Raw genomic sequence first — 72089 nt, forward strand, 5'->3', positions numbered from 1 at the left:
ACCCCACAAATATCTCCTTATTTGGAAGGAGCCTCATTCCATGTTACTTTTAACCTGGGGCCGGTATTTTGTACGCGTGGCTTCAAGGTCTAACCGTCCCTAGACCTTTGACCTCGTGACCTCCTTACACAACTGAAATAGGAGCCTAAAAAAACAAAGCATAATACACCACAATATGCTTAACCCTTTTTTTCCCTATAAAATTGCTCTACTAAACACTTGGCAAAACCTAATTTCATTTTATATGGATGTTATTTTTTATTTGTTTATTTTTTTGTATTAACTACCAAGAACAAATCTTGCTTTCATTGATGAAAATAAATTCCTCAACTTTGACACTGAAAGAAAAAAAATCCCAGAGTGTGTCATACCTGATTTGGTCCGGTCTGAAAGTTACTGAGGTGAAAAACAACTAACATTTAATCATTTAGTCAATTTATTTCCATGCTTTCCAATTACAAGCAAATTAGAAGTTGTTTGCAAAAGTCACACAGACTCATTTATTGGACTGAGTTTTGGTAACCTTTAATTATGCAAGACGGGAGTTACATAACAGAATAAACTGAGGGTGCAAGTGTACATCTGGACCGATGACTAAACCAGTTAAGAACACATGAAGAAACAGCCGAATATGAAAGCCACACAAGGGAAACTACAGCAAAGGGCGGAGGGCAAGTCTCCATATTTCAGAAATAATAACTGAAGAAGAACCGTTGCAGAGTTATAGGGTCAGTTTACCCAAATTACTATCCATAACCAAGAACTAAGCGGCAGACACATTTTTAATGAAGTACAGCGGTAAGTGCTAAGCTCACAGCAAAACATGTTGTGTTTCCTGTGACTACTTTATATTAAAAGTCAGCTCATGTTAAATGCATTTGATGTAAAGCTGCAGAAGTAGGAAATGCATTGCATTAGCAGTTAAATAATATAGCATTTTTCCAATGAATGTCACCCTCAGCACCCTGTTCATAATATTGCAGAGACATAGCCTAAATGTCGCAATGCTTTAATCAGTTGGCCACATGCTCAGTCACAGTTGTCTTACTTCATTCTGCAATAGATAGTAACTAGGGCTGGGCGGTATGGCTTTAAAATAATGTTACGATATTTTTAGGTTATATCACGATACACGATATATATCTCAATATTTTGAAATCTTATCTAAACTATTGTAAATTGCTTAAATACAAAATTATTATTCTATTTTATTATTTATTATTTATATATACAAAAATATTAATTAATAACTATATAACAGACTAAACAGTTTGGAGCTCTGCAAAAGCCTTGCTTTTTGTGTTTGTATCTGTGAGAGGTAGAGAGCCGTAGGGAAGAGAGAGTGAAAAACGAAACACTGAAGCAGGTCTAATGCCAGTGACTAAGAAAACCCAGTAATTTTATACTTTATGTTCATAATAAAGTCATTTTATACACTGCATGCGATACATCGAGTATATTCAACTCATTGCCCACCCCAAATAATGACTTGACAAACATTAATTTAAAAGAAAGTCTGAAACATTATTACTTTATTGCATTTTTGTTCGTTCATGGTGGTTGTGACCACAAACAACTGTATTAGGAATATGCACCATGCGAACACAATACAACCTAAAATATTAACACTCTTATAATTAGATTTTGAAATTCACATGGTCCCTTTGCAGAATAGGGCCACAAAATTAGTTAATAATGCAGAACTCGTGAGTTGATATTGCATTTAAGTGATGCAAAATATCTAATAAATCTGCAAAAACCCATGTACATGCATTGTACATACGTGTATTTAGAATTTTAGAGGATGCTTGCCCTGGGTCACATGCCAAAATTGCCTGGCTAGTAATCCAACATGGTTGACACAGAAATCTCGGCGGTGGAGATCTCTAACCCAGAGTGATAAGTAAAGATGTCATTTTAGTGTGTGATTAAAATGAGCTGACTCTTGAAATTAGGTTCTCTGCTCAGTTTAAATTACCCCAGTCTCCCAGTTAACAATGAGCTCTATGTCATTACATATGGGATGGAATTCAGTCAAGCGTTGCTGCTACATGACTTCTTCATGATGAGAGCCGAGGGGCCGATGGGGAGTCAGTGCCTGTGGGGTTAGGTGCTCCAACAAAGGGTTAAGATAAAAGACACACGTGGGGGTGGGTGACAATCTGGGTGTTTGAAAACTACTGACTTCTCTTTATTTCCCTTATTTCACCATCCACACACGCCCCAAAATACTCATGCACAAATTACACAGAAGCTAATCAATACCTCTCGAGCTGACCGGCAATGACGTCAGCTGCACAGTTGGATCCCCCTCCTTTTCTCTCTCCGTGTGCCTGTAGGCTATGTGTGTGTGTGCGCGCGCGTGTGTGTTTAAGCCTGTCTCCCTGCCCCTTCGCACGGGCGCGCACTTTTGAGGCGCGTTGCTACGTGCCCAGATTGGAAAGCAGCTGCGCGCCGCCGCATGGGGAGGCAATAACTTGCACAAATGATGGAGGGAGATAGACCGGTGAGTGGCTCCACACTTTTTGCCGGAACCCCACACAGTGCGTGAGACTAAACATTATGTAATTACAACCTCTGGAGACAGAAGTGGGCTGCAGCGCACCCTCCCATAATTCTTAATACGTAGCCAAAAATAGGCGCTGCTTTCATGTAGGAGTGCCACTGTTGCGGTGGTGGAAGAAGTATTCAGATCCCATACTGAAGTAAAAGTACTGATACCACCCTGTGAAAATACTCTGTCACAACAAAGTCCTACATTGAAAATGGTACTTAAGTAAAAGTAAATGAGTTTAATCAGGAAAATGTACTTAAAGTAGGAAATGTAAAAGTATCCAATGCAGAAAATACTTTGCACAAACAAAAAGAACACTCAAAAAACTCAAAATTATTAAAAAAAAACCAAAACAACACACACCCAGAAATCTTAAATTATAAAAAAAAAAAGATAAAAAGTAGAAAACACTCAAAACCTAAAAATAAAAAATATTTTAAAAAATAGAAAATTCCCCTAAAATGAGAAACAATAAAACATGCACGCCCCCCCTTCAAAATCATGAACAAAATTCAAAACAACACCCCAAAACTCAAAATTGTTTTAAAAATGAAAAGACCAAAATGTTTATCAAAAATATTTAATTTTATAACCCCTTGCAATGTTTTTTCTTTTGCAAAAATCCTGATTTGTACAGTGACTAAAGTGCAATATTTCCCACTGAAATGTTGTGGAGTCAAAATATAAAGTATAAAAATAAAATACTCAAGTGAAGTACAAATACCTCAAAATCATACTTAAGCACAGTATTTGAGTAAAAGTACTTATAGTTATGTACTTATAATTGGACTTATTCCACTACTGCACTGTGGTTAGATTAAACCAGAAACAAAGCTCTAATTTTGTAATATAACAGATTTTTTCTCACAATAAAAGTAAAAATTGAAGCATATAATACATGCAGGACAGGAATAGCCGTATGAATTTGTGGATAAAAATAGCACAATTAACACAAGGTCGCCAGAAACTCTTCAGAGAATATCACAGATGCGTGAAGTCCCGGTGGGAATATGTGATATTTATATGAGGCTCGCTTTGGCATTTTAATGATGCACACCTGACATTTTTAAAAGCAGGCTGCTGATCGCTGACATCAAGTTGAAAAAACAAATGCAAAAGCCTTTTTTTTTCATTTTCGCTTTCAGTGTATCCTGCAGGTTTGTGTCACTCAAATGAAAACGGCTGTTGCCCCGATTCAACATCACCCCTCTGTCGGACTGAGCCACCTCCTCTCCCTCTCCTCTCTCTCTTTTTTCTATCAGCCCGCCTCTGTCTCTCATCCCTCCTCTTGCGTACTCACTCTCCCTCTCCTCCTCCTCCTCCTCCTCCTCTCTCTCTCTGCTGGAACGCACGGACCTGATCCGCCGCTGTCCAGGGATAATACTCTCGCTTTCCCCGTCTGTGCCGCTGCAGAACGGACCGTAAAGCTGCATGCTGCCTTCCTCTTCCTCCCTGCCAGACCCGAGACTCCGATCAAGGTAAGAAAAGTCGCCGTGCCGCGTAAAAAAAAAAAAAAAAAAAAAAAAAAAAAGATGGTCTCAGCGGTTCTTTTTTTGGGGTGGCTTGTGCACTTATGGGGATTCATTGGTGTGCGCACTGGAGACACATGTATGCCGAGAGACTCCGTGGATCGCAAATGTGCTTATTGGTTAGTATACACCTGCTCCTCTTCTTGTAGCTGCTTGGACGGTTTGTCCCGGATCGCTTTTGGGGAGGGTCCAATCCTCAGACACTTTGGAGATAGAAGCAGCGGAGAAGAGAAGACGAGGAGGAGAAAACGTTAAGAAAAGAGAGAGGACGATGGAGACATTCGGGGCAAATTGTTGCGACTTATTAGCTGGTAGTGTCATCCATCCTCAGGAAAAAGCCAAGAAAAGGGCAGTTTTGTCATTATATTTCTTGCCAGTGTGTGTGTTTTGTAATATTATGGAAATATTAGGGGAAAATTGTTGTGACTTATTGACCAATGGTGTCATCCATCCTCAGAAAATAGCTCAAAAAGGGCAGTTTTGTAATTATATTTCTTGCCAGTGTGTGTTTTGTAATATTATGGTGTGCAGGGCAGCTGCTGGTTCCCCCGGGCTGATGCGTTCAGAGCGGGGAGATGTGTTGCTGGAGTTGCACGGTGCCAAAACACGGAGGAGGCAGCTGCTGCTCGTGTGTATGTGTGTGTGTGTGTGTGTGTCTGTGTGCGCAGCGGCGATCTCTGCATGCGTGCGTGCGTGCCTGTGTGTGTAGCATGATCACTATCCGCGTGTGTAGTTTGCAGAAAGAGAGACAGGCAGAAGTGAGGGGGATAGTGTGTGTGTGTGTGTGTGAGGGGGGAGACGCGCGCGCGAACATGAGTGCTTGTGTTAGAGTTATCAATTTCCATAATTTCCATATGAATGTTAGAATTTGCACAAGTGAGGATGGAGGAGAGAGGATTTTTGGTGTCTTTCAATCCCCAAATGCATAGTAGCAGCGGCGGTGTGCGCGCTTGGAGACGGTGAGAGGATAGAAAAGACGGAGACAGAGATGGAGGGATGATGAGAAAGAAGGGGTTGAGAGGGGCGTGAGAAGAGCTAGATGAGAGAGAGGGAGAGATGGCGTCCTACACCAGCGCTTTCTGGCACTCGTTTGATTTATCGCCTCTCCAATGCGCACTGACGCACAAAGCTCCGGGTCCCCCTTTCGCTCTTCCTCGCTGTCATCTCACCGACTGATCAGGATTATCTCGGACTGTCGACCCATCTGGCCACCGGGAACACACCCTCACCGAGTGAGGCGACCCCGTTACAGACCTCCCCTGTCGTTACCGGGCGGACCAAACACACACGTTAAGTCAGGAGGGATGATTGCCGCCGTGAAAGCAATCATGACTGATGCGATGTGACAGGCGAGCCAATGGACATCCAGCGGTGATTTGTTTTGATTCCGAGGAGATCTCCTCTCTGCCTCCTAGTCGCTGCGCAACGTGGATAAATTCGTTTGTGCATCTCATTTTGGTGATGGTGGCGCGTGCGTGCGTGCGTGACTCATTTGGCCGTGCAGTGCAGTGCCATGCCGGGATAGTGGAGGCCAAAGGAGCGCTGCGGGCTGCTGGCTGGAGCGCCAAGTTTTCACAGAGCTCCATATGAAATATTAGGACAGGACAGAGTGAAAACACTGAGATTCATCATCATCTTTGTCAAAGAGACAGATTTTATCATCATCATCATCATCATAACCATCTTTTTCATTTCTAATTTTATCATCATCATTGTTATTTGCTTCTGTTTTTATTACATTTCTCACACCGTCCTTTACACTGTTACCCTCTAATTATTGCCTCCACCATCATCACAATCTTCATCTTTATTCCCGTCTTAACCACCGTTATCATCCTCGCCACCGTGTTATCAATGTCAAAATCACCCCTTTATTTATCCTCTCCTCCCCTACTTTCTTCATCATCATGATTACCCCTGTTCTTCAGCCTTCTTCTCCTTCTTATTATCATCTTTATGAACCACGTTGTCGTTGCCCTTTCCATTCTTCGGAATATTTGTTGGCATTGTTTGTTTCTTCAAGCCACGGATACACATTTGTATATTATTATGCAGCAGCTACATGGGAACTTCCATTTCTTTGTGTTATAACAACTCTGTGGTTAACGTGTGGTTAGGCTTAGGCACAAGTACATTTGGTAATGGTTAAGAAAATATCCTGTTTGGGCTTAAAATTCCTGGTTTGGTGGCAGAAACCCAACAGAAAATGCATCAGTGTCTTGGTAATGCCACTGTCCCAGCAGGAAGGACAGTGATGTCTTTGTTAAAAACAACTGGCTTGTATTACACTATCTCTAGTGGGGAAAAAAGTGATGTGTTGCTAAATAACACCCACATTTCAGGGCTAAAAAAAAAGGAAACAACGAGGAATTCCTTCCAAAAAACACATCTGTGGGCTGAAAAGTTGCAGGGAACACAGTGATAGGTCCCTAAAGAAAACACCCACATTTGGATGCTGAAAAGTTGCAGGAAATGTAGTGACAAGTTCCTAAAAATCACCCACATTCAGAGACTGAAAAGCAGTTGGAAACACAGCAATGACTAAAAATATCCATTTTGTTGTATGTTGGTCTCAGATGGTGGTCTGCAGCTTGGCAGGTGTTTCGCGATCACCTATCCCCTCCATCTCCCAAAGACAAAATCAGCTCATATAATATTTTTCTTTGGAAATGTTGATATGATATACATGAAACATACAAATGTAACTGCTAGTTGCATAAATGTACAATGTAAACATTTACTTTCATGATCATTTATTTTGATAAAGTGATAAATTGTTTGGTCAATACAAGAAAACATGAAAAACTACACCATTTATGGATAATCAAAACATAGTTGTTTATCAGTCTTCTCATTGCAGCTCAACCCTCAACATCACCATCCTTCACTCCATCATTATTACCAACAGCAAGATCAAAATCTACACCCCTTTACCTTCAATCACTTCACCCAATCATCATTTACATTATTGAGTCAGTGTGCGTGCACATTAAGTAGTCAAGTTAAGACGTGCATGACGGCTTTGACTGCCTTCATCATCATCATCATTTTTTAGGCTAAATTACATCACGAAAAGACTCTAAAAAGATCCAAACTTGTGCATATTTAATGTTTTTTTTTCCAAAGTGCACCTCCTTTCCTCCTCTCTCTGGCTTTGAAATATCACACAGTATCAGCAAACAGCGGTCTATTAATGCCCGCAGGCCTGAGATCTCACTCATAAATCTGCTGTGGGGGCAACAGGTAAACTGGCATTGGGCTGGAGTCGGACACAGATGGAGATGCTTGCTCTCTCTCTCTCTCTCTCTCACACACACACACACACACACACACACACACACATAAAATGCAACTGTATGCAACACAGGATTAATGTTTTGTTACCATGGTTTTAGGTCGGTCTGCACTCATACGGTATGTGAGTGTGTCCCGACAGATGAATCCTTTGTCTGTGTATGAATAAAGAACTGGATGTTTGAATGAAATTGCACAACACGGTCTGTTCCCAAGACATGTATTTCCAATACATCATTTATTTTAAGAAATTTTAAGAAACAAGCCTCAAAAGAGTATCAATTAATATGAACACAAAGTCTGTATGTATAAAGAGTCAGTATAAACCAGGTGAGCGTCTACAGTGTGTGCTGCTCCTGTAATGTCTCTCATCTGAACTGTGAAGCAAAGCAGTGCTGAGGATAGTGTGAGCTGTGGATTGGATTTAGGGTCCCTGAGGGCCACGCCCAGTCCAATGAAAATGTGAGAAGGGCCGATCAGAGAGAGCAAACATTAAAAAGAAAGCAGAAGATGAGAGGGCGGACAGAGAGGAAGAGGAAGGATGAGAAGAGAAAGTAAAGAATGAACGGAGAAAATAGGGAAGGCAACACTGAACGCTATCTGCAGGTCTCACAAAGGCAAAATTCAGCGCTTATTTAAATGGCGGTTAAAGAAGAAGGACATAGGGGAAATTAATTTTTACAGACATAAAGACCAATATTGTGTAGTTAAAGGAATAAAGCGGGTGAGACTTTTTTTTTTTTTAAATCGTAGGGCTGTGTTTGCCTAAAATAAATCGTAAAACTGTGCAGTCGATGAGGACACCCATGAATAGTTTAATCAATGGTGTGTTGTTAAGGTTTCCAATATCAGTCAGTATTATTAAATTAAAAAGATGAATTGAGGTGTGCAGGGGCAGATCCAGACTTTTAACTGAGGTAGCCAAGTGGGGCACTGACACTGACTTTAAATCGCCATTTCTGTCTCCACTTCGCATATCTTATCTAATTAATAACATTACAGTATCCATTTTTTATATTTTTGTGTTTATATTTGTAATTTAAAGGTCCAGTGTGTAAGATTTAGGGGAATTTAGTGGTATCTAGCAGTGGAGATTGCAGATTGTAACCAGCTAAAACTTCTCTTGGTTTGAATTCCTTCAGTGTTCATTGTTGAGGAGGTTTTTACCGGGAGCTGAATTGACCACGGGGGTCTCTTCTTCTCCAAAACAAATGAACCAGGTGACCAAAACATAAAAACACAGAATAAAATAAAGTTTCAGACCCACTGATTTTCCAGTGCTGTTGTCGCAGAGGGGCTTCCCACTGCAGTGAACATGTGAAAATGCGAAAATGTGAAAATGTCCTGTTTACAGCCAATGCTTGGTTTGTTTATTCTAGGCTGCTGTAGAAACATGGCACACTCTGTTGTTGAGATCCCTTTGTAGACAACTGCTCATTCCAAGGTAACAAAACCAAAATGATTCATATTTTCAGGTAAAAAGACCCATCAATCACCAGACAACAGTGGCACCATAAAATGTAAGGTAAAGATTTCTTCCACACGTTAAGTCCTCAAAAGAAACCGTAGCTCCAGCAGTAGGCTAAATGAATGTTGTGGGTCCTGGTTGCACCGATGCTGTGATCCTGCTTGACGCGACCTTCTACTGCCATTATTATGCGTCATGCCTCCACTATCAATATACGCTATATATATGGGACTCTTATCAACATCACATGCTATCATAGAGTGCATTTAGTAATTTTACACCTGTCATGATTGTTATATGACATGCTATTGTTACCGTTTTTGCTGTGCATCTACCCCTACTCTCCCTCTCTCCTCCCCTCTCTCTTTCTCTTTCTTTTTTGTCATTATTGTTATTTACGACATCTATTGCACGTCTGCCCATCCCTCCTCAGCTGCTCTTCCGGTTTCTTCCATTGTTTTCCCTGTTACAGGGTTTTTTTGGGGAGGTTTTCCTCAAGCGATGTGAGGGTCTAAGGACAGAGGGATGTCGTAGTATGCTGTAAAGCCCTCTGAGGCAAACTGTGTTTTGTGATAATGGGCTTTAAAAATAAAATTGACTTGACTTGACATTGAAAAACACAATGGCAGTGTAAAGTATCAACATAATTCAAATGTTCATTCATTCCTGATTTTAAAGGTTGCATTAAAGTAGAGTGACATACTTTTCTCATTGCCTTTACCCACTTTGTCATTATATCTACGTTACTAACGATTATTGATCAAAAATGTCATTTTTTCAATATTTCTTTCAAAGTACCAATAGTCATTCCACAATATTTCCACATCAATGAAATAATTTGGTAAAAATGAATAAATCAATAATTTTATTAATAAAAAGAAAGAAAGAAACTGCAATTGACATGTTTGATTCTGTCTCCCAGTTTTAGCATTAATAAAGTGCTTTTGAGGAGATTTAAAAATACTGAGAGGTTTACAGTGAATCGAGATATAGCCGGAAAATATTGCAATATAATTTTCAGCCCATATCCCCCAGCCCTATGGCACACTGTGAATTTAAACATTTTAACTGCTTCAGCAGGAGTCATAGTGCAAACTTTTGATATTAAACCATGATGACTTCTGTATTTAACAGCAAAGAGTTATGCAACATGAGCAGTCATACTGACACTGCACAGACAGAATGCAGCATCACAAAAAACTTGGTTATGATTTGTAATATTTGCTCCTGCATAAGTTTTGTTCCTTTTCTACATCTCTGTCCTTGCAGATAACAGCCTCATTTTCCCGATATCAGGGGTGTAATGAAAGTGGCTGCTGTGTTTAGCTACTGTTAATCCAAGCTGAACACTTTTCGGCTGTTGCTCTCCACCAGCAAACGGCTGGAAGACTTTTATTGTACATTACCATAAAATGCATTTTTCACATTTTAAACCCCACGAAGGTAATTTATTGGTCATTTATTTTATGAATTTTAAGAGTGTTTTGGGGGACAGGAGGATTCCCTGAAGAAAGAATAAAATAAGGCGGAGGAGGACAGATGGAGACAGATGCAGAAATGTCCAGAGGGAAGAATAATGAACACCTTCTCTCGGGTAATGTTCGCACTGCTGACCTGCATCACATCCATAGTCCTGATTGACAGTATGGGAGCTTTAGACCTCTAAATGTAGTGTTCACAGTAACGGCTTGTAAACCACAGAAGTAGTGACGTTCAAGATAGGGATTTGAAAAATGTTGTCTCACAGAAAAACAATTAAAAGTTTTTTTTTAAAGGTCAGTGGCTTAGTGGCTTGGTAATGTGATTTGCAGATGTTTTGAACAACAACCTCAGAACTCGTAAGCCACCATATCAGAAAAGCAACAAACATCTCAGTGACCCACATGAGCACAAGCACAGATGAGTCGCCCTCAGCAGGCTGCCATTACTAACCAGGAGAAAAGCCGAAGGACAAATCAATATTGATTTCTCTCAACACCTCCAACAAGCTGCAATCTCTGACCAGGACCAAAATAGATTTGGATTCAGGCAATGACATTTCTCTCTAAAAACATCAAGAGGGTACATCCCGGTGGGGAAAAGGTGCAACCTTGCAATGAGTTTCAGGTGCGCATCTGGTTGAGTATCCATTCAGATTGCTTCAAGAGAAGGAACGTTTTTCTTCCAATAGTAGCAAAATCAGTCTGAAATGACAACCATGTCCGCTCTATCTGTTGGTCCACAAGTCAAACATCATCCAGTATTTTCACTGTTAAATTCAATAGCTGTGACACGTTTTCCTGTTTCGCAAAGGTCAGATCTGCAGGCAGCTTTGGGACTTTGGTGGTAAAGGATCGTCTGATCCGTGTTGACATGTCATAAGATCTGCAGTTACAGTACAAAGAGGCGCAAAGCAGTCACGTATCGAGTGTGACATCATGAATGCTGAATCATCTGCATGGTTTGACTTCTTCACTTGGTGCTGCGCGCTTTGCCTTTAGTATTTATTGATTATTTGCAAGGTGCAAGGACACACTCTCTCAACAGATTCAATAGATGTGCTGGACATTTCATCGCTGCGTGATTTCCAAAATCACAGCATGATGGATGTGATGTTTGCACTTTTTACTTTTCGTCAATATAAGCGCATGAACCAAACATAATGGTGGCACCAGAGATCTCAAAACTGTGCAAAGAAAATCAAAACTATCTGAATGACGAGACATCCTACATATAATAGCAGTAAAATGACTCTTCAAGCGGTTATTTTACACAAAGAAAACAACTTCACCAGCTTTATTATTATACATTTACTATAAATGAAAAAGTCCTTGTAATGGACGAGTAGCCTGTCTAAGCTGTTTACCTGCCTTTCATCAAGTGCATGCTGGGATCGGCTCCAGCAACGCCGTGACCTTGGAGAGGAATATGTGGAAATAGAAAATTGATTGAGAGGTGGAAAAGATGATGGCTGGAAAAGATTGATAATAAAGTTAAGTTATATATATGTGTTTATTATTTTTCTTTGCCATTTTTCGCTTTCCTGGCCCTCTTCGTGTGTGTGTGTGTGTGTGTTTGTGTGTGTGTGTGTGTGTATAAAGCCAATCTTTAAGTGACAGGTTTGCTCCATGTGCCTCTATCTGTGTGTGTGGTAGTCTATGTGTTCTGCCTTCCTCGTTTTCATTCCTCTGCTCTGTTTCTCTCAACACAAATATGAGAGGGATGGGGAGAAAGATGGAGGGCGGTGGAGGAGACAGATGCTTTCCAATGTTAACTCTGCTGTTTGTCTGCAACAATAATGCCAGCAACAGGGAGGACAAATCTTATCGCCGTCCCAAATGTTTTTTTTCCTCCCATTGTGAAATGCCAGACTGTGGCTGGTGGCGATAAGTTAGTGAAGAAAAACACCATTTGGCTGCTTTTTTAGATGAATGCAAAGAGGAGAAGAGGGGAGATAGTGAAGTGAAGAAGAGGGATGGCCTTAGGGAAGGAGAGAAAGAGTTTCAGCCTTGCAGAATTGTTAGAGTGTGGTGCTGGTATTCAGAAACTGCCTCTTGCCTTTCTGCAGATATACAACAATAATAGAGAATATTAACAATAAGCAATGGTTGTCTCAGTAATATCTTTTAATACTGGAACTAGCAAAGGTTGAACATCATTTGTCTGTACGGGACACATCTGTACAGCTCACTTACAGTCAGGGTGTTGGTCAGTAGAAATGTTAGAGGTTACAAAAGTGGCAATAAGAATCGAACTTATCAGTTTGGATCCCCAAAGTGCGAAATCCTGAAAGGGCTTGTTGAGAAAATCACTCTTTTTCCTCAATATTTATCACTAGTTCCACTAAGCCACCATTAAATGCCATATATAAATATATATTGTGAAATAATTATGCCTGAAGGTGTTGCTGAAAAGGTTCATAAGGATGAGCAAATATTTACCGCATAAAAAACAAAGCATAACTAAACTGGAAAGTCTTCATAACTTTTTTTAAAAAATTTGTTTAATTTTGTGCTCAAGGCAGTTTCTGAGAGAAATGAAAAAGAAATATAAATATTTGAATTTTGAAACTTTATATGAAACCAATTAATTGCATGAAATCATGTACTCTGATGTGATTAAACTTAATGCTCTGCCATAATTTTGCAGTACTTTGGTCACAAGCCGCCTTCAATTTTTCTAAAGCCTTAAGTTGACGTAATGAAGTGTTTACTGATGTTTTTATAGAAATGCAGCTGCACTCACATGACCAGCCTGCTCATTTATGTTCAAAATTAAGTAGTATAAAAAATTTAAGTCTGCATAAGGATGTACGTTGGGGTGATGGATGGAACATAGACCTCTCCCCTAGAAGACCAGTGTTTCGGACTGCGTGAACTTTGAGTTATTTTAAGGTACGATTTCACTATGTTTCTTTCCCTAAACATAACCTGCATAACTTAACTTCCCTAAACCAAATTTACATTACAGCTGCGTTTGTTTGGTGCTAATTCGTTAGGTACGTAACCTGTTTGAGGATACATTAAAGCACTGCGGCACATTCTTCAAGGCGGTTTCTGATTTAAATGGGCTTGTGAGCTCATGGTTAAGACATGGGAAGTCATGTAGACATGAAGCACTTGGTATTTAAGTGGTTAAAAAACTGGAAAAAGTTAGCAAATGGACCCTGAGTTAAGATTATATTTGGAAAATGTAAATGCTACTGGGCTCTCTTTGAACCTCAAACCCTTTGGATCAATATCAAGATAAAATGTGGAGAAAAAAATATTTTAAAGTCATGAAACAACCAATTGATTCTTTGATTCTTCAAAGTTAAAAAGAAATACATATTTTTTAAATTTAGTCTGTACATGCATTCATGATAAGGTGGTGAGAGCAAATTGAGGGTGTCTGTCCCCAAAGGCTGCAGTAAAGAGAAATCGAGCTTTAAACCAAAGCATTTTGTGGACTATTATTTCATAATAAGAATAAGTGCATATAGATTAAGAGATGATCCAAACCTTTTAATCTGAATACTGAAAATGCACAAATGAAAGCAGGACACTGTTGCAGCTCTGGGTGTAGATGGACAAGAATTCTTTAATGTTCTTGATTCGATGTGTGTCGTAGGGTATCGCCTCGAGAAAGATTTGAAGTTTCCGCTGTGAGTTTCTCACAGGGTAAAACTTTTTATAGCGATGGCAGCTGAATCCATCGAGAGTTGATGATGTGTTGAATGAAGTTGTTGTTTGGCTTCAGGACTTTTTCTTAGGCATACACATGAACACACATTCTCTCTGTTCACTCTTTTTCCAGCAATAGTGTTTTATATAATATATTTTGATGCCTGAAACACTGTAATTTTTTTGTCATGTTGCCTGGAGTGTTGGCCGAAAAAAAAGAAGAAAAACGTTTAAGTGAAAAAATAGATGAAAATGCAGATATAGTAGTTATAAAATGAAAGGACCTGTATTTAGATCTTAAAGAAAGGACTCTGGCCTAAAGAAAGTGCTGCTGATGCAGTCTTTGCATCCAAAAGACTTCTTTGACATGCCTTGTCCTCACTTTGTTCTGGATTTTAAAACATACAAAGAAATCAGCCTTTTTAGGAACCCTGAAAGCCCTGCATCTGTCCTGCATTTATACGTTCTTCAGTATTAAACAATTTTGCAACACTAAGCATCTGTGTCTCAGACATTTCCTGGTGACTTCTGAGGGCTATAAAGACTGCAAAACTGAATTCCTATTGATAATTCCTCTTGGGGACAAAGTCAAAGGAGCACATCAAGAGCGCAGTGAAAAATAGGATAATGCTTTGAAGTGCAACATTTCTGTTTTGCTTAGTAAAATGCTTTAATTCTCTTTGCATAAAGTTCGTAACCCCAAATCTTCCAAGCTCATCTGGAGGGCTATGAATCATAACACAGCCCATTTTCCTTTCTTTCTGTGGATTCTCTCTGATTTTCTGTTTTTTCTAAAACACAGCAGAGCAGTAGAGCAGCAGAATAAGTTTGTTTGCTCATGATTTTATACATACTAGTGCTTTAACGAAACTGAATTCATACACAAGAACCTACTCTATGTCCTGCTCATCCTACATGTCTGAGAGAGTATCTTCACAGAAATGTTGTGTCTCTCAAGCAGCTAGTTAGGAGATAAGCTCTTGTAATTCCTTTAACCTGATAAGAGAGCAAAACCGGATTTTCCCCAAACAATCTTTTCTGAAGCTGCAGCCAAAGCGCATCAGTAGTACAACAAAGCAAGCGACAGAAAGTGAGACTTCAACAAAAGTTACAAAGCACAAAGCAGAACATTTCTTAAGAGGAATGTTTTGCCCAACGTGTCCCTAAACTCTCACTCAGAACTGCGCATGTCAGAAAAACTCCAAAAGCTCAGCTGGAAAGCTGCATAAATCACTGTCGACCAAACACAGAAGATCACATTACTTTTTCATTTTATCCCCGTATTCCTCCACCTTTATTCCTGTGTTCGCTTAAACTCAGCGGGGCAGCAGCTTGGATGTTTAAATATGTAGAGGACAACTTTCAGTGCATCTGCAGTGCCACAGCTTGCTTTAAAGTGTGCTTTTTCACACCTGAGATCTTAAAAAATTCAAGTTAAAGTAGTGCATTAGTGTGCACCACAGACTGAGGCCGGTGTTTATCGGATGTCTCAGACACAGGACTGATGATGTTCTGCAGAGTGGCTCTAGCTGTCACAATGCAGCAAATGTGATGCTTTAACAGAGCCTCACCAGCAATTTAAAATCTGCTCTAGTATCCTCGTGAGAGCTGCTTCACCTTTGATACTTTGTCGTGTTTCTCACATCTCTCTAGTCTCTTTTCACTGAAGTTACTGCACAAAAAAGCATGCCCTTTTACTCCTACAGTCCTGTGGATAAATGGGTGGAGATAAATAATACAGTCACTAGCAATACTTCTAGTTGACCAATGATTTGTAATGCTTCAAAACAGTGACGTGCAGAGATTATCTAATGGTTGGCATAAAAAAAAAAAAAAAAAAGTGGTGCCAATTCTGCTTGGAGTAACTCCTCTAAAACAGAAATAATGGTCATGTTAATAAACCTTCTTTGTATTGAAAAAAGAAAAAGAAACACAGCACCTCCAAATTGCTGTTTTTGTGCAGCACAGTTTCTCAGGTTAAGCAAAGTCTGTATTTTAATCAAATTTACCGACTTAATATCCACTGCATACGATGCACACAGTCATTTTAACACAACATAAAAACTCTGCTTTGAAATGTTATTCCTCTGAGCTTTTTCTTTATGCAAATGGTTCTCTATGCCATGCAGTGTGATAAGCCACCTGCACCCAAAATAATTTCAAAACTCTAATTTATTATTACCAACAAACCTCCATAATTCTGGACAGGGAAAAAGGCTGAAAAAGATGCAGAGAAAACAAAAAACTAAATGTGAGCTCAATTCACTCAGATGAAGAAAACAATGCCACAATCAGGCATCATTCATTTCTAAGTAACATTTTAAAAGGGAAGACTTGTTACCTACCTACTGCTATTTGTAACTTTCACTAGGATTGCTGCATCTTGCAGGAAAAGGCAGAGTTAGATGACCTTTCACCCTTAACTTTTCTGCTATTTTTTCCTTAAGGCTCATTTACACTGAGTTTCTAGCTCCTACTATGATCAAATCAGGTCTGTTTCAGCTCGTCTTATTACCACTCCTAATGTGTATTTTGCTGTTGTGCCATTAACTTCTCCCGTTATGTTGTTTTTACTGACTTTATTCACTTATGTCTTTCTTGGTCATATAGATTTTATTTTTCTCTTTTGGAGTGAGGTGTTTTTAGAAACCCCTCAGGGTTTGTTATCTCAGACGCACATGTTGTATTTTCTGTTTACTGTTTCCACTTACTTAAAAAAAAAACAATATTTTGAAAGTTCAAGAAATCCAGTCTGTATACACACAAGAGTACAATTTGCTCAATCAATAATTCAAGTTGTCCCTTTCAAATGATGCATAATGATTAGCTTTCCTCTTGTTCATTCAATTGTTTGCCCGATGGGTGTTATTTTCCTCAATTTATATATGCTTTTGGAATGCAAGTCTTAATATAAACTGAACAAAACTTTAAATGCAAAACTTCTATTTTTGCTCCCATTTTTCACAGCTTTGAGTTGAAGGTCTTAGACTTTTTTTATGCACACAAAAGACTTATTTCTCCCAACTGTTAAATCTTTTAAAATCTCTTTTAGTGAGCGCTTCTCGAAGATAATCCACCCACCTGACAGGTGTGGCATATCAAGATGCTGGTTAAACAGCATCATTACTACACAGTTGTGCCTTGGGATGGGCGCAATAAAAGGATACTCTAAAATGTGCAGTTTGATGAAACAACACAATGTCACAGATTACGCAAGTTTACAAGTTTTTAGGGAGCATGTCATTAACATGCTGACTGCAAGAATGTCCACTCGAGTTTTTGTTTATGAAATGAATGTTTATATCACTGCCGAAAGTCTTTTTCAAATGTTGTTATTGTTAATTTGGCACGACATCTAAGTGGCCTCACAACCGCAAACCACTTGTAGCCACACCAGCTCAGGACCTCTACGAACAGCTGATGAACCAACTGGTGGAACAACCAAAGAATCTCTGCACAAACTGTCAGAAACCACCTCAGGGAAGCTCAATCCCATGCTTATCCTCCAGGGTCTTGACATGACAGTAGTTCGTCATGGTAACCAACTTAAGAGGGAAACTACTCAACTTCAATTATGTCTGGCACTTGCGAAAAGTGTTCTCTTCACAGATAAATCCCACTTAGGATTTTAACAGGAAACGGCAGAGATTTGCTAATGGCAACGTTGTGAACAGAATGCCCCATAGTGGTGGTGGGGTTATTTCATAAGCTACGGACATTGTTCACAAGTGCATTTAATTGACAGCAGTTTGAAGACTCTGATATTATCCTTATACTTATTGTCAGAATACACGGCCGCAAGATGCTGTGATCCGTATGCAACTCCTGGGAGCTAAAAACATCCCAGTACTGCAAACACAACAAACATGTCACCCAGTGAGCATGTTTGGGATGCTCTGGATTGGCACGTACAACAGCATGTTCCAATTTCTGCTTCGCAAAGTCATTGAAGATGACTGGGCCAACACTCCACAGGCCACAATCGACAACCCAATCAATGCTATTTGAAGAAGTGTTGTCAAACTAGAGGAGGCACATGGTGGTCACAGTAGATACTCACTGGTTCCTTGGGGTATATGTAACCAAAAAAAATTATTTCTGTAGCTCTAGACTTTATGAATGGAATTTTTAGGCATGTGCAATACACGGTATTGTTTTGGTGGTGAAAAAACAAAGAAAGTTGAACTAACCACCTCATGGGGACATTAAACTCTTCACACACTGACATAGTAGGGACTCGTCATCCATCTGAGTACAACAGTGTAGTTTCAACAGATAAATTATTCATTTTCATTTTAAAAGGACGGATTCACCCTAAATCAAAAAAAAAAAAAAAAGAAAGAAAATTGTGCCTGTAGTGCTATTTATTAATCTAGATTATTTTAGCATGAGTTGACAAGTGTTGGAGATATCAATTACCAGATACTGAACAAAAAATGCATTCCTGTAGCCCTAGACTTGTGAAATTCTAATAAATGTCACAATTTAAAGACAATTTAAAGCTGTTTAAGAGGCATCTTGAAATTCCACACCCGAAAAGGAGAAGTGCTCACTGACATGGATTTTAACAAATTTGTGACAATTTTTTTTTAAAGATAACTCTAGTAAAACAGAGCCTTTGATCTTTAAGTCATTGCTATGAAAATGGGAGCAAATACAAAAGTGGGGCATTTAAATTTTTGATGAGCGTATAAATAGAGTATATATGCTAAAAAAGAAATTCTAAAATCCCTATGTCTACAAACTTAAAGCTTTACTGAAAGCTTGTTCTGTGTTTTGTGAACAACTACATTTCATTTGCTATTTATTCCTCTCATTCAGACAGATACTCGCCTGCAGGCAGACCTGAGCAGATACAGTACTGGGTAATTACATTTTGAATAGCTGAAGAACACGAGGCGTACTTTATTTATCTGATCTTCGTCTGGCTTAGTGAATGTTTTAAAGAGAGGAACGATTCCCATTTTCCACACAAGAGCTGGTGAGGAGTGAAACATGATTGGCCTTTATTTGAACTGTCTGATCTTAGTTTACAGTGATTGGATGATTCACAGGAAAACACCAATTTCCACCTTCACTCTACATCTGGTGGATGATGAAGTCTGATTAGTTTCCACACCATTTCTTTTTATATCACCCTCTATTTTGTCTTTATGTTTTGACCAATCATTTCATTTGTGCTAATTAGGTTAAAAGGTGTTCCAGTCGGACAGCCACAAAAGACAATAACCACAGTACATGCAAGTACTTATAAGTGAAAAGACTACGTTTTGTCTTGACTTTTTTTTTTTAAACTTCGTTCCCATTTCAATCAGTTTTTCTTCTTTGCTGTCACAGTGCTAAAACGAAGTGAGCAGAAAGGTCCGGCTATGGAAGGCTAACCTTATCTTGCAAATGAAGTGTCTACTACTGTTCAGCTCTGTGTGAAGATAACTGGGGAACCATTTCCTTTGCTGCTCCTCACTCTAATACAGACAGATACTATTAAGCCTGCAGGGAGACCTGGAAAAGATTGTAACTAATTACCTGTCGAACACTTCAAAAATCAAAAGGAGCGTGTTATCGTTCCCATATCTACCGTACTGAGCGACGTGTCCACATTTGAAGCTATTTATGTGTCTGGTAATAAATGGATCATGACTACCGCAGGCATTTGACTTGAGATGGGAAGCAGGTGAGAAGTCTTTTGTGTAATGAGAAACAAGACAGAGGCCTATAGGGGTTGTGCATCTTAATTTCATTGTATTGTAGAGCATTTGTCATTGTGTTACCTACCATGATCTCAATTTAATGTGTCCCTGTCTGCATTGGATTTTTTTCTGCAGCAGTGGCCCAATTTCCCAGCAGGGATCATTAATTTTTCATTTCATCAAATCTAAGAACCATGTAAGCTGGAATTGGACATTTTCTAGCAAGTCACTGAACTTGTTGTGGTATATTCTATCCAAATTATTTAGGGTGTTGATGTCTTGCATCATCTGAACACACTGGGTGTGATTATGGATATGCACATGCTGCACCACTGGTGGCTGTGGCCTTAAAGAACCTGTGTTCCCCAACTTAGAGTGGATCCTGTGTTGTTTTACAGATGAAAGTCCTACCAGTCCTCAGTCTCATGATCACTGTCAATATTTTGAAAGTATCTACTCTGAGATGTGTCTGCATTGTCTTGATGTTGATTTAGTATGCGCTGTGGTGAAATTGGCACTGTGTAATTTGAGTATTGTTAAAGTAATTCAAAGACATAAAAAGATAACCCATATTTGTAAATTGTTCTAACCTCCTTAACTGGGACATTAAGCTAGTCACAAAGACTCATCACCAATCTGGGGACAATAGTTTAGTCTCTATGACATTAATGATGATTAAGAAAAAAGGGACCATTCACCCTGAAAATAAAATAAAATAAAAAAAAAAACGACAATGAAACAAACATGTTTTTCCTCTTTCCTGTAGTGCTGTTTATCAGTTTAGATTGTTCTGATGTAAGTTGTTATGTCTACTTTCTCTACAATATAATGGAACTAGATGGCACTCAGTTTATGGTGCTCAAAACTCTGAAAAACTACATCTGAAAACCTCCAAAGCAAAGACTCTCCAGGAATCATGGCCTGGCTACTCAAGATAATCCACAAACCTTGCTGTGAGCCATTTCATGTAGGAACTATTTTCTTTCTGCCAAACTACACCCAAAAGCTTCACCCTGCAGAAGGAAGTGTGCATCTACTCATAAAAAACAGGCTTGGAGTATTTCAGGGCAATATGTAAACTTTAATATCATCATCCTTGGCTAAGCTGTAATGTCAGCTAGCTTAATGGTGCCAAGTGAGTTTAAATGAACTTTTTGGCGCCTTCAGCTCCATAAGCTGAGTGCCATCTGGTTCTATTATATTGAGAGAAGGCAGATATCTCTGCAGCTGATATCTCCAACACTCTGCAACTCACACCAAAACAATCTAAATCTATACATAGCATGTATATATGTATATACATGACTTTAAGATGAGTTGTCCCTTTAAGACTTGGATTCGGGTTAAAGTCAGCATCATTCTAGTGAAAATATCAGGTTAGATATGTAAGGCTTTTGCCAGACCAAGCCTACAGAATATCAAGTCTTCTCAATTAATATTGTATGCCCTCATGAGTATATAGTGTCTTTAATACTGATCAAAACAAGAGTGTGTTTGTTGCACACTATAGTCAAAACAAAAAGTGCAAAAAGGGTAACTATAGCCAAAGAGCTGTATTAATTGATTGTTGAAAGGCAGTAATCTATGAAGACACATTTTGTTCAGATTTAATGTAAGACCTTCAAATAATAATACAATTTACAGGCAGAAATACGCGCCAGTTTACGTACAAAATCTAGTGAAAAATCAATACATCTGACAGGCTTAACCATGAGCTGTTTAACAATGAGATAGTGTAGCAGTGAGCAGACAAGTTGGCAAACAAAGGCTGAATTTGGAAACTCACTTGAACTGCAAAGCAATCCTTGTCAAAATCAAAACTTATTGAAAATTAGTTGTGGAGCTGCAGGGCTCAGTGGAGGCTAAATGGACTCACCATTCCCTCCGTTGAGAGGATTAGAGCTTGAGACAAATAGGTAGAAAGGACATTGCTGAATATATTACACGACACCCCTGGTTGTTGGATGCAGTTTATCAAGAGAGTTCAGGGCAACTTGTTAGAGCTCATTTCTCAGCTGAGTCACTGCCAACTGTGCAAAACAGCACAGTGTGTACTGTGGCTAAAAATCCACCAATGTGCAGCTTTCTGTCTGATGTGCTGTTGTATCATTCCTCTGTTGCTAATGCATGATTTAGGTAAACAATTTGTTAAGTTGTTGATTGATTAAGCTGCTTACCATCTGTCTGTGTTGATCTATTGTTTTAAAGCATATTTTATGTACTAAATCCAACACATTGGTCTTTAAACGTTTAGCTTACTTTTTGGACTGTGCAATTGAAGGGAACCTTTACAAAGGTAACGCACTAGAGAATATTACTAAACATTTTTTTAATTGTCCAAAATATAAAACCTCACTCCTCCCAAATGCACAAAAATAAAATGTTTAGTGTTTTTTCATTTCTTTCAGGTTTGCTGTTTCATTGTTTAACTTCCATTGCAGCTACAGCTGAGCTTGAAAGCATTTTTTCTCTGACCTGTCTAAAACCTCAACAGTAAATGTCAGGTTTTGGTGTCAGAATCTAAAAGCAAAGGGCTTTACTCTGCTGTTGCCATTTTGCAGCCAGTTCAACAATCACATAGGAAAAAAAATCCATTGAAAAGAAGATATAAAGATATCTGCGGCAAGAGCAGACTTAATGTTCGGAGTGAGAGGACAGCATAGACTGCCATGATAGTTAAGATTAGGCAACAAAGTCACAAACATTTAAGCAAAAGAGGCACATGCAAGGTGTAGAAAAAACACACAGATCTGCATGAGAAACAAACTACAGACTCCAGCATGTCCGCCCATGTTCTCAAGTGATGGTGACTGTGCGCATTGCATGTGGATGCACCATCCGCTGGCGTACAAGAACAATGGATGAGTTTCTGTCCAAGTGCATCCTCATCTGATGCCGTCCATCCACATTCCAGTTGGATGCAGAGGGCATTTTTTGAAATCGTGTTTGTATGCCGAAGCACTGACAGAGTGGACATATTTGATAAGTTCGGAGTGAGAATGGGCTGCACAATCAAGTTATCTTAACATGAAACTGGAAAGACCATTTCTTCACCTGCGTTTGGCTGCAAGCCTTCCCTGAACTTTTACCACAATGTAAAAATCACAACATTTCCTAAAATACAAGTGTATGCTGTCTGTCTGAAACTGAATTAAACATTAAGTAAATGAGATTCAAACATTTTAAAATTCAAATAAACTAAGATGATTTTTTCCCCTGAGGGATTCTTTTTTTTTCAGCCCTACACACAGCAGCCATAGCAGAGGTAGCTTTAAATAGCAAGCAGTCACACCCCCTCTCTCACAAACAAAAGGTACTATGACAAGTCTTAGTAAAGCAGAGAGAGAATTCATAACCATCTTTCTTAGAAAAGAAAATGCACACTGTGGAATACAGTTAACTGTTGAGTTAAAGTGACCTTGACAGGTGACGTTGTTTAATTCACACCTCACCTTCACTCTCTGTGGTTTAATTTAATCGGCGAGTAGCTCCGGATGAAAGCATGAAGGGATAGAGAAATGTTTTTGCTCTGCCTTTTTGCTTGAGAAGAAAGCCAGGAAAGGGACTCTGTTTACGTGTGTGTATGACTGTGCACGGGAAGGAGTATGTGTGTGAATAAGCAAATTATTTCCTTTATGTACTGTAAGTAGGGGATCACCCCATTCGCCAGAATAAATGTTAGCATCGCACATTTCTGCAAACCAGGGATACGTAACACTTGCATGTTATAAAGTGGATGTGTGGAAACTTTACATTTGACATTTCAGCAGTGATGTGATTGGTGTGGTTATGTTAGGGCGCGCACACACACATGCACACACACACACACACACACAAAAGTTACAAGAACATTACGTTTTGGCTTTTGAACATCTGGTTTAGGTGGCATGATCATGGCTGGAAATGCCACCAAAATATTGCTATTGGAAATACCACTAATGTATTGGAAAAAAACATTGGGTTTTGGTGGCACAATCATGACTGGAAAAATAGTTGCTGGAAATGCTGCTGATGTCTCGCTGAAAAACACCTGGTTTTGATGCCTCAATCAATGCTTGAAATGCAGTTGCACAATCAAAGCTGGAAATGCCACAAATGTCTTGCAAATAAACATCCATATTTGGTAACACATTCATGGCTGGAAATGCCAACCAACAACCAGTTGGGGTGGCACAAGGACTGCTGAAAATCTTGCAAAAAAAAAAGAAAAACAAAAACAAAAAACCTGGTTTTGGTGACAAAATCAGGATTCAGAATTCCGTTGTTTGTTTAAAAAACACCCAGTTTTGGTTTCACAATCATGGCTAGAAATACTCTCTATGTCTTTCTAAAAACAATCCAGTTTTCTGACACAATCAAAGCTAAAACTTCTGCGGATGTCTTTCTAAAACACAAACAATTTTGTTGTCTGTTGGTCTTGACAACAGTGTTCTGCAGCTTGGCAGCCATCTTGCCTAGGTGTCTCATTTATATCTAATCAGAACGATGTCACTTGATGCTAAAGCGTACAAATGTAATGTGTTCATGGTTTGCAGAAATGTTCAATGCCAACATTTTTTTCTGGTGACTTGGCTGGAAAAGATCCTCCCTGATTTCCCATTTGGTTTTGTTTCTTTGTTATGGTACATTCAAAGCTCCCAGGTACAACCAACCTGGTATATCATAACTTACTGTGTGTGTGTGTGTGTGTGTGTGTGTGTAACCTTAACGAGACTCAGTAGGCCAATTTCTAAGCGGGAAGTTGATGACGGTGGGAAAAGAGCCTAAAACTCAGCTCATCAAACCCCAAGCCATCAAAAAATATCAAAATCTGCAGCATCTGTCTTATCCTTTTCTGTCTTTTAATCTCTTTCTGTGTGTGGGAGAGCAGTCATGAGTGTTTACAAAAGCCATTCATGCCTCTGATCAGAACATGGCTCCACCTCAGCTCAGCAGGTGTCTCAGCGGGTCTGAACATGCTTTTCGATACATCCCGGCTGCAGAAACATCTTCGCCGTTATAATTCAGCAGACAAAAGATCGACTTAGCAATGAGATTGCCTTTTAGTGGTTGGGGCCCTGCGTGATTATATTCTCTGCAGAGCCAGATAATCACCGCGGTTGACTAACTCAGGCACATTGGCAGTTATCATGAATGTGCTCACGTTGCCGCCTGATGTCACGCCCAATCTGAAAGTAATAAATAACCTGCAATTCTTCATAGAAGTGAATTTCAGTGTTGCTGCTCTCTATTATCGATTGATGGAAAACAGCGGGGATGCAGCGCATACCCTAATTAAGAAAGTTTTAGCATTTGATGTGCTAAAAATACTGCTTTGAATAAATAGAGAAACTGGGTTTTTAGCACGAACAGTTTCTTACCGCGATGAAAGAAGGTGAAAACTCATCAACAGGAAATCTAAAGATATTACAGCCCTGTCTAAATAAGAAGTGATCTCACTCTGAGAGGTGCAATGTAAAAGTGTAAAACTTCTAAAAGAGACAACGTTGCCAAAATAAAAGAGTGTTCTTTCACATCGCTGTTGCAGCTTGAAACTTTAAGACTTCATTACCCCAAAGTCCTGTCAGGCCCTTACAGATCTGTGTTGCTTTATACTGACAGCACCCAAACGGATGAAAGAGGTGACAGATCTAATGTTGGTCAATTCTGCTTTTTCTGACCACAGCGCTACCTTTGCACTTTTTTAGGAGAAAGTTTAGGGTTGAAGCTTTAGTGAAAAATCTAGTCAAGAGTCTACGGAGAGATATACCAAATCCATGTTTCTTTTTGGATCATAAAGGGTCAGAATTTTGACAGAGTCCACGAAGCACTCTGTTTGACATCAACAGCACAGACCATCAATAGGAGTGTAGCGTACCAGTCGAATTAAAAACAAGCCTGGACTGATGGTCTAATGCAGTTTATTTTTCCTTGCAGAACTTTATTGACCAGCGTAAGAGCTAAATGGTAATTAAATAAACAGAAAGTGGAACAATGCATTGATTTCTGCTCTAATGACACCTTAAGGTAATGAAATACACAAAAACGTATGTAACAGTTAGACACAAAAAAAATTCAGTTCATACCTTGTGTCATCTCAGATGGAGCTAAACTCTCTTAAATGCTCCCTGTTTGTAAAATATTATGCATTTATATTGTTTTCCACTTTCATTGAGTTAGTTTTGTGACCAACATCAGTCCTAACAATATTTATTCATTTTCATAATTGTAACCCAATAAATGCCAGGTTTCTGTTGTGATACCACCATGTTTCCAGATGAAAGAAAAAAAAAACAACACAAAAAAGATATTTTTTCTCAAAATACTACACGCTAAGTAGTTTTTCATTTTAAATGACCATAGCCTGGCATATGTCAATGATTAGCAGCGACACTGATTAGAATAAGAGGGATAAAAAACACATGACATGTACCAAACAGTCCCTAAGGGTTAGTTTTGCAGAACCTTAAGTCTTTATGAAATGTTAACTGGTGAGTTATAAAAATGTTCACTCTCAATGCAGTTGCTTTGAGTGTTGAAATTAGCTACAGAGACCAAAACCTCTTTGTACAAGGCTGTAAACATGTTTATTTCTGCTGTAAAGTTGGGAATTTTAACATGGGGGTCTAAGAAGATTCACTTTTGGAGCCAGTTGTCATTTTAGAAACTGCAGCTAAAAGTCAGTGTTCTTTTTGTTGTGTTTTTGTTTAAATTTGGACCCCAAAAGAGCAGCAGGCAGGCAGGTGGTTTTAAGGGTGAGATTTGTGTAGCTGGTAAAACATCTCCAAAACAGGTAGGCAAAACCAAGAACATGGGACACCAACACGTGCAGGGAAAACATAGCAGGGAATGACACCATGATCAAAGACAAACTGATGAGGAACAAAAGGAAACACACGGGAATATATACACAGAGAGCTAATCACAGGAACAAGACACAGCCGGAGAAAGCAGGCCTGTAAACGGGGGGCAGGTGGAACTAATCAAGGTGGGACAGACAATCACAAAGGCGGGAAAACACACAAAGGCAGGAAGGAAAACAAGACATGACACATGAGGAGCTTGACTTTCAAAGTAAAACAGGAAATGAACTAACAAAACTTTGGATCATAACAGTATTGATGTAATGCAACGCAACTTATGTACCTAACTTCCACAATGTTACATAATTAACCTTTACATACTATTTATATTTTATACCTTGACCCAGTCCAATAATCCCGTTATAGGAAGTGTCTACCAAATTTTGAACCACAGATGTATTTAGAATGTATAAATAACCGATAATTGTTGATTAATCAAAATATTCACATAAACTAAGGAACATCACTTGGATATGATAAAAAATTAAAGATAATTTATATAAAAACATCATTTTTAAATAAAAATTAACCAAATGTAATGTAACGAATACAACAAAATCTTGTCTGGACTATATGTCAAGACACATAATGCAATTATTTCACGAGATACAATATTCTTGCACTTAAAAAAAAGCATTTTAGTTGAATCTTGTCAGGATAAATTCATGCAGCTATGAAGGCCAAAGAAGGTACAACACAATACCAGTAAAGTGTACCTAACACAATGAACTGTAAGTTGGTATGAATGAATTTAAGTGCTCCCTGCAGCACTCGTCTTTGTCGCAGACCCTATTTCTCCTTCATTCAGACATTCAGCTGTAAGAGAGTGAGAGAAATGAGTGAATGGTGAAAGAACAGAGAGAAAAAGAAACTGACAGAGAAAATAAGAGATGCTGTGTGAACAGTGAAGCTGAGAGCGACGGAGGGAAACAAGGATGAGAAGAATTCATAAAAAGAAGTTGTGATAGCGAATGATTGACATGAATGACAGGTTGCAATAGGTGGATAGCTGGAGGGAGGGAGGGAGGAGAGGAGGTGAGAAGGAGAAGTGTGTGTGCTATTTATGTTTGTGTGTGTACACAAGAGGGCACGAGCGATCGTGTGTATTCACGACAGGAGGAGGTCAAAGGCTTAGTGACAGCTTTAGTGAGGCAGACAGCAATTAGGGTTATTGACACTGTGTGTGTGTGTGTGTGTGTGTGTGTGTGTGTGTGTATGTCTGTGTATGAGGGAGAGGGAGGTTGTTTAAAAGACTGACAGGCTCAAGCCATGACTGTGTAGTTAAAAATACAATGGCTTCAGTATTGACTCTGTGTGTATTTGTGTGTTGTTTGCTTGTGCGTGTGTGTGTGTGTGTGTGTGTGTGAGACGGAGAGAGTTTATCTGCAGGGATGTTGACAGTTATTTTATTTGTCAAGGTTGTAAATTGAATGGCAGCTCCCCCATTGTGTTCTGCATCGTGTGTGTGTGTGTATACAGTATGGCTTTTGTTTCACCGTGCAAACCTGTGTGTTCAGTTTATAGTCGCTTGCCTTCTTCTGTGTGTCGGCTGACTCAGCAGAACAGCCAAACTCGTCGGCACACATTCCCACGACCTCGACCGTTTCATGCGACATTTTCTGTCGCAAACACACAATTAATCTATTTTTTTTAAACCCCATTTTTAGCTGCCCGGGTTTGTCTTTGCGCTGTTTCTGGTTTGAAAGGTGTGGAGCCTCGCTTTTCATTCCAGCTACTTGTCAAGAGTGAGTGCCGAGTGTTTATCAGACCAAAACAGTCTCCTGTCATTTACTTAAAAGCCAAATCCATCATCCAAAAATAAGCTGAAGTCTGTCCTCCACTGGGAACTGACACATGAGAATGAAAACGGCTTTTTATAGTGAAATTATCCGACAGGGCTGTCAATCGAGCGGGAAGATGACGTGTGAGAGCTCAGGATGAGTTGAGAGTGTCTTTTGAGTCTTAACATGATTAAAGTGGAAATGTGTTTACATGAAAAAAGGGGGAGTGAAATATGTTAAAATAGCTTTGCACAAAAGCTTTCCCATTTAAACCTCATTTTATGTATACTCATGAGTCATTATTGAGTCCTTAGGGTCCCCGAGTCCTTTAAGGACTGTCCATCATCATCCGGTCACAGGGGCAGCAGGCTGAGCAAAGCACTCCAGACGTCCCTCTCCCCAACTGTGCTTTCCTGCTCCTCCTGAGGGACCCCAGGCGTTCTCAGGCTAGACGAGATATATAATCCCTCAAGAGCGTTCTGGGTCGGCTCCTGGGCCTCCTACCAGTTGGACGTGCCAGGAACATGTCTAACAGGAGTGTTCAGGAGACATCAGATACTTCAAATACCTCAATTGGCCACTTTCGATGCGAATGAGCAGCGGCTCTGTTTCAAGCTCCTCGCGGATTTTTGAGCTCAGTGAAGCAAATGCAGACGTCGGCTGCTTGTATCCACAATCTCATTTTTCTGGTCACTACCCAGAGCTCATGTCCACAAGCGAGGGTGGGAACATAGATGGACTGGTAAATTTAGAGCTTCGCCTTCTAAACAGGGACAGGATCTCAAGGAGCAGCCACAGGGGAGGAAAGGAATCGCATACCTGCTTTTTACAGATGATGTGGTTCTGCTGGCTTCATCAGACGGTGACCTCCAGCATACACTGGGGCGGTTTGCGGCTGAGTGTGAAGCGGTCGGGATGAGAGTAACCACCTGCAGATCTGACCGTCTATTTCCAATGCTTGCATGTGCGTTGCGGAGCAGCTCAGCTCAGGTTTTGCTCCGTGCTCTCTCAGCCGTAAACTTCCACTTTGTGTGCGGCATGGTGCAGCGCTGCCGGATCAGCTGGAGTGGTGAGACCGAGTAAAATCAGGCGCATCATATCAGAACAGAAGCTAATTCGTAATGACTCACCATCCACACCTATAACTCCATATATGGTTTTCCGCACCATTTCCTTTCTATGGTTGTCCCTATTAAGAGGATGTGTGGTGTCATAAATAATTTTGTAAATTTCCACCTCCATAATTAGCTTCTCAGTGACCTCTGAAAACCTCTGACCTGTTGACTCCAGGCCTGGATCCACTCATTGTGATGTTTTGTTGATGTACTGTAGTTACGTGAAATACGATCAGACGTCAACAGTGTTTGTTGTGTTGCTGTCTGACTTCCTGTCTGCTCTGCACTTAATTCGGCTGAATTGATGCAAAGTGCTCCGGCATCCGGCAAAAACAGAAGCCTTGTGTATCTTTTCCACAAAGGTCTGGACTGCTGGAGCTGGGACAGAGTCGATTCGCAGCATATGAGCCAGTGAAAGTTAACACATAGAATAGAGCGTAATCTATTTGCTCTGTCTGCCGTGGCGGTTCGGAGCCGGTCCAAACATGGATTTGGTGGAATTAAGCCGTGGGGCCATGGTTCTCTGCCAGAAGATGGTGGATTGTCCCCTCAGGGTTGGGGGAAAGTTGCTGCCCCAAACAAAGTCAGGTCAATTCATTTTTATTTATAAAACTCAAATTAACACAAATCACAGTTTGCCTCAGAGGGCTTTACAGCATGTGACATCCCTCTGTCCTTAGACCCTCACAAAGGAGTTCAAGTATCTCGGGGTCTTGTTTGTTATTGAGGGTAGAAGGGAGCGTGAGATGGACAGGCGGTTTGCTGCAGCGTCTGCAGTGATGCATGAGTTGCGTCGGACTGTCTGAGCTGGGAGGCAAAGTCTCCCTAAAGGGCCAGGGGACCTTATCTTTTTAAGAGACATCTGACACCTTAAAGTATTTATTGAGATTAGAAAACTGTGCAGTATTTACAGCTGAGCTTTATGGTGCACGGACGTAATGAGTCATATGGGTGGGACGGGGTTGATTTTTGAACCTTTTACAGTCTTTGTAGCGTGAGACTGTTTGCCAGCTTACTGTGCGCTTTTTAAGTTTTGCCGAGTGATAATGCAGTTGGTTATGCAAAATCTGGAAGCTTAGGCTATATCAGCTGACAGTGAATTAATTAGCGCTATAGTTTTAATGACAGAATGCATTGATTTGATTGATTTATTTTAATGTGAAATGTAGAAAAAAACACCGATGAGGTTGCTGCACTGCATTTCATTGCCTCTGGTCCAAGAAGGTGTTCATTTTAGTCATTTTTAATCACTCGTGTACTGTGTGAGATGTGTCTCTTTGTCTTATATGTTTTGGCCTTGAAACCATGGGGGGGGTGGGGGGGTGGAGGGGTTATATGGGAGTCAAATTTGACTGAAGTGGAAATCATATTAAAAAACAGATGTCATCAACAAATTATACTATTTCTGCTTTTCAGACATGGTATAAACCATTTTTTATTTCCTTATTGCCCTTCACTTTTTCAAATTAATTAACTGTAAGTAGCATCACTGACACACAGCTCAATTAACTCATTTAATTGTGCAGAGTTTTAATTTGCGATGGAGAAAAACTGAAATTGTAAAATCCATTTGTTCTGTCCAGCTTTGATATGGATCTCCTAATGCCATGTTGCGAGGTGTTTTATGGATTTTGTCATTTTCTCAGTTTCCTAGCTGTGAGCCAAATTAGTTGAGTACTGAGCAAAACTACTGCTTTGATAGACACAAAATGGTGCCTGGTTTCTGCTGCTTTTCTACAGTTTCTCAGCCAAGCCGTCCGCTTTAGCGGTTGGGACTGCCGCTGTTGCAGTTACGGGCTCGACGTGGTGCATGGTCTTGTGCTTTTTTGCACACAGATTTTCTTGGCAAAGCTCAGAAAGCAGTAACAGTCCTCCTCAGTGTGGGCTGCCACTGTGACACTTTGACACAAAACGTGGCCCCGCTATGCAGCAACACATTCACCAACAGTTAACAGTCACAGTGTTAAACCCTGCTGGGACTGTGATAGACATGACCGCCGCCAGAGGAGGAAGTCTGTAGGGGTGTGACAAGGGCGAGACCCCAACATGCACCACCTGGCCCACCCTCAGACCAACATCATACTTTAGTTATTCCTTTTTTTTTAAAAAGAAGGAATATTTGGACACACAAAAAAGGCAAAAAGCCCAGCAGCACAAAAAACAACAGATAGCTTCAAATAGCCAATAAGCTACTCCTGTTAACCCTTTGATGCCAGAGAAATTTGGTTTGATTTCAAAACCATGGCAAAACGGCAGCAATAAGGAACTGAACAAGACATGGTCCAAAAATTAGCAAGAAATCAGTCAAAATTACCTGAAAAAATATATGTTTTTAAACGAAAAAAGAAAAGTAAAAAAAGAAAAGTAAAGAAAATGACCCTAAAAAGTGCTGCAATTTAAAAATATATATGCAAACATTTGTATATATTCTTTTTTTTTTTTTACCTAATACAATTTTAAATATAATATTACAATAATTCAGAATATATTTTCTCTAATTTTTAAAATATTTGTAATACCCTCCTCCTTTTTAAAAAAACTAATTTTAAGGTATTTTTCGTATCACCTTTAACTGATTTCTTGTAATTTGTGGGACATTTCTTGTCCAGTTGTTCATTGCCTTTTCCCCATGTTTTTTCCTTGAAATTGCTGAAGAAAATCTCTGCACACCTGAATGTGTGACAGGTGCATCGGAGGAGGGAGCAATCTCAAGATAAAGAGAGAAACTCATGCACTCTGTCCTGCTTAAAGCTGACATTTACTGAGTGAAAAAAATTACATTTCAGTTGAGCAGACCCTCATCAGTGGGTCGGGTCGGGCCCAATCTGGTTCGGGCAGAGAATCAAAGGTCTACCTCAAAGTGCCAGTTTGCTCGTGCAGATTTTCCCAGCTAGTCCAAGAAAACCTTTTTGTTTGTTAACAGAGACGTTTATGTACATCTTTGGAGAGGAATCATTCCAGCTTTAATTCTTTTGTTGCTGATGATAATCCTAAAAAAGCAGCCCATCGTCTCTCTTTTAGCTTTGCCCTCTCTCACTTCATTCAGCTTTCTCTGGCTGCAGAATACGTAACCAGAGAAACTAAGGTTGTTTGGCTCCACCCACTGAGGTTTAACTCCGTGAGCTTATCTCTGCCTCCAGACGAGCGCCGCTTCTAATGTTTGTTGAATTCAAACTGCAGTGTGTGGCATACTATGTGTGAGCGCGCACTCACACACAAACAAACACAGACATACGGAAACATTTTTCCCTGATTGCAGTTCATTCGGCCGTCTTCCTCTCTTTGTTTGCTGAAATCCACAGTAGCTATATTCTGGAGCCGGCTTCATCACAGTTTTTGGCAATCGGCAAACTGGCTCCATTTAGGAAGTGATATTCCACCACATCTTGTTCCTCCAGGTGCCAATCTGTGATTTAGCTGAGCAGTGGGCAAAATAGTCTATCAGTGAGTCTGAGGGGAAGCCAAGTGGTAATCATCCCTGACAACAGTGATCTGTGTAGGCTGAACGTCGTCCAACGTTTACCATGAGCAAGGCCAAGTTCTCATTAGCCACTTTAGGCCTTAATTGTGGTTTATTTTACATATTAATCCTGAACAAAATTGTCAGCCTGAGAAATGAAAACTTACCGAGCAACACCAGAGTTAAGGAATCAGTCGTATGATTAATCCTTTGAACCCATGAGCAAATTTGCGATTTTGTAAAAAAAGGCAATGAGCAACTTAGTAAGAAATGTTCCTCAAATTGCAAGAAACTAGTAAATTTAGAAGATTATTTTTTTAAAAAGCAAAGGAAAAAAATAAAGGGAAAACCTTTATTTATAATCATCATAATTACATAAAAAATGTATTTAATTTTTTTTTCCATTTTAATTTTTCTTTTGTTTTATTTTGCCTTTTTTCCTTGTTGTTGTGTTTTGTGTAACTGATTTCCAGGTTAATTTCTTGTACTTTTTACTAATATTATGGTAATTTTGGGATAATTTCTTCATTCATTGCTCTCTTCCAATGTTTTTCTGAAAGAAATTAAGGCAATTAGCTCAGGTTTCAAAGGGCTGAAACAATGCCAAGAGCATACAAACGCACATAGACAGAGGTGTAAAATGACTATAACAGGGTAAAATGAGTCACCTCACATAAGTGATCTCACAGTGGCTGTTTTATGGTGTTTGTTTCCGTAGTAACGCCTATTATGGACCAATATAGCAATTGCCTTTAACTGTGTTTTCAATCTAGTAACACTATAACAAAGAACACGACTTTTGCCTCAGATCTCAGTAAACTTCAGCTGACAGCGGCATTTTATTTTCTGTCTCCACCACATGAACTCTTAAATGACTCTCCGTGGGTATTTCATCAGTGCCTGAACACAACATTTGAGTCACCCCAAAAGGCAGAATAGGTAGAACATTAGATTCAAGGAGACAGATTAGATCAATACTAGGAGAGTGTCTCAAAGCACTTAACTTCCATCTTTGTGATTTCTTTGCAACTCCCAAAGAGAAAGAGGCACACCTTAAAACAGGAGCACTCTGTACAATCAATAATAATTTAGATTTTGGGATTCATTTTTGACAAATCGTCTTCACTCCTCTATCAAAAATCAAAGCTGGTTATCAATTTGCAAATGCTTATTAGTCTGGAAACTTCCATTTGCAAGTACCGTTATTATCAGCAATAGACCAAAATATCTTACTACACAACAACCAATCAGAGCATCGAAACGTAATGCAGCACTGAATGATGCATAAACGGAAATAGACAGCAGCATGCAGAGATGGTGGTCTAGCACGAAGTTAACATCATCTGCAGCCTTATTATTTATTTATTTATTCAACCTTTATTTGACCATGTCGGTCCTATTGAGATAAATTGTATCTTTTTCAAGAGAGACTTGGCCGAGGCAGTAGGCAGTGAAAACACAAAGTTGCAGTCAGAGACACAAAGGAGGACAAAATACAATTCACAAGACCTAGAATTTGCATTACAAGAAAAACTATCTATGAACATCAACGAACCTCCTGAAGAATATGCTTCACAGTCTTTCAAGAGATAAGATTTAAGATTTAAAAACATTTAACGACACCAGCTCGTTGAGTCGCAGGTCATTTTGCAACAAATTCCAGGCCGAGGGTTCAGAATACACAAAAGCCCTCTTCCCAATTTCTGTCCTGGTGTTTGGGATGGTGAGAATGAAGAGGTCCTAAGAACGCAGTGAACATTGTCCAGTACTTTTCTGCATCATAAAAACACATAGTCAGTGTGGGAGCAGACCAAAAACTGTCTTAAATATAAAGGTGTACCAGTAAGAGCCCCTGGGTCCCCAGAGAAGGCCATCCTAAAATGACTGGTTATCCCCTCCTGCTCTAACATGTTGACATTTTGGCTTTTATTGAATTCTCTTGACATCTATTGAATGGATGCAATGAAATCTATCGTTCCCTCAGATTAAAAACTGATGATTGTTGACTTGATGACTTTGTGTTAAGTGCTCAATAGCACATTTTAGAATACTAACACGCTGAACAAAGATAGTGAACATTGAAAACATTATAAATGCTGAACATGTGCGTGTTAATATTGTCATTGTAAGCATGATAGCATGCTGATGTTTGTTTTTAGCTCAAAGCAGCTCTGCCTGTGCACAGCCTCACAAAGTCACCAGAGAGGATATTAGACTGCTAGTCTTAGTTTAAAGGCTTCATCCAGTATCCAAATTTCTCAGATCTATATTACACAATCGTTGATAAACAGTCTAAAAAGGAGCAGCAGCCACATCTAGCTGCAGTGTATATGAAGCTGAGGAGACCCCGAGGGGCTGCAGCAAACATCTTCCTCCAATATCTGAAGAAGAGACAAAGCAAACAATCAGCACGAAGAAGAAAATACAAATGAACTGGGAAACAGAAACCAAATGAATAAGTTAATACAAGACGGGATGGAACAAAAACAACAATATGTAAGAATAATAGATAAGGCAAACAAAATGTAAAGCCATAATCATGCAGGCACAGAGCAGCTTGGAATATGTGAAGAAAAAAAATCATTTTCACTGTATGTTTTTCTTTTGTTTGTTTCGTTTTGACAGTAAAATCAGTTGTACTTGGTCTAAAGTCAGGACTCCCATCCCCTTTATTTCCTCTCCAAAAGTAGCCTGCAACCCAGTTGTGCAAAGGGGGGACTCTTGCAGAAAGAAGACAGGGTCAGGTGTGTTTGCTATGCTGCAGATGAGTGAAGGATTGGATCGTATTGGAACGGCCAGCAGCAACTGGAGGTTATTATATTTTCTTGAGGTGTCCGCGGTGCTGAACAAGGATCAAGGCAAGCTGAAACCAGCAGCAGGTTGGTGCTCTGAACCCCTTGCTGCTGGAGAGAACAAAAAACAGAAAGAGAGAAAAGTGCCCGAGGCTATTTCACTTGGGCGCACTGTTGAGCTCTGTCTACAGGTGTAATCCTTTTCCTGTAATTTGACATGTCATACCTGAGCAGAGGGTTGGATAGTAACAACAGATTCTTTGTCTTTTTAATTCTTTTTTCATCTTTGAAAATAGTTTTGCCATTTCATTCCATGTAATTGGCTTCCTGGTGCTAAAACTTAAGATTGCAATTTGTTTGGGTAACCGTCTTACTGGACATGCATGGAATAAAGAGTTTAATAAAGTCAGCGAGCTGGCATGTTTATAAAAAATGGCCCAAAGGCTATTGGCGTCAGTGTGGGGGGGTTTGGAAAGGTTTGCAGCCCAGCGGGGACTGGTTCATGGTCAAACAGATTCAGTTTAAAAGTCTTTGTTTTTCAGGTATGTCACTGTAATTTCCTTTTACCACAGGGAGGGAGTTATTTACAAAATGAATTCAATATTAGAGATAAAGTGTCTTCTTTTTATTCATATTTTTTTATGAATGTTTTATACAAGGGAGCTTCCTGGCTGTTGCTAGTTTACAGAAAGACTTTGTGTTAGAAAAAGTAGGACTGTACCCAACTCAGAATTCTGCCAGTCGAATAAGATTTGGTACTTCAAAATGAATATTAAAAGATTAGTTTTTGATTCTCAGTATGAAGTGTTAAAGTTTGAATTGGGTGGTGTTAAAGTGTAATATATTCATGTAATATAGTATATAATATAATATATAGTATATAATAACAGTGGCACTAATGATGGATCGCAAATGCACAACAACATTTTTGCTGTCACTATATATCAAATGAAAGTCAGAGAGTATTTCATATACATTTTTTGTGAGTTTTAAATTCACCACTTCTTCACCTTATAGTTCAGTCTGTCACCCTCTGTGGCGCTGCCTGCATGACCGCAGCTGCATGTACCAAAGAGAAGCTTAAAAGTCAAGAGCACTCACTCTGTAGCAGAATCTGGGGACCAAAACGTTGCAGGAGTAGACTGCACAGCACACTGACTAACAATTGAAAAATACATTTAAAAATCTGCTTGACTTGAAGTCATCTCAGTCGACTTAGGGATATACAATCGATGATTCAAATCTCCAACTTTTAAGGGGCCCTCGGAGAAAAGAGGTTTTTGTTTATTTCTTCTGCTCTTGAACCAACAAAATATTGTTGAGAATGTATATAGAGAACATAAATGAAGATCAATTAAATGATGTTATAAAAGTCTTGTGAGGATAATGACTACCCATGCCTGTTTATGTGGAGTCAGAATATTCTGCTAGTATATGCCCTGACTGCCACCCACAGTCCAAACACACTCAGGCTCAGGTGGACGTGAGACTCCTAACTGCCCACAGGGATGATTGTGAATGTCTGCATGTCTGTGTTAGCTCTGTGATGGACTGGTGACCTGTCCAAAGTGTCTTTCTGCATTCCACCAAATAGGCTTTAGCCGCCTGCGACCCTTAAGAAAAAAAAAGAATAAGTTGGAGGAGACTATGAATAAATGAGGGGTGATGTTGTGAAAAGTTTCCCAGCGAACTGGAGCGCTCACAGCTGAGAGTGAATGTGTCTCTGTCCGAGGTGCTGAAAATCTTCACGGCCAGATGAGCTCAGCTTTGCAGACATCTGTCCGTGGTGCTGAAATCCAGCGACGAGCTCTCAGCCACGAGACAGGCAGCCACAGATGTGGCCAGTCAGAGCGTGAACAGCAAAGCCATGAAATGAAATTACATGATGCCAACTAAAAGGAATACTTTACCCACAAAATGAACTATTGTATATCAATAACTCACCGCTGTGTTATGTTGAATTCTTGAAGATTTTTTGTTGTTGTTGTTTGCCTTCACAATTAGCAAAATATCAAAAAAGAAAAACACCTGTTTACAAACTTGACTTTTGCAGTTCACCAGTCATATGCTCAGTACATTTTTACTAAAATGCTGCGAGTTAAAAAACTTTTGAAAAACAATTTCACACAAGTAGCGAACACATGCACTCAGGGTGCTCATATGCCCTTATATAAGTGTTTCATATCATGACATTTAAGCAAAAATGCATGTGTTTGGAAGGTGCTGAGCATACAATGGGATAAATGAGACTTCTACTTTACTGCAGGAGCTGTGGGAGAGTTTGTAAATGTTTTGATAAAAGTTTCGATATAGTTTTGCTTTTGTTAAATGTGGCCCCTGTTTACCTGAATTCATGAGGAATGTTTCATGTAATTTTTGGGTTCTCAGTTCACCATGGAGGCATGCAAGAAAAACACAGTTTTTTTTAACAGGTAACGCACAGTGACTTATTGATATGTAAATGATCATTTTGCTGGTTAAGTACTCAAAAAATGATTGGAAACCAATCAAGGTAACTGCAGAAAAATAAATCATACAGTATTTTTAAAACATCAGCAGGGTTTGCAAAGTGCTGAGCTTTGAAATAAAGTAAGTGTAATTTGTAGTAAATAGGAAAAAAAAATATGCATAACCACTGGTGTAGTTTTTATAAGGTCAACAGATTTTCGTTGTAAAACTTGTGATGTTTTTTTATCCATAGTAAACAGGAAATTACATCCAAATGGCCACTTCAGGCAAATGGACTAAAAAATCATGTCCCAGCAGTTTTTCAATGAACAGGGTGCATTTTCCATTCCTCAGAACCCACGGGTGTGTGAGCCCCTACCTGCTCACATATTGAAAAACCTTGTGGCTAAAAGCATCAGTGAAATGCCTAAAAAGTAAATGCTTCATGCATTTCTTTTGGCCCAAGAGCCAAAATCTTCCAATGCAATCTTAGCCATTAGGCAGCAAACAAAACAAACAAAAAAGGACAGAGCCCAGACTGGAGAGCGTTTTCATTTTAATCGCACAAACATGCGATTAAAATGTTGTTTCAATCGTCCAGGGTCGTGCGTGGGAAGGTTATGTGGGCCATGCGCTTGTATGTTTGGGGGTACGGTTCCATTTATGATGAGGAAAACAGAACATCCTGTCCTGTCGGGTAAATCTTCCTGTCCTTTCCTCTCTCCAACCGTTCTACCTCTGTCAGCCTTCATTTCAGTTTGTGAGGAATTCAGGGGCGCTGTTATCCGTCTTAAGGCAGATACTCTAGCAGTGTGTGTATATATCTGTTTGTGTGTGTGTGTGTGTGTGTGTGTGTGTGTGCATTTGTGTATGTGCATTTGTGTGTGTTTGATATATGAGCAGGAACAATACCTGTGACAGTAACTGTGGCTTTGTCTCAGTACTGTACGAGTGCACAAGTTTCTTTTGTTTGCATCCTTTTATGTTTGAGTGTTTTGAAGTGAGTCTGTAGCTCTCTCTATGTGTGTGTGTGTGTGTGTGTGTGTGTGTGTGTGTGTGTGTGTGTGTGTCTAAGTGTGTCTGCATGGCTGTATGCTCCAGTTCAATCTGTATGTGAATCCTTGCCAAGTTACAGATATAAATAAACCATAGCAATGGCTGATATCCTGGCTGTGGTGAGACTCGTGCTTTGGCAGATGTAGCTGACAGCTGAAGTGTGCCTCTGGGTGTGTGTGTGTGTGTGTGTGTGTTTGTATATGTTAATGTATGCTAGGCGAGTCATTTGGTTGAGGAACTATAGCTCCATCAAAGATGTAGGTTTGCATATTGACAGTAGGGACATGTCCCTACCAGTATTTTGGAAGGTCAGCATTGTACCTGCATGTATTTAAGCAAAGTTTTATGCATTATTTTCAGTTCTGTGCAAGAAAAATATGAGACAAATTGTGTCTCGTATCGATTCAGGAAGGGACAGTAAACTTTACATTACAATCCGGGACAATACCGTATTATGCTTTAAAAATTGTCTTCAGTTTGTTTTGATACCTACTAATTTTAATAACCTTATAAAGTCTAGAGATTCATAAATGAATTAAAATTGTTGCTGTGAATAGATTGCGTGTGCAGAATTTGCTCTGCCACACTGAGTTCTCCATGTTGAACTTTTGGTTGCCGCCTGCCTTGCTGATCAATTAACATCAGGGAAGAAAAACAAAAAACAAGATGGTAGAGCTGATAATATCGGTGTCTGAATACTTGGAGTTACAACACTTTCAACTTATGAGCACAACTTGAGGAAAAACTGGGCCTAGAATAACATTTGCACCAAAGTTCAGATAATAACAACAAGAATTAAATATTTTTATTGGGTTTTGAATTTAGAGAAACAATCCAAAATAGAATAAAATATATAAAACTGTGCAATACAAGCAATGCACACCCTTAGGGCAAGATATACAAGATGCAAAACACGCCCCAGCTATAGAGGATAAATGAAAACTGAAAGGAAAAACAACAAAATTAAATAAAATAAAATTTCACAAAGAATATAACAGAAGGTTTCCCAACATATAACAGGAACGGCTGCCAGATATACCAAACCTTTCAATTGCACCCTCAGTTGTGTATCTAAGTTCAGATGACTGGTAAATTGTCCAAACATGTAGAAATCTCTGGTAATTTTAGTGATTTCCATTGTTTTGCTACAGTATGCAACTATAAACTTGCACGTCTGCCAGTGTTGACTGAGATCCTTCTCAGCATCACAGCAGTGGACCATAGTGATAGCAACCGCTTTCAAGAAAGCTTTGCTTTTGGGAGTAAAACTCTTGCAGGAAGGTGGTTGTCAGTGTAGTTACTGTGCAGCAGTGTGAAATCATCTTTACTGCACTGTATTTCATTATAGCCCATTTTTATATCCTGAATTTTCACCTGCTGCCTGAATTTGCTTTTCTGAACATAAATAAAGACATTCCCACCATAAATTGGTACATTAAAAAAATCACCATGCAATCATAACAGGTGAAAATGAAGGGTTTGACACTCAAAATGTCAGACCCCCTTTTTCAAATGAGTCCCCACAAAATTTAAAATGAAACCTATTCTCTTGAGCTTCGTTCATGCACCCGCTTTGCTTCTGGGAATGTGTGTGTGTGTGTGTGTGTGTGTGTGTGTGTGTGTGTGTCTTGGGATTCTGTGCTCTTTACAACTGTGCCTCAGCCTAAATTAAATCACACACACACACACACACAAGGAAATAAAAATCTAAGTACTGACATGTTTTTTTCAGTACTGCAAGATGGCAAATTTGTTGCTCCTGGATTCATATTCAGCAGGAGCGTGTGCTCAGCAGTGTGCGGCTTGCTAAATATTCAGTGCTAAACACTTTATTATTGGTCTGCTAACTCATCTGCACCTGCCAAAGACGCACACATGAAATTCAACTGAGTGGAGTGGAGCTTTAGGCTCTGCTGAAGCCGCACTTGGCATTTGAAAGGAGAGTATGTTGCGTCAGACTGTTGAACAGATGAAATACCTCATGTCGAGTCTTCAGTTTTTATTATTTGTTTGATTGTTTTATATTTTATGGGTTTTCAATCACTGGAGAGCTAGAGTTTTTGGAAGCGTGATCTCTGTCATTTCTGCAACAAGGATGAATTTTTTTGTCTCTCACGAGGACTGAATCTATGACTTCCCATCTGATAAACTCCTTTAAAGCGGTCAAAGATCTTTGATACAGAAACATAAGCTGTGTGCTAAATAATGCAGAAAATCTACCAAAAATACAAGGAAGATCTCTTTCATGTCAGGTGTTATGTTTGAGGGACAGAGGGAGAATATGGGCATATGGTGGTTTTACAGGGATTTGCTCTGTGCTGTAGCTCCACTACATGGAAACGACTGGTGGAGCTTTATGTTGACTTTTTGTCTAAAGCTGGCAGCCTTACATTTTTAGCATGAGAGGAAGTGAACTATGAACAGATAAATCTCACAACAACAGAAGCTTGATGTTCTTTTAGTTTGTCACTAATGTGTGACTGTGATGTTAAGAAGTCTGATGAAGTGTAGCGTGGCTCAGATCTTACTCATTTGTTTGTGGTCCAGCATTTGATTATCCCAATCTCTCAGCTGACTTTAAAGGGAAACTTTGGTATTTTTCAACATGGGCCCTATTTTCCAGGTTTAGGTGTGTAACTGTGCGTTCCTTTACCCATACTCGGTTCTGTATGCTTTTGAACGTGATATTTAAGTTGAAGTGAGTCGAGTATTTGTTACTGAGACTGATGTATATGTTTTTTATAGGCCTTTTTTTTGTCTTCTTGATTTTGTTCATTAAACTTGGCTGTAAGGCAATTTGCTTTCATTTGTGTGTTTTGTTTTGTGTTTACATGGTTGAAATAAAGATTCATTCATGGTGTAAAGATTTAGCTTGTACATACTATGACAAATGCAGTATACCAAAAATACCATGATGTACTACGGCATCCTGTCAGGCTTTGCAGTATGTAAACCAACATGCTTCTCCAGCTGTTCTGACCCACACTTGTCCGCACAGCAGCAGATACATCACATCTTGACAGCTTGTTGACAGCTGACAGAATCCGCAGTGATGGATGACAGTGCATTCAAGTGACTGATGACCAGTCGAATGGTAATAATTGGAATATCAATTGTTTGAATGAACAAAATAATCACAGAGATTATCATCAACAAAAAAATCAAAATACTAATGATAGGGAAATGCATACGTAGGCTGATTTAATGCATACAAAATGTCAGAATCATCAATGTATGCAGTTAAACATTGTAAAGTAACAATAGCAGAACTGTCTGAGTTTGGTGAATGGTGATTTGTTTGATTTCCATGGTAACAGACATGAGAAAGAGGGTCAAAAGTTCAGGGTGCAGTGTTATGAAGAAGTAGTATGTCCTGATTGTGTGCAAACTGCATACAATGGTACACAGGGCCATTTGCAAAATAAAAAGAAAAAGTATGTGATTTGGAATATTTTTTGACACTGGTCCATTTTCTGACCTTCACATTATTGTCGAGGGCAAAATAGGGAGTAACGTAGCAAGATTCTTTAAACTATTGAACAAGTTGTACTTAAATGACAAAAGCAGCTACTGAAAACTTTGAAATGTAATCATGTATTAGATTCATTTACAGAGAAAAACAAGATACAGCTACATGGCAGACGTGGAAGCAAATAATGCATCAGGGTCCTCAAGACCAAAATAATAATAAAAATACACTAACTGCAAAACAAAAACTCACTTGACCTATGTTGAAGAAAATCTTGTACTCTTGATGAACTGATGAACGGTGAATTAACTTAATAAATAACAACACAAACTTGATGTGTAGTTAAATAACTTAATAAGTAGTGAAATGCACTCGGTGAGCCTCAGTTGTCCTTACTTGATCACAGAAGCTCTTGGCACAACACGTGCATGGACAGAGACCACAAAAACTCCCTGTAACAGAAGAGTCATTCAGCTTTAAACAGTAGATTTCACACATCACACAGCTATGCCTATCGAAAGTCAAAACATCTACAAGGTCTCGCCTTTGCAGTATCTTAACACACAGACGTACTGGAGACAGTGAAAGACTGGAAAGGTCCTGATGACATTACTGAATCACATCACACAGTACCATTTATTCAAATAAAAGGCAGTGAACCCCTACAAAGCTTTTTTGCAGTTACCAACAAAGCAGCTTTTTACAAAATTGACTAAAAACTGAAAAGCAATCACAGAATTTCACCAGAAACAAACAGCACCTGCCTAACACACAGCTTGGTGACCATATGCAATGAGCACTGGTGTCGGGGGTTTATATACTGATCCACTGATGACTGGATTCAGGTCAGGTGTGGGTGATCCTGAGACAGCACTCTTTCAAAAAGAGGCCAGAACAAGGACAACAGAACAAATCTAGTTTTTGTTGCTTGCAGTTGCTTCACCAAACATATCCAATGTGGTGCAAATTACCCTTGTTCCCTTTAGTCACTTAGACACAGAAACATGGGAAAATATGCCCAAAGTTGAAAATATTAAAGTTTCCCTTTAAGCTTCTTCCCAGATGGGTTAAAAGTCAAATAAACAGAATATAAAACCTCGTTTCCACCAACAAATGAGGTTGGTTCCTGTATTTCTTTTTAAATTTAATAAGAAATCAAAGTAGAATTGTCAACTCCTTACACTCCTCATTGCACCTCTTGACAACAGCTTGACAGCGGCACTTATTGGTCTTTTTTGTTTTAACCAAGAAACCGGTTAACCAGATCATTCAACCCAAACCCTGTGCAATGGATGGATTTAAAGGTCTGGACCTAAAGGCAAAATGGAACAAGGACTCAATAAAGTTATGTTGTAGTTTTATTTTGGCTTTGCTTGTTGCTCATCCACCCTTTTCCCCTTTTTTTGTGTCTTTTCAAGTTCTATTAATTCACAAAAGAAAAGTATCCCTGCAAAAGACTGCATCTTGTAACAAACCATACCATGTTGCTAACTTACTTTCCAATGTGAGTACTTTTTGGGCATGAAGACCACAATTAAAGTTTGGCAAATTGGCTATGATTTTCAAATAACCATTGTTATTTAACTGGGATTCATATTTTTCACTGCTCCACCTTCATCCCATCCATCCATATACTGCATCCGGTAGAAACAATGCAGGGAGTGAGTGGACATCCCAATGGAGTCCTCTTCCAGCACCTGTCGAATCTAAATCCAACACTTGCTGACATTTTACTCAGTAAATATATATCTGCCTCTAAGCTGCTGGACGCTCAGCTGTCTCCATCACTCACTTGTTTACTTTGGCTCTCAGATGTTTCATGCTGTGCAGGTAGAACTGAGGCTTTACATGAGGATGTAGAAGTGCTGTTGGGAATATACAATGCGGGGCTGTGAACGTGGCTAAAAGCTGCTCAGAACTACAGACTGTTGACTCTCAGTGGGATTTGTAACATATAGAGACTTATAGCTTCATGCTATGAAATCTGAATCGACATTAGTTTTCTTTCTTCAAAACTATTTAACCCTTTGAAACCATAACCTTTTTTTTAGTTCTCTGGAGATAAAAAAAGGCATCAGGAAAAAGGCAATGAACAACTTTAAAAAAATGTCTCACAAACTGCAAGGAATTAGTAAAAATCTGACAACAAAATGACCGGAAGATTTTTTTTTTTTAAATGAAGGTTATTAGAAAATTATGTTTAAAAAATGAATAAAATAAAGCAATGAAATTCCATAAAAAGTGCGGAAAATTAAAAATATATATATTTTTGTGTAACACAATTTTATATATTACATTGTAATAATAAAAAGGAGAATTTTCTGGAATTGCTTTGCTTGTTTTTTTTTTTTTGTCTTTTTCTCTTTTTTTGGCTTGTTTTCAGGTAATTTCTTGAATTTTTTTTACTCATTTCTTGCTCATTTTTGGGCGATGTGTTGTTAAGTTGCTCATTGCCTTCTCACCATGTAATCAAACCAGTTGAACTATATTTAAATCAACTGAGGACATTTCATTGTCAAAGACGGGGCATTATTTACCTTCAGAGAAGCCCCACTTCCTCTCTCTCCTTTTCAGTTTATGGCGTCTTTGTGTCTCCATTTACTTCTCTTCCTCTCTGTTCTTTTGATTCCTCTTTGCTTCTTAGAGGGCGATAAGAGCTGCTGTCTGACATTTACACTATTTTGACAGGGACAACACCTAAGCACACTCACTGACACAACACAACAACAGCCCCCAACACGCAGAGCTGTCATGGTCTTATCTCAGGTACATAATTGATAGAGACAAATTCAGAGCCATAGACGGACAACTTAAGTGACATGAAGACAAGCGCGCACACCGAATACAGAGTAGGTTTTACCTCCATGCTACTCTGTGTGTGTGTGTGTGTGTGTGTGTGTGTGTGTGTGTGTGTGTACTTCCTGACATCCTGCATTAAGCATGAGGCCAGGTCTTGGGCACACAGAGATGTGTGAGTCACACTGATTAGTCAGTCCTGCACCAGTCTGTGAAAGCAGCCAAGCCATTGCCTAGTTTGCATGCTGTACAGGTGTGTGTGTGTGTGTGTGTGTGTGTGTGTGTGTGAGCTTGTGTATGATGGGCAGGTAGAGTATTAGCCTGCAAGGAGCTAGGTCCTTGTTAGCAGGCATCTGGCAGGCAGGTAGATGTAGAGTGACAGAAGGGTTCACGGCATTCAGGCACACACACACACACACACACACACACACACACAAACAGCTTCTTATACTCCCTTGCCTATCTCGCTTGAATGCAGAACTAACAAACTGACAGGTGGACAGCTCATTCACAGGTGTTACTACATATTGGGATGTGAATTACACTGTTAACACTTACTATCTTATCATTCACATACATATCTATATATTCGTGATTTGTTCAGCTTGTTTTCACTAGAATTTATGAACTAACAATGGTTTGGCCCATCGCCATCTTGGGTTTTGGGAGCTAGAAGTGACCATATTGGATGAGAGGGTCGATGTAATCTCACGTAATAGTTGGTAAGATATCTAACAAACTTAATGTAAACTTACTTTGGTTTGGTTTAGGAGAAGAATAAGTTCCTTTCATGCACTGTTTGTACATTTGTACAATTTGCAACAAAATTCATACATAAGGAAAAAGGTTACTCCATGTTGCACAAGTTAATTTAAGTGTCATTAACGTGTCAATCCTACTTGGATCTTCGTCAGGTTAAAATGTTTAAAAAGATGAAATCACTGTTTTTCTTTCCCTACGCAGCTTTTCTGTGTAATTTATTTCATTGTTGATTGTCATTTATTTTACCTCCCTTACTGGTTACAATGGTTAATCATGCCTGCCAACATTGAACTCATCAGCCTATTGGTGTGCATTATGTATAAATATTGGTGTGGGCATTTTAATACCAAGTTCTTTGAGGACTGACTCTGTTTTGGAGCCAGCTTCAAGTGGTCATTACTGCAGTTTTTATCACTTCTTTGTTAGCCTTATATTCCAGATCTGCAGATTTTTGGTTTTATTTTCAGCACCCATCATCTCAATGCATCATTCTCCACTCATCCCCTGCACACTCCTAGTTTCTTGTAAATAATTTCATTCAATAACTGCTTTTGTGTTTGACTTTTCTTGTGCTCTTTATCCTTCTTTGTCCAAACTGCATGCCAGTCCATGACAAGGTCTAAATATGAATACAGGGAATACAGTTTGGCCGCTCGTGTGCACATTAGCATTTGTGCTGTCATGCGATGGTGCACTGCAGTGTTGACTTTGTGCCTTTGAAGGAATGTAACAGTGGAAGCAGATACTCGCACATTACTTGGCTCGTGACACGGCGCCATCTGTGCCCATTAGAAGCTGCGACATTCCTCCCGGAGGCCTCGCAGGAATAGTGGTGGAGGCAGGGGGGTGACCCAGCCAAGTTCTGCCGGAGTGTGAAGACTTCCCTGGGGTCCAGTCTGACAGCCAGTCCCCTGTCTGGCTCTTGGTCTGCGAGGCCTCTGAGGGAAGAAAGACGAGGGATTCGGGGGATTGTAAAGCAAGATAGTAGTGTTCTCAACTTATCTGACTTTTCTAGCAAAGTGAAAATGAACAGTGAAGGCCTGTAACTGCTTGGTCATTGTATCTATATGATGATACACATCTATCAGGTTTTCATATAATAATGTGGTTTTATAAGAATCGCCAGCTGTAAATTTAAATCCTATAAGCACTACATTATATCTACATTAACTACATTATAGTATATCTATACTGGTGTTGGGAATATTTGCAGTAAAATGTGATTGAATGAACTGGGCCATTGCTAAATAATTCCATTCCTTGCTTAAGGAACAGCCATATATTATTAATTTCTTTGAGCAAATCAAGGTAAGGAAAAGCAATTAAACTTACATTAATGGATTTTTATGTCAATGTCAATGTTGAAATATTATTACTGTGCAAAAATTGGCTCATCAAGCAAGAAGGAGCATGATTAACATTTATTTTGAGTCTTGTTTTTGGCCATATCAAATGTGGGTCCTCCTTTCAACTTTGTTTGGCTCATTACTAATTTCCTGATAAAGATATCTACTAAATCTCCACTACTGTGTGCTCACCAGCTAGTCACCAACTGTTTTTCCATTTGGTGCTGGGCAGGTAGCATGCAGTGAGTTGATCAAAGCTTTCTTTCTGAGAAAAGCTGCAGAAAACAGTACACTGGCAAGACATGAGACTGAAAGATGTTGAAAAAAGCTCTGTAGAGCTGAGCAGAACTGCAGAGCAGGTAGCAATAGACACCTATCACAGTACACGGAGTAATATGACCCATTTTTAATATAACAATATTGATTATAGCACCTTTTCAAAAAACAAAATGAAAGGTGCTTGTTGGCTGCAACCATAGATATAAAAAATGGATGTAGCCATTGTGACGTCATCCATCTGTGACTCTACTTCCTTGCTTTTTGCCATTTCTGCTGCCCTAAAACGTCATGCAAATGTCACAACTCAGCAACTCAGGTGTCATCAAAATTCCCAAATTTCCCACTCATTGTTATGACTCTGGAGGGCCGTTCATGCTCATAACTCATAAATACGGTAAATACAATATTTCTGAGGAGCAACAAATACAGCATACATAGCCATGAACACATACATACATACCCACTTCTTTGCAGGCCAGAGCTAACAAAGTGACAAGTGGACATAAAGAAACCAATAGCACTGCTCAGTTAGTGGTGTAACTGACACTTGGTGGTGGATCCGAGCTCCATACACAAACATCAGTGTAATGTACTGCTCGGGGTGTAACTCATTTCCTTCAGACTTCCTGTAGCACTGATGCTTGAGACTATTTTTCTTACATTTGTCGCTGATTTGGAAGCTTCTTCCAATTTCACAGCAGCATATGGAATTTTAATGTGGGTGGCCACAGAGGGGAACTGAACTCCTAACCCTGGCAGTGTCTATCAAGCTGCACTGAGAATAAAGCCCCTGATCCCCGCTGCTCAGTATGCCGCAGAACGGGTCAACAGGTACATTTGGTGCTGTTTTTACAGGCATTCATGTCCTGTTGCGTACATGTCTGTAGGCGAGCTTCTCTGGGGTCATTAATTCAATATCAGTGAGCACACCGGTTTCTGGGGCTGAGGAAGGTTGTGACAGTGAATTTAGCTTGAGTTTTTCTCTGTGACAGTTGAAATAAGACAGACAAGACGGTGTGGTACCAGATGAAAAATCCAGAGACTTCCCCTTATCCAGTCAAGGATGTTTTGTTTTCTTTCTTGTGTTTTTTACTGTTGTGGGCATTTTATGTGTTGTAAATTTGTGAAAATGCATGATTGAAGCATTTAAATCAAGGGCCAATGTCTTAGTTTTTCCTAAATCTTGAGTCCTTGTTGTGTTGATGAGCCCTATCTCAAATTTCACTTTTAATATCTTCATTGTTTTAGTTCATATTACACTTACATGGAGCATAATGCTGTATTAATTTGCATCTAATCAAATTACAAACTAACTCACATAAAACAAACCTTGGGTGGGTAATAATCAGTATTGGAGTGCTGGTTTCATTTCTGGGGCTCGAGGCAAAGAACCATAATGATACTGTAACGCGTGGTCCTCTGTGTGCTCTGTACTTGATGGGTACTTACAGGTGGTGTACAGTACACCGAGAGTGGGAGGAATGGTGGGTCAATATAAGCCAATAGGTTTTGCTTCCTGGAGGACCCTGCCTGTAGCTTTGAAATCATTTAAATTAACACCCAGGATTGTCCCTTGTTACCCATTCTGTTTATATCATAATATTACAAACATCACTTATATACATGGACAGGATCTCAAGGTACAGCCAGGAGACGAAGCGTCCTGTTTGGGGAATTGCATCTCTGCATTTTGCGGATGATGTGGTTCTGTTGGCTTCATCACACTGTCACCTCCAGCATGCACTGGGGTGGTTTGCAGCTGACACCCACTAGGTTGCGAGAGAGTTGCTGCCCTAAGTATCTTGGCGTCTTGTTCATGAGTGAGGGTAAAATGCTGTTTGAGATGGACAGGCGGTGCATAAGTGGTGATGCAAGCACTCCACCAAACCATTGTTGTTAAGAGGGAGCTGAGGCAGAAAGGCAAAGCTTTCGATTTACTGGTCCATCTACGTCCCAGCCCTCGCCTATGGTCAAGAGCTGTGGGTGATGTCCAAAAGGATGATATTGCGGATACAAGTAGCCGCAATGAGTTTGGAGATAATTTGAGGAGCTCAGACATCTGGAGGGAACTCGGAGTAGAGATGCTGCGCTTTTATTTTGAAAGGGGCCAGTTGAGGTGATTCAGGTATCAGATCAGGATGCCACCTGGGCGCCTCCTGTTCCAGGTATGTCCAACTGGTAGGAGCCCAGATGCAGAGCCAGAACATGCTGGAAGGATTATATATCTCATCTGGCTTGGGAGCACCTCAGGATCCTCCAGGAGGAGCTGGAAAGCGTTGTTGGGGAGAGAGGGATGTCTGGAGTGCTTTGCTCAGCCTACTGCCCTCAGTCATGGGGGGTCATGGTGGGACATGAATGGCTGGGTTTTTCAGAATTGCTCTATGCTTCCTGATTTGGTTGATGACTTGGCTTCTCTCAGCTAGTTAGGAGGAGTGAGAAGTGAGTCATCAAAAAGGGTAGAAAACAGTCAATAAAACAGGTTTTCCAATAATTGTGAATCAACACAACCACAAGAGACCCTTGAGCCTACAGTCATAAATGTTCACTTGGCAGAAATAATTAATCGTTTCATTAGTTAATTGAAACCCTAAATTTTGGCGTTTATACTATGAGTCTATTGCACAGGCTCAGCAAACTGCTTTCTACAACAATCAAATAACTGGGTGGCAATATGAGTAACAATAGCTGCTTTGAGAGCTACAAATTATGAGGAATTATCCATCATCTAGATGGTCTGACAGGGTAAATTATAGTTTTACAGTGTATTTCTACCCTGTGGAGTATCTGTCTGCAGTTTTATTGCAGTGTTGATGCTGGAAGAGAGGTGTACAGTTGCTCCCATTCGACTGCACCAGTAGGGAGCAACACTTTAAACTCATAGTGTTATGAAGAGATAAGGAAATATATGCATTTAATTTTGATTTCGTCCAGGGGATAAGAAGCTAGAGCTCTACCTTCTCATATGCTATCAGCTTTCTCACATCCTCATGGGAATATCTGTAATGTTTTGTTTTCCCTCACAGATTTGGCACAGTAGCAGCGCTTTATGACCGTGAACATGGTTCTCCTTCCTCTGTCCTGTCCTCTGTCACGCTCACAGTCGATTTTCACAACCAAGAGAATGCAATTAACCACGTCGGGTCCAAAGACTGTATATGAAAACGTGCTGACTATGAGGCCTCAAAAAGGCTATAACTGTGAATATTCATTTTTACAATAACCCCCTTGCTCACACTCTTGCGTCTCTGCAACATGAGCAGCAGCAAAAAAAAAGTGGATGCAGAGGAACAGAAGACAAAAAACATGAAAAACCTTTGTGCAACACAAGACACCACCAATAACATCTTCAAAAATGTATTATAGACGTGAAGAAGAAGTTCTCTGACAGTCAGAGGGCATTAAACTTCCTAAAAGTACTGTACTGCAGGGCGGCTAAATTTGATTTCATTAAATTATGCAGGTATTCATGATCTTCCCACCCCCCTGTGTGTCTGTATATGTGTGAGTTTGTGTGTATGCATACCCATAGCAGCAGGTGGTGACATTTTAAACAGTAAACAAACATGCGCTGGTTGGTTGATTTCTGTCCTTGAAGGAGCTGCAAAGAGAATACCACTTTGGCATTTTGTGTTTCCCACCATGGAAACTGATTTCACTGCTCCAGAGGCCCCTTGACACCCACACAGGTGTTTTGAGTTATTACGGGCTGAATTTCTTCTCTGGTTCACATCGCTTGGAGCCACGCTGGGAATTTGCAGAGGCCATTAAACTTCATGTAGTAATAAGAGTAATAAAGGTGTGAGTTGCCTTTACGGCCGTGACAAAATGGGTTGCGGGGCCACAGCTGCAGATTTGTCAATAGAAAGTGGACTGTAAACAAACACACAACCTGCTCACTTTAAGTTTCAAAATTAAAGCGTTTACTAAGGGAGATTCTGGTTGGACTAAATTAAATTGGGTTGCACCACATGAATTGGTTCCTAAAGAGTAGTAGTAAACATTGGCAGATTATGAGACACTGGGCCTCAGGACACAGAAAAGCAGAAGGTCCCACCATGTCTTGTACATAAGCCCAAGATATTGAGACTTTGTGGTGGGTTTTTTTTTGTTGTTTTTGTAGTCGTTGTGTATCTTTTTTTGGTTTTGTCAGCCTTGTAGTCATTGTGATTTTTGTTTTTGTCACTCTATAGTTGTTTTGTATCTTTTTTGTAGTAATTTGGGTCTCTTTGAGGTAATGCTGTGTCATTTTTGTCATTTTGTGTCTGTGGTTACTTTGCATCTCTTTATGGTCTTTTGCGTCGTTTTGTGGCCATTTTGAACCTCTTACTAGTCCGTATATCTTAATTTGAGTGACTTTTGCAAGAGAAGGACAGTGGGCCCCCTGACACGTTGGTTGTTATGCAGTTGCCAGGTGTAAATAATGCACATTTGGATTAATTGAATGGCAAAATTAATATAATTTTGCTTATTTCTGCCAGAACTGTATGTGTTTAATGAATGCTGGTTAAACAAATACACATCCCCCAAACTACTGGATATCAGTTTCTCACCCGAGGATATGTTGAAAACTATCAAAACTATCAAAATATGAGTTTAGAGAAGTAATAGAGCTTTGGTAAATACAGATTTAGCAAAATCACAGTAAACACAAACTAACTGAATGAGGCAGTGGAGGAAGTACATGAGCAGCTCTCATGTTCAGCAAAGTAAAATCACAATTTTTGTAAATAGAATTTGGCTTTGAAAGGTGCATTAATAAGTTTCACTTTTATTTTGTTTCCTGTTGGGAAATTGTCTGTTTGAGAAATACTTTGCACACAAATGGATAAATGATCCTTAAATTATACAGCATGAGTTCGTAGAACAGATGTATTGATATAGTTTAAACGTTAAACCCTTTTACTTAAATTCATCAAGAATCGTATCCATTTTTGTATCTTCATTCTCCTGCAGCATGCAAGAAAAAAGTGTTCTTCACAAGTTTAACGTAACGCAGAGTGAGTAATGGATATACAAATAGTAATTAAGGGGCAAAGCATTCCTTTAATAGTGATGGAAACTGAATGGATTTTAAATTACAGATCAAAGTAAGATGTTATGCCAGTAACATTGAACTAAAAGACTAAACAACATCAGTAAGGTTAGCAATATTAGATATTTCCAACACGTCCAAAACTGTATACCACTAAATCTGAAATGCAAATATTTCTCCTCCTATGTGTACACATAGACATGAAACTTGACGATTGGCAGTAATTTGTAGATTCAGTCTGTCAGAAGCTTTAATGTAGATTAATGTAAAAGTATTACAGGCCACGGCTTCTTTTAACACCTTCCTTTTTGTACATATAAAAGGTTTCTGTCATCTCGAGTTACAGTAGGGACTTGTAGAGGAGCTCAGTGATAAACGCTGGAGCTCTGCCCTGCGAGTCCTTATAGGTAATTAAAAAAGCAATCCTAAAATCAATTCTAAAATGTTCTCGGGGCCAGTGGTACAAGGCTAGAACAAGAGTAATACACGCCGACTGTTGGGTCTTAGTTAAAAGTCTGGCTGCTCGTCTGCTTGTCTTGCATCTTGAACAAGTAAAAGATTATATAAAGATGACTCACACTAGTATATAATGAACTGCAGGCGTCTAAAATGGATGAGGGGAAGCCACTAAGCACTTTCTCTACACCTCAAATGATAAAATGGACCTTAGATCTTACTACTACTTGCACCGTACTGGACTGCAAAAGTGATTCTTTTTTTTCTGGTTTGAGCACCAGGTCTTTGAGGCTTTTGTAGCACAGTTTTTTGCACTTCTTTCTTTCATTATCGGGCAGTGGAAACCATCTATAGAGTATGTGATAGTGGACTACATTTCATTGGTAAGAGAGTATTTTCTAGTCCATGTCAGGATACCGCCAGCACCTGTAGCTATTGCTGAGTCACTGTTATAGATCAAAAACCCCATCAAGGCTAAAAGATGAACCCTATAAAACCTGAGAAAATTGGCTTGATTTAATACAATTCTGTAACATAATATTAAATATGTTATTATGATAATTATCTATGTTTTTCTTTCTTGTCTTTTCTTTTTTTCAACCAAAATTTTAAAGAATAATTTTCTAAATCTATTAATTTCTTACAGTATGTAAAACATTTATGACCAGGTTGTTATTGCAGTTGTTATTGTTCCATTTTTTCCATGTTTTTATTTATTTTTTTTACAAATCTGCATCAATTTGTGCCTGGGCCAAAGATTTAAATACTTGTCAAAGACATCCAGAAGCACAAGAAAAGTCACTCCAGGTTTCAAAGGGTTAAGGTCATTTTGTGCAACTGAACAGAAGATTGCCTTCTCTCCTTTGATAATAATCTGAATTTCACACATAGATTTGTCTCTAAACATAAAATCTGGCATCATCAGCATGCATGAGCTCGGGTCTTTATGTATTGATTGATCTGCAGAACTGATGCGAGCGCACCCTCAAACGCCGACATGACTGTATTTGTAATTTGTCTTTTGCATCTGCAACATCTTCTCTTTTTCTTTCCCCTCTCACTCGACGCACACACCTGTTTCACCTGGAACATCTGCAGTGTTAAAGTGTTTACTCTCTTATCCACGGGACCTGAAGATAAATGTCTGATTCCACGGTTTGGAGCAGCAGCTCCGAGCTTTTTTGGAGGACACTGTGTAATCTAAAAAGCCGCGAGCAAAATAACAGGATGTAACACCTCCTAATCTCTGACTCTATTTCCGTTCGGTTCACTTTGACATGGTTTATTGGCATGAAAGTAAAGAATAATGTTGGCAAGATGTCAAGGTAAAAGATGGAAATTTTTGCAAGCACACCATGTCCTCATTTCCCTTTTTGTTTGTGTGTGTGTGTGTGTGTGTGTGTGTGCAAAAAAAGAATAACTGACTGTCTGTGTTTAGCAGCTATCTGAATAAAGACTGAGAGTTCACTGGAGAGAGACAGAAGGGGTAAATTGGTATATGTGTGAAATTGAGACCATTTTTGTTTGTCGTTCTGTGTGTGTGTGTGTGTGTGTGTGTGCATGCGTGCGTGTGTGTGTGTTTATGACGGCAGGGGCAGAGAGCAGAAATCCCATTAACAGTATGAGTTTGTGGAGGAAAATGAAATAGTTTTTTAAAGGCATCGTTATCAAGTAGAGCTGGACAATTACCATCTTCCTCCCAAATTGCCTCCCAACATCCTTCCATCCTGCTGCTCCTGCTGCTCCTGCTGCTCCCCCTGCTCCCCCTGTGTCCCCTTTTTACCTCCCTCAACTCCCTTCTGATTCCCCCTTTCCTTTCTCCTTCTCCTTCTTCTTTTTGTCAAATTCAACAATGAGCTTCCTCTCTTTCATCTGCTTAAAATTCACTCTTCTCTGCATCTCTCCTCCCCTCCTCTCCTTCTCTCATTGTCTCCTCTCCTCTCCTCTTCTCTCCTCTATTCTTGTCCTCTTTTCTTGTCCTCTCTTCTCCCCTTCCCTCCTCTCGCCTTCTCTTATGATCTCCTCTCCTTCTCTCACCCTCTCCTCTTCTCTCCTCTCCTGCTCTCCTCTTAGACATTTTTCTCTCCTAACGTTGGCCCTTAATTTAATTTTCTGCACCATTAATACTAAGCTAAGGCCTTATCGGCCTGATTTGCAGCCCACTCTGAGAGAGGGAGGCGAGTCTTATTTTCGGTGGCCCTTTTCCTTAAATCAAAATGGTGGCCTGGCCAGCTGATGGGAGGAGAAGCTGATGGATGGTGGCAGAGACAGAAAAAAAAACCGGCAAATATAAGCTTGGCCCAAAGGAGAAGACACACAGACACACACTCACACACACACACGCACTGAGGCTGCCAAGCGAGGTTCTGGCTGAAGAGAGCGCCGGTAATTGACAGTGCAGGGTGCAGCATCCATCCGTCCATGAACTCCCAACTACAGTCTGTCTATAACAACCTCCCCCTGACCGACACTCTGTCTCAGCACTGCTGCTGGAACTGACGGGGATGATGGAGAGACTCGCAGCAGATATCAGTCATATCACAAAATTTGGAGTTTTGCATGCTTTGGAATACGAGCAGTCTAATTAAATCCAAAGGTGATGTGGTGCATACCTAACCTGATGTTATGTTGTCCAAAATTACAAGTTTTACTTTCTATTTCTGATAGATTTGATCAGACTGTTCTCACTCCAAACTCATCAAATGGCGCCACTCTGTCAGCGCCTTCAATGTACGAGCGAGACTCCAAAAGCCACCTTCCCAGTCCAAACAGAACGCGGCTGGAAAGTGTCCAATTAAAATTGTGCTCGGACAGAACAAGTGGCGTTTTTATCATATGCTGGCAGATGATGGGATGGTATAGAGCGTCCACATGCAAAGTGCATGGGCGGCATCAATGCAACTGGGTTCTGTGCAGATGTGTGGAGTTTTTTTTACACTTTTTTACACGTGCCTCTTTTGCCTAAAAATAACCATCTGCGACTTTGCTGCCTAATCTTAACCATCACGACAATTTGCGTTGGATGCCACGTGCTGTTGTGTAAACATAAGGTCCGTGCTGCAGCATCCCATCATGTGCAATTGTCACTATAACGGCATCCTGGAGCGTAAACAGCTGACGCATAAGGATACCTAAGTCATCATAAGTAGAGGCTGAGGGCCCTGACTGAGCTGCACCATGAGACGAGCTGGGATGAGAACGTGTTGATTACCGTTTATTTAAATGGAGTCTGGTGGGTTTTGCGATAGCAATTCACAAAAATACTCATACACTTTAACAAAAAGCATTATCTCTATAGAGATCCTTTCCATAATGTTATCAGACACTTAAAATAGCTCCTGACATAAAGAGGTTATTACCTGACGCTGTCCTTCAGCGTTTCATGCACGTGCAACTGTTGCCGTCCAGCCACGTTCTCAAGTGACGCCACCCGCGTGCGCGTTACATAATTAAATCAAACATTCTTTTGTAAGCAGGGGAGTTGCAAGTTTAGCTTAATGTATACTCAGTTCTTATTGTCACTATTATCCAGCTCCTCAGTAGCCTCGGCTGCAGTAAATAGTAAAACCCAGAGAGCTTTTGACTCTGTACTGTACACCTTTTCCTCCTCCACACAGACAACAGCATTAACGATGATGGTATTTTGACCCAGTATGTTTGCTCTAATTGAGTCTAACACAGTGTTAGGGAGCAGGGTGGGATCTGTGGGCTGAGCTGTGCGTGTGTGTGTGTGTGTGTGTGTGTGTGTATGTGTGCTGGCTGGACTGCTGCTCTTTGATGCCGCGTCGTTGATGTTGTGAGCGTAGCAGCGGCCCCGGCCCACAGCAGCAGACCTTCTCTCTGTAACATCGTGTGTTTTGCCTCGGAGGCATCAGAGGTTCTGACAGAGAGGCTGGAATCGAGTTTACAGTCGCACATCAGCAGCAATAAATGATGAGTCGAACCCTGACACAATTATACACGACTGCACAGCTACGATTGAATAATGAATGAACTTTCAGGTTTGAATGTGACACGGTTAGGGGTTTTCAAACGGTATTGGTCAACGCCCACTGAGATTCTTTCTTCATTAAAAGAGCAGGACGGTTTACAGCGCGGGGCTTTAGGAGAAGACAGCGGAGAAAAGGTACAGCAGGGATTTGATCTCAGGCCAGCGGGCTACATGTGGCTCCAGAGATAACAGTCTAAACCTTCTGTTGTCTCATTCTAGCGCTTTGTAATTTCTCACCTACCAGATGCTACAATGCAAGTTAAGTACTGAAGAGGCTGAAAAAATGAATATTATTTTTCATCTGTGTAATTGGATAGAGGACAGACAGCGAACCTGCCGGCGTATTCTTGATGCGATGTTTAGAGCGAGTTGTAATTTCTACTGTTTGATTTCCCTCGTGTTTGTTACGGCTCCCGTCCTGGAATCCATTAGGTCCTCTGCAATCACCAATCAAGCAGACACGCACGCACAAACCCACTGACATACGCACCCACTGTTTTCTCCACAGATTGCTCCTCTCGCGCTTCATCTTCCATTTACCCCCAGTCCTCACGCCCGCCTTCCTTCCACTCCTCCCAGTGCCCCGAAATAATTGACACGCTCCGACCGACCTGCTTATTAAATAAACAACACATCGCTCAAAAAGGGGCCATCTGCACCACTCGCGCTGTGTGTGGACGCATGTGTTCTGACACCTTCAAGGTCCTATTAATCAGTCAGATGCAATTTGTTTAAAGCGGTCTAAGTGGATGCTTTGTGAGTGCACGATGTGATGTGCTGTCCCCAGTTAACAAGGTTCATTTATAGTGTTTGCTGAGGTTTATTTACACAAGCCACTAAGCTGTGTGATCTTCCTCCTCCTATTGATGTATTTTTTGTGGAGAATTTGGGCTGACTTTAAAGGAATAGTTTACCCAAAAAGATCAAAAGAGTGTTGTAAAGTGTTGGAGATATCGGCCGTAGAGATGTCCACCTTCTCTCAAGTATATCTCAAGTTATCTTCAACACTCTGCAACTCACACCAAAATAATCCTGATTTAATAATTGGCAATATTTGTAATATTGCACTTCATGTATATTTATAGAAAAAAATGTATTTTTTATAATGAGCTTAACTGGCTTTTAATACGCCATCTGTGATGGGAGTTCTCACCTGATATTCCAGAAGACGTGCAGTCCTTTCCACCTGTCTCTTCTCTAATATCCACTTTAGTCCAGACAACAAATAGCCGAGTTTGACAGCACAGCTGAGAGCCAGCTGTTGTTGTTCACCCTGCTCTCGCTGAGGAGGTTCAGTTGAGTATGAGAGTGTTCCCATAACCATCGTGCTTCACCTTCACCCAGATCCACCTGGGACTTTCTCAGTTCAGCTGCAGTCCTCTACCTTTGGCCACAGAGCACTTCCTTACATGCAAGGGTGGAGAAAATGCTAAACGGCCAGAAAATATATCTCTCAAGCAGTATTGTGTTACAGGTGAAACATTAACACAACATTGCTGACAAAATCTTAAAGATCTGGATATTTAAATTGAGGAATTTCTGCATTAGTCAGAATGATGCTTTAAGTCACTTTAATTTGCTGATTTACTAATACAAAAGTCTAAAAGGACTAAAAAAAAGTATAGCAAAAAAGATTTGACTAAAGCAGGTTCATGTCAGATTCTTTAGTAGAGCTGCTCAGTGGCCAGTAGTTCATATCTGTGTTTACTGGTCCGCTCTCAGGTGTGAATATGTGCAACTCGGAGCTTGAGGCAGGCACGGAAATCTGCTGAGCAGAACTCTACTCAGTAAATAAACATTTTTGCTGCTACATGCAAATTCAGGAAATGAAATCTATTTAATAATACCTGAGAGGAAATTTGCCAGCAGTTAGTGTAGAAACCTGTAATATACACAACTGAGTTGCTCCGGAGCTGAAAGACTTCTTCCAGTTTGCACCAGTTTTTTAAAGCAGTGGTTCCCAAACAATGCAGGTATATCCCTTATCAGAGAGAGATTTTTATGGGAAAGGTTGATTAAGGTTGTCAAGTTTTCTGAAATAATCTTTTTTAAATACATTTGCTGTATGTGGTTGCATACATGACTCAAACAGAGGCGAACCCAAAGTAAAAATAATTGAAGGTCTATATGATTATCTTGAAGAGGTTTTGTCGGCTCATTTTCTAAGCTAAAGTAGTCTTATCATATGAACTCAGACAACCTAAGGCATCAAGTGGTACCAACCTTTTTGGCATAGCTTGTTGGGAATGCTTCAAAGTTGGGGGTAAATTTGGGCAATAAAAACAACCTGCATGGCCATTTTCAAAGGAGATCTTTTGAACTTTCACCTCAAGATATCTGAATGAAAATGGTTTTTTAACAGTTTTAGTCTTTATGACTAATTTCTCCTTTCCTGACAACTCTACAGAGGGAAGTTTTTATTTAATTCATGTATACCTCACCCACTTAGATTTTTATTCTATTGCCACTTTGTCAGGGATTTTGGTGTAAGATAGCAACACCAAAAGGCATCTTCCCCGGTGGTATGATATGTTGCTGGGCAGCATCAGTTTGTAATGCGATTGGATGAAACTTGACGCCGCCAAGCTTTAGGAGTGTTATGATACACCGACAGTCAACCACAGGGCACCTGGCTTGGCAATATGATACACAGTCAGGCAGCATCAGTTGATAACACTGCTGGGCAAAACTAGTCACAGCCGTATGACGCAATGCTAGACGGTGTCTGGTTGACATGCTTGCTCAGGATAACCATTGCTTTTGTAGCCTGATCCTAACCATGTGTTTTTGTTGACATCCCAGCGTTGGTTGCGACATCCCAGAACGTCAACAACAGATGCAGGAGAGTAAAGTGTAATATGTAGACGCAAAAGTCCTCTGACAAATTAATAATATGTGATGACCTGGGATGAGAACATGTTGGATATATACTTAAACGGCATGATAGAATTCTTAAAATTCAGCTTTTGGGTTTGGTGTGCCATCAGTGGCCCCATCTGGCTACCCCATATGCCAAAAGTCTTGGGACACCAAACTCAAGCTGCAACCTTTCATTTGTTCTTTGTACTAAAGAGGATGATTTACTTTAATTGGGTTTTAAATTTCCAAAGGCAGACATAAAAAAGTTCACAATCTGTATTTTCCAGAACAACCGAAGAACATATAATTCTTAAATGTTTGTTCTATAAAGCCATATTGGATTCCCAATTCTGATTTTTAAACAAACCAAAAGTTTCATAGACGGTAGTCTCTTATCAAAGGTCATAAAGTGCCGGAGCTGTGGCGCCTAGCTGCCATTCTAGCTAATTAGCTGAACATAATTGTACTCTGCGAGTGTGTAAAATTCATATAGCTGTCAGATGACTCTCGGCACGCCCGTTGCTGAGGAGCAATCGAGCAGATGGAAGCACGGACAGAATGATGGAGAGGGGGAACGAGGTTGATAACAAAGGGGAGAAGAGACGGACAAGGTGAAGGGGAGACAGGGTGGGGAGGAGGGAGGAGGTGGTGATGACAGAGACTGATTAGAGGACAGAGAGAGACAAATAGAGACGGAGAGAGAGAGACAGCAAACCTTTTGTCCTGCTGTGGTGTCTGCGAACGAGGGGACGGAGCATAAGAATGATGGAGTAGAGGATGTGAAAGAGTACGAACGAGCGAGGCCCATCATTTGCACGCATACGTACAATATCTCACACAGATGGTTGCAGAAAACATTACTGTACACCAAACACCATTTAAACATTTATATAGTTTATGAAGGCTGCATGATCTAATGTATGCACACATACACAAACCCTGGTGATTACTGTAATATCTCATACGCCCCCACTGCTGTATTAAATATGATTTCAAACTAAATTATTTAGAAACACCATCTGGTTTTGAATGTGTTTGTTGTGTGAAAATGTCTATTTTGTAAGGATATATTTGGCATTAAGCCTGGGGAGTTTAGCTCAGGTGAGCACATAAGATTCTTTTATGCACCTACTTTTATGAATAAAAGTTTGCTTATAACTTGTGTTGATAAAACTGTAAAACTTCTTCCATTAACAGTGGTTTTTACTGCTGCTTTCCCACCACTGCCAATGTTCTTTTTTCTCAGTAACATGGTTTAAGAGCAGCTATATTTGGAAGATGTGGGTGCGAACGCCCTAAGCTGCAAGACAAAGCATAAGGATAAACTAAGATAACATAACCAAATCAAATGGGAGAGAAGCATAACTGCAGCAGAGTGGGGAGTCAGTCAGAGAGAGAGCTGCCAGCCTCATCCATTCTTAAATAATGTGGGATCGCCCTCAGGTGTTTGAGGTTGCTCTAGCGATCACATGCAGAGAGAGTACAGACAGGTGAATCTCATACCATGAAGGTGACAGTGTAGGATCGTTACAATAGTCATTCAAATGTTACTTAACAGCAGTAATATTTACCAGTAGAAACATTTTCTATTTTAATAAGCTATGAAAGCAGTTGTATGATGTCTTCTGTGGCTCTGGGGCTTTGTAGAGTCTGAGAAAATAGACAGAGTCATAATGTTTAATACAGCAACTTCAATCTAGAAAATGCTTACATCACACATATGAAATCAAACACAGCTGCCTCAATTGGTTAGTTTTTTTAGCCACATTATAAAGGCCAACACGTTCTCATCCCAACCCGTCACATGATGCCACTCTGTCAGGGACCTTCTGCGTCTATTTATGACGGGTGAGGTATCCTTCTGTGTCAGCTGTTTATGCTCCAGGATGACGTTATGGTGATGTCAACAAATGCACATGGTGGGATGTTTACATGTCTACATGAGCGCAACATGAGCACAACTAATGCCTACTATCATGATGGTTGGATTTAGGTAAAAGAGGCACATGGTAAGATGTAGAAGGAAAAAAGAAAAAAGCAGACTCCCATACAAAAGTCAGTTGTTTGTGGGACATATAATAACAGCACCACAGGTTCTGTCTGTTCTCAGCTGCTGCTGTCCAACTGCGTTGTGTCTGGACTTTTAGCTTTTGGCGTCACACTCGTACACCGGAGCACTGACAGAGTGGCACTATTTGACGACTTCAGAGTGAGAACCGGCTGAAATACTACATGCTAAAAGTATGAGGGCATACAGAATTTACTGTTTATGTTTTTCTTCAATTTGTATATTTGGGCTGGGCATGATGCCAGATACTGCATTAATATCAGAATACTGAGCCCCGAATGAGTAGATTTTTGTTGTTAATGATGTAGTTTAGTCCATCTGAATGTCAATATATTTTTCACTTTAAGTGGTGCATACTTCTCAATATGACATCATGATGGTCAATTTTTTTAATTTATCAGCAGTCAGGTAAAAGTTATGTAAAAATTTGCAGAGAAGTCTTGTCACTGTTGCAGGTGGGCCAGCAGTAAAATGACTGAAAACCTACCTTTTTCAACAACAAAAACATACACACAAAAAATCATCCATGTTTGGAGTTATAATTAGGAGTAACATCGCTGATAGGTTTGATTTTTTTGATTTAATAAACAACTTTTTAAGTTACGGTTTTGGTAGCTTATCCAAAAAGTGACAAGAGGACCCAATATGAACCAGTGAGATGCTGATGTTTGCATTTAGCTCAAAGCACTACAGTCTGTCTGTCTATTTATCTGTCCATCTTTCCTGGCCAAGTCTCCAGTAGACATCCATCATGGCGCCAGCCGTGGACGCTAACAGGAGATCTGTGACACAAGTTGCCATTAAGCCACTTAGCAAATGTTATTTCTGGTAAAGACTCCATGCCAATTATGCCATTAAAAGGAGATATTAGTGTGATTAAATAAGGGATGAGGGGAGCCGTGATTGGTTGAGCGTAGCAGGGAGACCGATCAGACCAAAGGAGGACTGGACGTGGAGGAACCAAGAGGAGAGATAAATCCTGTTAAGGTGGTATTAATGTTCATAAGCATACTGTACTGATAGCTGATGTGCATGTGTGTGTGTAGGTGCGCGCGCGTGTGTGTGTGTGTGTGTGTATGCGTGTGTGAGAGACAGTGCAGCAGCGCTATAGGCTCATTAGGCTACAGGGGAGAATAGCTAAAAGGATTAGACCGACATGGATTATTCACGCATGAAATACTGGAACCAAAGAGGTGCAGAGAGAGAGAGGGGAAGAAATGGAGACGGGCTGAATATGTAAGAGAAGTTAAGAATATAAATATGTATGTCTAGGAATATATGTGGTGAAGAGATGAAAAGAGGAAAAAGGCAGAGAGACGTACAGAGATGAGGAAGAGAGCCGGGGAAGCCGAGGAGGAGAGAGACAGACGAGAAGATGAGGTCTGAGATTTAAGATGGAGCTCGAGATTGAGAAATCTGCCGAGTGTAACGGAATGAGGAAGTAGAGATGGAGAGAGATAGAAAGGGAGAAGAGAGGATGACAGATTGGGATATAAACTCCAGAGAGAGAGATGAGGTGGGAGACGGAAGCAAAGCAGCATGGGTAAAACACAGAAATAAAGCAGAAGTCAACAGGAGTTTGGCGAAGTGAGATACAAAAGAAGAGGAAAGAGGGCGATGGAAGGTGGGAAAGAGGGTGCAGACATTTTGTAAAAACTGGTTTGTTTCAAGCCTTAAAATGTGATTCCGCTTTTGTTTTAAGTTATTTAATGAGACAAATTGCTGAAGAATCATTTTTGGATGAAGCCAGTTTAGATACATCGTCCGGTACAATTATATGCTGTTATCCACTTTGTAGTTCTACTGCCAAAACTAATGAGCACATTTTCTTATATATGCATTCAAATCATCATAGCCTTGCACAGAGATGAAATAGAAGGCAGATAGTGGATTTTCATAGATTTATAGGGTATTTCCATTAACCCTCAAATTGCACAAATTGCCTAACAGAAACATGTCAGTTTCCAAATAACTTAAAATTTATTGCAAAAAAGTTTTTACACTCGCATAAGGTGATTTTTTGGATGATTTAAAAAAAAACAAATTTCGCAAAACTGCAATGGAAACTTTTTTGGTTTTCATAGGTCACATGATGCTATGACTATTCACTTGTCAGTAGGAACTGGCTCCCTCATGATGCAGCAGGAGCTACAAGAGGTGTAACCGCATTGCATAACTCCTCAAAAGTTGAGCGGATCATCTGGAAGTCTTGAAATCACATTTCCTCTATGAAATCATGGACTATCACCTCCCAGAAATCCCTTTTATTGTTTATTCTCAGCTACACATTTCTGTACTGAGCAGTTACCTCCGCATTTGAGAATGAAGTCTCGCCATCTAAACTTACCATCTAAACTTACCACTCTGAGCATATTCTATTTTTTTCCTATATTTTAGGGCTGTCAAACAACTTTTTTAAAATTGCATTTATTAGCATAATTTCAAAAGTTAATCGAATTTTTAATCACATCTTCTCAATCCAATTATCTTGCATTACAAAACAGTTCTGAAGTCCATGTTGACAAGTAAAAGGTATTCTTACCAGGTTGTCTTAATTGAATCATACAACAGCAAAACACTGCATGGGACTATAGCATTAAGTGGGCATGTGAATAAAGGGGAGGCTCACGGACCTATAGAACCCATTTGTATTCAGATACCTTGCGGTCAGAGGTCAAAAACTTAATGGAGAAATTATTTTAAAACTTGCCATGTCACACAGTGAAGCTAACTTTCCCTCTGGGCTCATTAAAAGACATCATCACTGTTCTACTCTGTGATTTTAGCGATAGTGTGTGTGGCACACCCAGACTGTGTTTGGGCAGTTGCTGGTAATGATCTGAGAGCCGGACATTATTTGAGAAGATCACCAGTTGAAATGAAACCTTTCCACTCCTTCTCTTTTATCCCCTCAGGAGCCAATCAGTGTGCTCTTGATTTACTGCAATCAGCTGCTGCTCCATCTCAGTGGCGTCCAGCTCCAAAACACTGATGTTAATCGGCACTTGACCATCATTATTTCAAGTATCAGCATTTAAGGTCTGTTATAACTTACTGTGATGATGTGTCAAGCTGGGAGTTATGAGAAAACAATAGTGCAGTTTTTCACACAGGTGGCTACAGACTGTGGAAATGCTGTCTGTGCTTAATCAGGTAAACTCTTAAGTTCTCTCATGATTAAACTGCCACAGTCTGTAATGGGACTGTGGTCCATATAAATGCAAGACGGCCTGCTATCAACTTTAAATTTTATTTTTAGTAACTCACGGTAACAATCCCAAGTGAATGGGATAAACACATTTGCACGATGGACATGCATATGACATCCTTGGATCGGTTACAAATAGTTTAGGCTCTTTATGTATGCCACATGAGCACCGGTGTTCATCAGGTTGTGTCCAGCCGTGTTCTCAAATTACACTACTTGTGCGCTTTGCATGTAGATGTGCCCGGTGCTGTCTGGCTGTCCACCAGTGTATAATAGCAATGCCATTGGTACTGTCCAAGCATGTTCTCATCTGACACTATCCAGCTGAATTTTGGTTGGATGGGAAGGTGGCACTGACAAAGAGGTGCTATTTGACGAGACCGGGCTGGATCCGTTCATCACCTCAACCTTCTTCCTTCTTGGCACTACTTCCCTTTTTACTAATTTCAGTGTATTAGTCACATAAACACAGCCTTCAAAAATATGTGGGTTATACACAAATTATAGGCTCATGATTATGTTGGATTTTGAAGTTTTAGTTTTTGTTGTTATACATGCAAACAGTTTATTAGAACAACATGCTTCTTCGTTGTTGTTGTTACTACATATCATCTTCTGAAAGATACAAAATACTGGTCCTGTCTTTCTAAAAAGACACCAAACAATTGCCCTTTAGCAAAAAACAGCTGTTTCTGTCTGTCTCTGAGGCACTTTCCTAACTCCTTTGACTTTGTTAAAAAAAAAAAAAAAAGCATGGCAGTGACTAACAAAGAAGGGAGCTTTGAGCCAGCGAACCTCCGGTCACACGCCCTCCAACCCCAATGCCTGCCTGGCCTTGGTTTCTGTCGCGGTCGTGTGGCGCCGTTGCCCGCCGGGACTATGAGCAGAAGTGTGGGAATAACCATGTCACATCACGAAGCTAGTCGACAGCTGTGGCTGAGATAAAAAGGAGGGAGGGAAAGAGTGAGATGGGGCTGAACGGGGAAGGAGTGGTAGATGGGAATGAGACAGAAGTAGGGGGAAAGATGGCGGGGAGGGGAGGAATAAAAAGGGAGATAAGTGGCAGGGCAGAGGACGGAGAGATAACAAGTAAGAGATGGCTGGGTGGGGGAGGGGCTGAAGGCAGAGAGGCGTACTGTAGATTGAAGGAAGATGAGGGATAACAGGAGAAGAAGAGCTGGTGGGGGAATGATGGTTTCAATGAACGACGGTGAATGACATCAGAGGACGATAGGTGAGGAAGTTAAAATGGCGACTCACACCCAGAAAATGAGCAATGACATGGACAAATATTTGGAGAGAACAGCCTGGGTTTGCCTCATGCTGTCTTGTCGCCCAATGAAGCCGTCTGGCAGAGTGGCACAGGCATATATAACAGAGAGAGATGGAAGAGGGCAGAGGGAGAGCATTTGCAGAGTGTGTGCAACGGTGACATGAAAATATGTCACCGTGGATGTGATTCTACAATGTTGCATGTGTGCATTTAGGTGTGTGGATATCTCTCTCTCTCTCTCTCTGTCTGTGTGTATGTAGCATATATGGACATTAGCATGTTTGCAGAGAGTGGCAGCTAATCTGTTTATGCAGTCAGAGCTCATCTGGCTCCAAAAACCATAAATAAATATTTAAGTTTGTTTGACTGCTGCTGCTGCTGTTTTTCCAGAGTCGTATTTTTTTTTAAAAAATCACAAGAGGCAGCACTTTTTAGAAATTGATTTGTTCTTATTCAAACTTCACACGGCAGATGTGATAGCTGTCATTTTTATTTGTGCGTCTGTCGCTCTGCCTGTCTTGGTATCTGTATTTGTCCTTGGTCCTGTGTGTGTAACAATGCAGTTGTATGTGCCTATTTGATTTTTTCGCAGGTTTTCTCTGTTTTTTTGGTATGTTTGTATGTATGCGTGAGTATAGACTCAGTCCTGTGAATGTGGTGTGTGTGTCATTCCTGTTTTTGTACTTTTGTGGGGACCATGAGCTGTACCTGGAAAGTGAGGACATTTTGAAAAATGAGGAAACTCTTCCCAAATCTTATGGCAGGAGTACGTAAAAACTTAGGGTAAAAGTTAGATAAAGTAAAGGTTATAGTAAATTTGGCGGGTGGGGCATATGGTGATGTATTACCCCTTTTTGGACAAATAGTCTGAGCTTAATCTGGAAAATAAAAAGCTGTTGTTTTCACAGTCTTGTTAGTATTTCTACCTCATTTGAAGAATCAACAAGATTAGATAAATTAGACCGTTCAAGGATTTAAAATGTGCAGCTTTGTTTGCAATGAAATATTTGCTCACAACAGAAGACAAGAGTCCTTTTGTTGTTCTTTGAAACATGTGATGTTTGAATGGATATTATAAACAAAGGTGGAAAAGGGGACTGAAAAGATAAGGATCCAGCTGGAAAGTATTGATAATCTGTTGAGAATCACTTTTCTAAAAAAAAAGTACAAAACCCAATATTAAGACAGAGGCTTATCCATGTTCATGCTCTTTTTAAGGATTAGTCTAGAAGTAAAACTGCAATCTTTTGCCATGTTTATATCAGTGATAGCCAGTGCTTCCTTACAGTCTGAACCAGAGCTGCAGACATGTTCTGAGGTTAAAGTCAGTCAGCTGACCTCTGTGGCTGTTACTGGTCCATGAGAGAATACTATGAGGACTTTCTGAGTTGCAGGAACTTCAGCCCAGGCAGTTAAGTTCATGAGTTCACAGCAAAGTCCACAACTTGAGAAAAAAAAGTTCTTGTGCCCAGAGAAGAATTATAGAATTATTTATTTACATGTCTATGTCTGAGTGTGATTATCTTTATGTTTCTTTGAATGAGTGGTCTTGTGTTGGATATCTCAGTGTGCATTCATGTGTGCTTACACATATGGTATTATATACTCCATCGGGATCCTCAGCTGCTACCCGTCTTACACATTTTCCATTACCGCTGCATTCATCCTCAGTCTCTCCTCACTTCCAGCTATACATTCATCTTTTATAGGAAATATGTGTTCCTGCTAGTTTCTGAGAGAATTTGGTTAAATCCTATCACACCCTCGAGGAAATATTGGGATATTCCTGTATTATAACTCCTTGTGCAGTGTTATGTTTGATTGTTGATAATAAGTATCTTAACCCTCAGCAGTTGATCCATTTTGTTTCTGATTGCATATGTTCTCATTGTCATAAACACGTCAAACTAGGATTGAGAGACAATGTACACATTTTGCTGGAATTAGGAGAATAGACTTTCTAGTTATAGCAGTTTCTGACATTCATTGAGGACAAATGTTCATAAATATTAACTGGAATCAATGCTGTAAACAATGCAGGTGCAACCAGTTCAGTGCATCAGGGCTCAGAAGCTTTCAAGGATCCATGTAGGAAGGAGATTTTTTCCTGTTTTGGGAAATCAGGCTGTGACGGTTTGAGTCCAAAGAAGGCTTTCACTTTCACATTGATAAATTTAGCACTTTGGCCGCCATCAGTGGTGCAAATATGGGTTTAGGGGACAAAAAGGGTGCCCCTCAGTCTGTGACAGCTTGTCGACCCGGGCTGTGGCAACGCAAATGTAGTCAACCCATACCCAAAAGTGGGTTCTGATCCCAGACCAGGAGTGTGTGCTTGTGTTAAAAATATTTGCATGTTAAATATTGTCTAAATAATGCCTGTTTAAAAAAACATGCCCATTTTATTATTTCTTATCATTATAGAAGACAAAAGCTTGTCCAACAAATTCTTTACTTTTTTTCGACTAGAAGAGGGTATAAATGCAGTCTGAGTAACTCAGCGCTGTCGACGTGAGCCCCCCGTCAGCCAAAGCGCTTGCGGCACAAACCCAGGCTGAGAAAAAGCGTTTACTGCCAACGAAAGAAGAAGCCGTATGCATGGCAATGTGTGTTTTGGCGAGGAAAGGAGCAGTCGGATTTCAAGGGGTGAAGCAGGGCTGCATTTTAATTCTGGGTTTAGCCTAAACGTAATCCTGTGCTATCAGATGTAGACACGGAAGATGCATGGTAATGTCAGGTGGAAAGGAGACCCACAATGAATTGTGGTGGAAAAAAAGCCTTTAGATCCTGATTCGAATAAATGTGTTTTCTTTCTTTTCCCTGCGTGTTCAGACTCAAACCCTTGCAGCAGGTTAATGTGTATGTGTGGTGTATGCTATATGAGCGGTTTATGTACAAAGATAGTAGAAAACCAACACATGCCCAATCATAAAAGTTTTTTAAACATATAAAAGACACTGATTGAGTAAACATGTATATACTGCACAGTTTGCGAAGTCTGTGTCTTAGGGTCCTCTCTGCTCCCATGGGTGCTCCCTGAAGTTAATTGTCCCAGTCAGAAACATCGAATTTGCCCATCCTCACACTGATAGGTCAGTTTTTCAATTTCCTTCCTAATTGGAGAGGTCAGGATGACATGATGTGGAAGTGATTCCACATCAGCTCCTGGGGGGCTTCACTGGGATCAAAGAATCCCCTCTGGGTGCTTATGGCTTTTCATCTCTCAGGGTAATGTAGTGTGTGTGTCTGTGTTTGTTCGGGGTTATGTGTGGGTTGGTCAAGTGAAGCTGAATCTCTGTAGGGAAAGTCTATGTGTCAGCAAAGGATGAAACAACACTGTGCAGAAAAAAGAACAAACATAATATTTAAGCTTTCATGTGCACATTTATATACACACGACACATGATACAAAAACATCAAGTATAAGGAAACATAAATTATATAAATATAAATTACAGCATTATTAAAGTATGGAAATATGGATAAATATGGAAATTTGTTGGAATTAACATGAAGAAGAGGCTGGATACAGGATACTAAACTGTAATGTAACAAAACACATTTGAAAATCTTATTTTTAAAATAAAATTTTGAACACAAGTCATTGAAAATTGTTCCAATCTATAACTTGAAAATTAGTTTTTTGCTTTTATTTACTGGGGGTTGTTTTGATTGCTCGGAGGTATAAAATCATTATTTTTTTCTGGTGTGAAAAAAAAGGATATTTTTTAGTGTAGATCTGTAGGTAAACAAAATAAATAATATATAACAATGAGAGAGATGGCAAAAAGAGACACAGAATGTAAGTTCTCAGAAAACAAATAGCATGCAAACATGAATCTCACTCATTTTAACAAACAGACTTGATTTAAGACTATACAACTGCATAAATATTTAAGATGTATCACAGATCACAGAAATATGAGAAAGAAGTTGTATTACATTTATATAGCTGAGGCTTACAGACTATAATAAGTGCATTCAACCATGAAAATACAACAATTGCATCAAGCAAGTACATCATCTTTATCAAATAAGCTGAGCGGTTTCAAGTGATCAAATCTTATTTCTTATTTTTGAAGCCAATTTTCTAAAGTGGCCAAACAATGGACCCAAAAAAGACTTTACCCTACTGACTTACATAGGAAAGAAAATGTCTGTATATCAGTGGATACATCACAGCTCTTGCAGAATCACTAATTTCCCCATCAAGATTTGATCCATTCGTCCTGAAAAAAGTTTGGAAAGTCAAGTTAGCAGAGCAATAAAACGGAAGTATTCGGCTTGGCTGGTGAATCTGAAGTGCACTCGTTCTATTGGCCCAATGATGCAGAAGCTGCACAGATCATCCTGGTAATTTCATACTGGGGAAAAACAGCTTTTATTTGAGCTTCATGCACCACTGAGCAGCTTTTAAAGGAATGAACGGGGCAATACATTAATGCTCAATCCCAAGATGAATTGGGACACCCTACTTCTTGACATTAATACCCACTACAGAAGGGTAAGTTTTATGAGGGTGTATTGGGATAAGAGTTATTTGACCTCACAGATATACCAAAAATTGGATGAAGGCTGAGTCAACCCAGTGACAGATCTTTGTTAAACTATGGTAAGCTATGCTTCAGTTTTAAGCAACCATATGTCAGAATGTGAACTTATAATGGCGTCTCTCTAAAATGAAGTAAGAAATTTACGGCAGAGTGCAGGGGCGAGCAGTCTGTTCAGACACTTTTCTGAAGCCGGCAGAGAGTTATAAATGTTCCAAAATCAAAACACCCTCAGCTGTTCACAGGATCCCATTTAGTCTGAAATGCCTCTAAATACCCTTCAGACAGCCATCCTCATCAATCTGATGCCATAATCCATCATTATGAATGCAGAGTGGGAGGCTTTGGTTCAAGGAAATAGCGCCTTTTGTTTCCAGATGAAAAATAACTCGATGGCTTTGACTTTCCTACAGTTGATGAGTGATGGTTTTGAGCAGAGAACAAAGCAGCAGGAACGGTATTACTCACATTTCAACTGGTAGGCTTGAGACTTTCACGAATAATGTGCAGCCTGATGGGAGAGCGGCCTCTTCACTTCTTCATGGGTTCGTGTTGTACAGGTTTTAGATGATGTGCCTGTGGGATACATCGCTTACTAACACTTTTTACTTTTTAATGCAACACACCCACTCTATTCCCAGCCGTGCTGAGCTTAGTGTGTTCCTGGTGCTGAGGATTTAAAAATTTAAATTTAAATTATTTATATATTTTAACAGTATTTCTTCCAGCTACAGGGAGAGAGAGTGAGTGTAATACACAAGGTTGAAAATAAAACGCACATTGTGTAAAATACAATTTCTTAGGGTGAAACCCTTTAAATTGGCTCTAAAAGC

The sequence above is a fragment of the Plectropomus leopardus genome, chromosome 4, assembly GCF_008729295.1.
Source record: "Plectropomus leopardus isolate mb chromosome 4, YSFRI_Pleo_2.0, whole genome shotgun sequence".
Taxonomy (NCBI): domain Eukaryota; kingdom Metazoa; phylum Chordata; class Actinopteri; order Perciformes; family Serranidae; genus Plectropomus; species Plectropomus leopardus.